Raw genomic sequence first — 72,089 nt, forward strand, 5'->3', positions numbered from 1 at the left:
TTGAAAAAATTCCAGAAGATTTGTCAAGCATGATTTCCCCTTCATAACACTTTTGTGAAATAACAGCAACTTGCATTTATATAGCGCCTTTAACATAGTGAAACGTCCCAAGGAGCTTCACATGAGCATTATCCAACAAAATTTGACACCAAGTCACATAATGAGATATTGGGCAGATGACCAAAATCTTCGTCGAAGAAGTAAGTTTTAAGGAGCACCTTAAAAGCGGAAAGAGAGGCAGCGAGGCAGAGGCAATTCCAGCGCTTGGCAGCTAAAGTCACGGCTGTCAATGGTGGAGCGATTATAATAGGGGATGCACAAGTGGCCAGTATTAGAGGAGGGCAGAGATCTTGAAGGCTTGTAAGGCTGGAGGAGGTTACAGAGATAAGGAAGAGTTGAGGCCACTGAGAGTTTTGAAAACAAAGATGAGAGATTTAAAATTGAGGCATTTCTGGACCGGAAACCAATGTAGGTCAATAAGCACAGGGCTGTTGGGTGAACAGGATTTTGTGCAATTTATGATATGGGTAACAGTGTTTTGGATGAGCTCAAGTTTATATAATGTGGAAGAGGGGAGCATTAGACATGACATGACATAACAGAATAGGCAAGTCTCGAGGTAACAAAGGCACGGATGAGGGTTTCAGCAGCAAATGAGTTGAGGCAAGGGTGGAGTCAGGCGATGTTATAGGTGATGGAGCAGTATGCAGTCAAATATGACACCAAGGTTGCGAACGGTCTGGTTCAGAATTAGGTAGTTACCAGGGAGAGGGATGAAGTCACGGACACAAATCTTTCCAATTACAGGCTATTGTTCTGGTGAAATACATATATTCCAGCAACTATATAATGCCATTGTGTTTCCTACTTATGCATTCTTATTCTTGGAAAACAGGTCTGGAAATCTATCATTCAAAGCTAAACTAATTGTTAAAATTACATAGAGTAAAGATCCTAAAACTTATAATTTATTTGCAGCAACATGCCAAAAACAAAAACACAGAAGAGCAAAGAGTAATTATCATCTTTACCTCTAGAACAACTCAATGATGAATGTCCGGCTATTTTGTTGAAAATGACTAATTTCTCATTTACCGTGGAACTGTTTAAATTTTGCTTGAATGTTCTGCCCACTATACAAAAGCTTTGCTGATTACATCAATTGTCAGAACAAATAAGAGTAAAATATGCTTTAGCTGGCACTAGCGGAAATGTTCACTCCTGCAGAAAAAGATGGTTGATTTTCATACCAGAAAACATACTTGATTCTCTTTGAGTCGAGCTTTAAAGAATGCCCTGAGATATCAACAGCATAGAAGGCGGGAATGTATGCAATATTAATTCACTTTATAAATATCTCCATAGCTTAGGGATGAAATGTTTGCAAATTCCAATTCTTTGTAACATTGTCCTCTCAGTGTGGACGATAAATAGATAATAAGAACCAGACTCTGTGCTAAAAATCTAGACACAGCAGGATGTTCCACACCACCAAAAAAAACACCTTCTGAAACATGACATCCAGAACCACTACTTCAAAGATTTTATCACTTGACTTTGCCAGACAGCATCTTCCTCCAAGTAGTAGTATGACTTTAAGGCAACCAGCAGCTATTTAATAGTTGCTGGGGGTGAATTTGGGCTTGGCAATGTCTGCTTTTTGGGCACTACAAGGCCCAAACTTAGTCTACTTAGGGTTTCAAAATGGCGTACTGACATGAATTGCATCAGGCCCCATATTGTTAAAGGGGTTAGCACACGTGAACTTAACGTCCACCGGAAGCATGCAGACCAGGCAGATCATGTCGTCAATCAGCGTGCAACACTAATTTGATGTCAGCGCTGCCATTTTGGAGCTTCATGTTCCATCTAATGCCCTTTCGGAACCTCACACTTCTGATCACATGTAAGCAGCATGAAGGACCCCCCACCAGTGCTATTTAAAGGCATCATCAAATACTTTCAGGTTATTTGCTGGCTTATTTCCTCTGGCTCTTGCTACAATAATATACGTTTTTGGTGCTTTCCAAATTTGTTTAAAGTTTGAAAAGTCTACATGGAGTGGTGTGGCAGGTGCTGAAGGACATTAGTTGCTCCCAGATATGGGTGCACCAGTAGGCCTTCCTCTTGAAATTGAGCATGACTGGGAGAATGAGCAGAGGCTACGCAGAGCAGGACAGGCTGCTAGAAGAGGGAGGAGGAGGAGGGAGAAAAGGGAGGCCTTATCAGCTCAGGGTGTTCAGGGAGCAATTCACCTACCTGAACCTCAGCAAAAAACAATGTTTCCAACATCTGTGCTTCACTAAGGAGGTAGTCACTGAAATCTGCCAATTACTTCAACCATAGCTTCAACCTCAGAGCAGGATAATGATCACATCGCCAGTGGCGGTGAAGGTGACCGTGGCTCTGAACTTCTATGCATCTGGATCCTTCCAGGCTGCTGCTGGAGATATTAGCAGCATCTCGCAGTTTTCAGTACACTGTTGCATAAGGGAGGTCACTGAGGCTCCTTATGCAAAGAGAGATAACCTCATTTCATTCCCTCTTGGCAGAAAGAAGCAAGTGGAGTGAGTGTGAGGGTTTACAAGGATTGCAGGATTCCCCATGGTGCAGGGTGCCATTCATTGCACACATGTTGCTTTGCACGCGCCTCATCTCAAATCTTCCAAGTACCTGAACAGAAAGGGATTCCACTCCCTCAACGTGCAGCTGTTGTGTGACTGCAGGCAGTGCAACAATGCTCGATACCCTGGGAGCAGTCATGATGCCTTCATTCTGCGGCAGCACTCTGTGCCAGCTATATTTCAGCCACCATGGCAAACCAAAGGGCAGCTGCAGGGCAACAAGGGCTATCCGCTGACGCCATGGCTCATGACTCCGATTTGCAACCCTTGCACACATGAGCAGCAGACATACAATGAGAGCCAAGCTGCCACAAAAAATCTAATAGAGCAGACCTTTGGCACGCTGAAGCAACACTTCTGTTGTGTGGACCACTCGTGAGGAGCCCTACAGTACTCACCTGAACGGATCTCAAGTTTTGTGGTGGTATGCTGCATAATCTTGCCATCATGAGGGAACTGCCATTGCCACTACTAATCAGACGAGAAGCTGAGGAGCAGAAGGAGGAGGAGGAGGAGGAAGGGAGGAAGAGGAAGGCAGACTGCAATCTACATAGCTCCCTTCTGCCTGGGCTGTATGTAAAGAACATATTCAAGTGCGATACCAGTAAGCTCAACCCCAATTCCCCATTCATCAACAGTCCCACACCTTACCTTCCCCCTATCACTGACCCTCACATCGTCCTCTTGGCTAAAAAGCAAAAACAAAAGCCAACACAAAATAAACATTCCAAAACCAAGTTGTTGTCGGACTCCTCCATGATCCTTGGCGTTGTACACATGCATGTGAGCAGGAGGATTAGGTATGAGGATACTATTATGTATAGAGAAAGAGTCAGACTGAATACTGTGAGCTCAAAGTAACATGTGACCTTAGTCTTTTATTGCAGGCCTCGAGAGTGCCTCTCCAACCTGTGAGGCCTCCTTAAATACCAGTGCTCCCAAGAGATTATGGGATCCCTTGGGACTCCAGGGGATGAGCTCTCTGGTGGTTGTACAGAGTAAATACAAGTTTACATATATAACAACACTCCCCCGCAAAGTCAATCGTGTAACTATTTACAATGTGTGTCGATCTGGGGCCCTTCTTGCCCTGGTTGATCGTCTTGGTGTGAAAGCTGGTATTGTTGAATCATTTGTTGGGTTCTCGTTGGGCTGCTGTGCAGCTGGCCTTGCTGGGCTGCCTGGTGTGTTGGGTCCTGCAGGGCTGCTGTGGATGATGGGTTCTGCTTCATGGTCAACCGTGGTGCCGGTTGCTGTGGTGTGTATGTTGGGGGATCAAAAAAGGTAGGATCCAAGGTGGGTTGCTCAGGATAGTCCACAAATCTGAGTTTGATTTGGTCCAAGTATTTCCGGTGAATGAGTCCATTTGAAAGTTTGACCCGAAACACCCTGCTCTCCTCTTTGGCCATGACAGTGCCGGGAAGCCACTTTGGACCTTGTCCATAATTCAATAAAAATACAGGATCATTGATTTTAATCTCACGTGACACATTTGCACTATCATGGTATGTATTTTGTTGAAACCGCCTGCTCTCTACCTGTTCATGTAGATCAGGGTGAACTAACGAGAGCCTTGGCTTAAGTGCAGTTTTCATGAGCAGTTCAGCAGGTGGAATCCCAGTGAGTAAGCGGGGTATCGTGCGGTAGCTAAGCAGGACTCAGGATAGGCGAGTCTGCAGTGAGTCTTCAAGCCTTGCTTGATGGTTTGAGCTGCTCTCTCTGCTGACCATTGGGGCAGACGTGACATATTTGATCCCATTACAGGTCATGAATTCTTTGAACTCAGCACTGGTAAGTCATGGCCCGTTGTCGCTCACCAGGACATCGGTTAGGCCATGTGTGGCAAAGATGGCCCGCAGGCTTTCAGTAGTGGCAGCGGACGTGCTAGCCGTCATTATATCACATTCAATCCACTTGGAGTACGCATCTACAACCACAAGGAACATTTTACCCAAGAACGGGCCTGCATAGTCGACGTGTACCTAGATCACAGTTTGAAGGGTCAAGACCATAAACTTAGCGGCGCCTCCCTGCGAGCATGTATTAAATCTGTGAACACAGGGCTCTAAGTCCACATTGATACCGGGCCTCCACACGTGGGATCTGGCTATCGCTTTCATCATTACAATGCCTGGGTGGATACTGTGGACGTCATTGATGAAGGTGTCTCTGCATTTCTTGGGAACCACTACTCGATTACCCTGCAGAAGGCAGTCTGCCTGTATAGACATTTCATCTTTGCGCCACTGGAATGGCTTTATCTCTTCCTACATTTCCACTGGGACACTGGACCAGCCCCCGTGAAGCACACAGTTTTTGACTAGGAACAATAAGGGGTCCTGGCTCATCCAGGTTTTGATCTGCTGGGCAGTGACGAGTGATTGCTCACTCTCAAATGCTTCCATAACCATGACTAAATCTGCAGGCTGCGCCATTTCCACCCTCGTGGTGGGCAATGGCAGCCTACTGAAAGCATCGGCGCAGTTTTCTGTGCCTGGCCTGTGGTGGATGGTGTAGTTGTATGCGGACAATGTGAGCGCCCATCTCTGGATGCGGGCTGATGCATTGGTACTTATCCCCTTTCTCTTGGAAAACAGGGATATGAGTGGCTTATGGTCAGTTTCCATTTTGAATTTTAGCCCAAACAAGTATTGATGCATTTTCTTTACCCTATAGACACACGCTAATGCTTCTTTCTCAATAATGCTGTAGGCTCTCTCAGCCTTAGACAGACTCCTGGATGCATAAGCAACTGGTTGCATTTTCCTGAAATCATTAGCTTGTTGCAATACACACCCAATGCCATATGATGACACATCACATGCTAGTACCAAATACTTACATGGATTATAAAACACAAGCAATTTGTTTGAGCATAACAATTTTCTCGCTTTTACAAAGGCATTTTCTTGGTTTTGACCCAAACCCATTCGTCCCCTTTTCATAGTAAGACATGCAGTGGTTCAAGCAGTGTGCTGAGACCCGGTAAGAAGTTACCACAGTAGTTCAGGAGTCCCAGAAACGACCGCAGCTCCGTCACTTTCTGTGGCCTCTATATGCATTCTCGATTGCCTCCTTTTTGAATCAGTGGGCTTGATGCCATCCACCACGATCCTCCTTCCCAAGAAGTCCACTTCAGGCACCAGGAAAACGCACTTCGAGCCTTTTAACCTGAGCCCCACATGGTTTAGTCGACTAAGAACCTCCTCCAGGTTCTGCAGATGCTCGAGTGTATCCTGGCCTGTGACCAAGATGTCGTCCTGGAAAACCACGGTGCACAGGACCAACTTCAGTAAGCTTTCCATGTTTCTCTGGAATATTGCCGTCGCTGATCGAATTCCAAATGGGCACCTGTTATAAATGAAAAGACCTTTGTACATGTTGATGCAAGTGAGGTCCTTCGATGATTCCTCCAATTCCTGCGTCATGTATGCTGAAGTCAAGTCCAGCTTCATGAACATCTTTTCTCCTGCCAGTGTTGCAAAGAGGTCGTCTGCTTTTGGTAGTGGGTATTGGTCCTGTAGGGAGAAATGATTGATAGTTACTTTGTAATCAACACAAATTCTGATGGTGCAGTCTCCATTGAGGACAGAAATGATCGAGCTGGCCCACTCATTGAACTCAATCAGTGAAATGATGTCCTCTCATTGCAGCCAGTCTAGCTCGATTTCTACCTTTTCTCTCATCATGTACGGTACTGCTCTCACCTTGTGATGGATGGTTCGCGCCCCCAGAATTAGGTGGATCTGCACGTTTGCTCCTTGGAATTTCCTGATGCCTGGTTCGAACAGCGAAGAGAACTTGTTTAAGACCTGGGCACACGAAGTGTTGTCAGCGGGCGATAGTGCTCGGATGTTGTCCCAGTTCCAGCGAATCTTTCGCAGCCAGCTCCTGCCGAGCAGCGTGGGACCATCGCCCGCTACCACCCAGAGTGGTAGCTTGTGCACCGTTCCATCGTAGGAGACCTTTATGGTAGCACTGCCGATTACGGAAATCAGTTCCTTTGTGTAAGTTCTTAGTTTTGTGCGAATTGGAGTTAAGACTGGCCTTGAGGCCTTGCTGCAGCACAATTTCTCGATTGTCTTTTTGCCCACGATGGACTGGCTCGCGCTCGGTTCCAGCTCTTGACACCAGGAGTCCATTTAGTTCAACATTTACCATTATCGGGGGAAAATTCATGGTGAATGTGTGCACCACATATACCCCTGCCTCCTCGATCTGAGGCTCTGGTTCATTGTGATCCTCCATGGATCTCTCCTCCTCTGCAACACGGTGGTTTGCAGAGTTAACTGGATTTGCAGCTCGACTACACATACATTGGAGGTGTCCCATTGTTCCACAGCCCTTGCAAACGTACCCCTTGAATGGGCATGAATGGAAATGATGATCACTCCCGCAGCGCCAACAAGGTGTTACTGGCCTTGCATTCATCATCCTTGATGGTGGACTCTGAGACATATGCGGACGTGCAGCTGCAGGCATGTGTGACCTGCCCTGTACGTTACGATTTGAAAACAACATCACTTTGTTCACAGTACTTGTAGCAGCACTTGTGTGCTGAGAGATTTGCTTAATATTGTCACTGGTGGCAATGAATGCCTGGGCTATCACTATGGCTTTATTCAAGGTTGGGATCTCTACAGTCAAAAGTTTACAAAGTATAGTTTCCTAGTCAATGCCAACTTCGAAAAATTCTCGCATGTACTCCAAATGTCCTTCAAATACGCAAGGCATCTTAGCTCGGTGACATAACTTGCCACTTCCTGGCCTTCAGACCTTTTGTATGTTAGAACTGGTACTTGCCATCAGAACGCTTTCCTTCGGGTTCAAATGCTCTCGAACCAGTGTGCACAAATCATCGTACGATTTCTCTGTGGGTTTTGCTGGAGTAAACAGATTTTTCATGAGGCCATACGTTGGTGCCCCACAGATGGTGAGGAGGATCGCCCTTCGTTTGGCAGCGTTCCCTTCCCCATCTAGCTCGTTGGCCATGAAGTATTGGTCGAGTCACTCCACAAATGTTTCCCAATCATCTCCCTCCGAGAATTTCTCCATGATGCCTACTGTTCTCTGCATCTTTTGGTTTGCTATCTGTATCTCGTCACCAGTTGTTATGTATGGAGAAAGAATCAGACTGAACAATGTGAGCTCAAAATAAAGTGTGACCTTAGTCATTTATTGCAGGTCTCCAGAGTGCCTCTCCAACCTGTGAGACCTCCTTAAATACCTGTACTCCCAAGGGATTATGGGATCTTTTGGGAATCCAGGGGATGAGCCCTCTGGTGGCTGTACAGAGTAAATACAAGTTTACATATATAACAGATACCTTCATCTTCAATGGTTTCAGCCCCGCTGATGGCCACAGCCGCAGCAATTGCCCTTCCCATAATGGCCAGCACCATCTCCTCCATGGTAGTTACAACATGTAGGCACACCTATCCCCCTCCGGTTAACTCCTGCTGCCTCCGGTTGTGTGTCATCTTCACCTGCACGAGCGAGAGGGAAGTGTTTCAGTGAGTCTCATGCAATCTGTTTGAGCAACGTGAATGTTATGGTTGAATAGCTGACAGTGTGTCCAAGGTGTGAGATGTGGGAGTGAGGCTTGCAACAGTGCTAAGTGTATGAGGGTGAAGTGAAGCATATAATGTTAGGTATAAGTCCTGATTGATAGATTGTTGGTAGGTGAGTGATGTGGGTGTGGTGAATTATGCAGTGACTGAGGCTAGTTGTGCAGTTGGTCGGATATGACATTTGAAGCGACATTCATTCACCTTGACTGCTCATGTGACGTCATTCACCTTTTGGCACTACATCCAGGTCCTTGCGGCTAAACTCCTACGATTGACCTCTATGACTATCTGTTTCCATTACCTTCTCATCATGTGTCTGGAGAACCTCTTGCCCCCCTGAGGATGCAGGACATCTCTGCTGCTTTCCATAACCTTCACAAAGATCTCCAATGCAGTGTCCAAAAACCTGGGTGCCCATGCTATCCCATGGTCAGTCATTCCTTACTCTTTCCCAGGTCAGAATCAGTTTCAGAACAGCTTCCATACCTGCTCTAGCCGACACTGCTCCTCCCCTTTAACAGGTGCAGGCTATCTTTTAGTGCAGGCAAGCTTTAATTATGCAAGTTACCAACAATATCAGGCTCACTGCAGATGTATGCAGCCAATGAACAGCACTGGCTGGCTGGATGCAGAAAATATTATAATGGGCAGGCAACACAAAGTTGGGGTACTGCCTGCATTATACTGAACATCGCAATCTCTGAGCCCATTTTCAGAAGCTATCAAATTTAATCCAGGTAACCCATGCTTTGACTGTCATTATATGTTACACTCCAGGATCACAGGATGAAATGGTAATGAACTGACTTTGCAAGATGGTGTAGTGTCAGCGTAGTGCATTGCAAACGCTGCAGCACCCAATCACAGAAATCCAGTGAGGTGCCTGAAGTGCTGCAAAAAAGGATGAAGACATTTCATTGCATAATATTAATGCGTTTGTTACAAAGGTCATTTTAACTCAAACATGTGCTAAGATCACATAAGTGAGCTAACTTCTGCCTTTGGTGTTCCACATTCTCAACACTCTCTGGGTAAAGAAGTTTCTTCCGAATTCCTTATTGGAACTATTAGTGGCAGTCTTATCTTTATGAGCCCTAGTTCTGGCATTTTAGGATGGAACTAGTTGGAGTGTGTGGCGTGCAATCCACGACCAGTTTCAATGGCGAGAGAGATGAAGAGGCCCCAAAAAGGTAAAGTTTAAATCATTTTTGTGTGACAGAAGAATCAGAAGGGTTCCTCCTGAAGGATGCAAAATTCACAAGAACCTCCCCAGTGTTTGGGCTCATTCGAAAGGAAATTTAATTTGGGGCTATCAACCAGAAAGTTTGAAATCTTAAAGTGCTTATGGAAGAAACTACGAACTTTAATCGAATTTTGAATTATAAAAGACAAATTTGAGCCTGTGGGCGGGCCTCAAGAACTAAGGAAGCCTACTTGATTATTGGAACTGTCTAGGTGTTGAGACTAAGTTAACTTGTCTGGAGAAATGGACATTCGAAAACCCTTCCCCACAGGAGACATTTACATTGCAACAATAATTCAGAGATGGCCAGCCATCAAACCAAACTGAGCAAAGCCATCTTCAACATGAATAAGAACAAAGGGCCCACTACAGCCTGTATGCGAAAAACTAAGCACAAAAGAACATTGCGATTCGCAAGCTAATATTTCCATCAGGAAATAGATTTAGAAATGCAACCCACTCAAGAGATATTAACTTTTAACGAGCCAGTCAAAATATTACAAAGAAAAGCCAAGCCTGCCAAATTTAAACAAAGAATCCTGAGCTGATTTGGCACAAAGATTAGCACAGCTCAAACCGTATAACTGGCCCCTGTTTTTAACAGAGGTTCGGGTTGCTAGGTAGCTGCAAGTTTGCTACTACCTCAGGAGACACTGGATGCCATATTGCTCGTGCTATACTATGACTATGCCATCAAGAAGGGAGAGAAACCAATGCGACAGTTGAAAACTAACTTCTCCAGCCTCGAAGTCCTGAATTTCTGAATGAAGGAACGACATCACCATCACGGAAGCAACCAACCACAGCCAATGTGGTCCCAACGAAAAACCACCGCGATCGACCAAACTCGAAACAAAACTCCAACATGAAGAAACCGAAGAATCGAAAAGTTTCCACTCTACAATCTAAGCCCTGACTACCAACAGGTGAAAACATTACCTAAAGAAACTTTTAACCTATTTCTAATGAAGAAACCCGGGTACTTACCCCATAGATCCAAAACGCGTCTTACCGCATAAGCGGACTCAACACAACTGAAGATTGCGCAGCAAGAAGTCTTCTCCGACATTCGGAATACAGCAAGCAGAACCTACAGAATTCAACGAACCCCAAAATCACGAACTACTGCTAACTGACCAGGATTGGTAAGCATAGTGCCTGCCCGCCCTGGAGTCCAACCTAGCTAGAATTAGGTATTGGGAGGTGGGAGGTGTAATTTTACTGTAACCCCCTTTGAATGTGTAATGCATTGTTCTTTATTAGAGTGATTATAAGTTTGACATTGTATTTTTTTGTTTTTAATAAAATCAAAGTTCTTTTGCAACAAACCAGTTGTCCTTTGCACTTTATCACATCCCCCAAATAAATCCAGAGTCTAGAACCCAAGAGTGTGGGAGTGATTCAAACCACTCAAGTTGATCAGAGGTGAACCTGACCCCTGGGACCACCCCCTTACAAAATAGCGGCCGTGGCAGAACTCTGGTACAAGTGGTGTGATGCGGAGAGTGCTGGTTTGGAGCAAAGAACCAAGATGAAAGAGAGGATTTCCTACTCTGTGTATAAGAAGGCCAATGTAACTAAGGAATGGGTGCTTGGTCTATTGCGCGCTGAGCGTCCAGCTGACATTGCAGCCCAGTGGACAGCAAGCAAGCATCACAAAGAACAGTAGAGAAGGCAATTTGATTGGTCTGTCTACAGCGACAGGTCCAACTCCTAGATAAAACCAATGAGACATTACAGGCAGAGTTATGCGAATGTGCAGAGAACTATCAGAAACGGATTATGTCAGAAGAAAGATTATGGGGAGAACTCCATAAGCTAAAATTGGAAACGACCCAGATAATGGAAAGAGTTAAAAACAGTCAAGACTAATTTCAATGTCAGGTTACCGAGGCCAAAAATAATGAGAGAGGAAAACACTCGCCTCAACCTACAAGTAAAAGAGCTCGAGGAAAGATCAAAAGATGTGCAGGCAGCGCATAAAGTAGCTAGCACCAATGGGTTTGAATCGGGAGACCACGGTCCCTGCCAGCAACAAATCAAGAGTTTTAACCTTGCTCTTTCCAAGGCAAAAGGCATGCTATGCCTAATAAGCCCGGGTATGCCCCAGGTAAACCTGGAACAGAAGGAGGAAACTGCCCGGTCACCACCTGTGGCACCGGTGACTACACCGGTTCAGCAGCAGGAGGGGTGAACGAGCTGTGAGGCAGACAGGGATAGTGAACCACCACCGCCTGTGGCACCGAGTTTCAGCTCGGTCTGGCAGCAGGGAGGAAAGGTAGGCGAGCCGAACAGGGAGAGCCAGAACCAGGGCCAATGTGCCCAGTCCAGCAACAGAAGTTTGGCCCGCCCTTGCCGGGGGTCCAGGGCCCCTGGAAAATCAGTTTGTGGTCCCCCACACTCCCCAACAGCCACCTGGGAAAGCTAACACCCTCAGTTCACTTTATGCAGGTGGAACAGGCAGGGGATATTAATGGGTGCGACGATGCAGAAATGGCAAAGATGCTCCTCCTATCCTTGGACAGCAAGCTGTACCAGTCCCTCTCTACTGAGAGAAAAAGGGGACGGAGAACACTTGTGCCATTTTAGAAGCCATGGGCTGCAATGACGGAAGTTCCTTTTCCAGAGTAGAGAAAACAGTGCAACTCGCCGGGGAAACCCCACAGGCTTTCACAGACCGACTGGCCTGTGTACCAAAGCGCCTGCAGTGGGGACATAGACAGAGATCACTTAAGCCCAGACGAGTTAGCCTACTGGCCCTGAAGCCTAGTAGCTAACAGTTTACCCCGAATAAGAACCAAGGCTGAGGCCTGGTTCGACCCAAGAGATCCCCAAGCCACCGAATGGGGAGTGCTTAGGCATCTGACCCTAGCTTACTGGAACGGCAGAGGGATGGAAGAGCTCCCACAAAAAGGAAGGGTCCATGAAATCCGACCTAGCCAAGACAAGAGGGAATGGCACCACGAGGGGGGCAACTCCTCCGATACAAAACATACCTGCTTCGGGTGCGGAAAAAGTGGGCACTGGAGAAAGGATTGTAGAAATCCTTGGAAGAGTAGTGCAGGAAAGAGTTCTCCAGCCCCGGCCAAAAAGGCCGAGACAGATAAGCCAGTCCCTCCCGACTCATTCAATAGCTTTCTAACTGCGCTCCAAACCATGTTAGATGGCCCAGGGAAGATAGCCACCATCACCGGTACTGAAATACCACCTGCCCCCTCCCAACCAAAACTGTGACTAGGACAGGCGCAGCCTGTCATAAGAACACAAGAACATAAGAATTAGGAACAACTCTGCCCTCATCCCACTGTAGTCCCCTTTGTTTAAGCATAGTACGTTCGTTTGAGACACTACTTCCTCACCCTCAATCTGTATTACAAATTCAACCATACTGTGATCACTCATTCCAAGAGGATCTTTTACTAGGAGATCGTTTATTATTCCTGTCTCATTACACAGGACCAGATCTAGGATAGCTTGCTCCCTTGTAGGTTCTGTAACATACTGTTCTAAGAAACAATCCCGTATGCATTCTATGAATTCCTCCTCCAGGCTACCCCGTGCGATTTGATTTGACCAATCGATATGTAGGTTAAAATCCCCCATGATTACTGCCGTTCCTTTTTCACATGCCTCTATTATTCCCTTGATTATTGTCCGCCCCACCGTGAAGTTATTATTTGGGGGCCTATAAACTACGCCCACCAGGGACTTTTTCCCCTTACTATCTCTAATCTCCACCCACAATGATTCAACATTTTGTTCATTAGAGCCAATATCGTCTCTCACAACTGCCCTGATATCATCCTTTATTAACAGAGCTACCCCACCTCCTTTCCCTTCTTGTCTACCTTTCTGAATTGTCAGATACCCCTGTATGTTTAATTCCCAGTCTTGGCCTCCCTGCAACCACGTTTCTGTAATGGCCAGCAAATCATACCCATTTGTAATGATTTGTGCCATCAACTCATTTACTTTATTTCGAATGCTGCGTGCATTTAGGTAGAATGTTTTAATACTAGTTTTTAAACCATGATTTTTAGTTTTGACCCCTCCTGCAGCTCCTTTATATTCATACATATTGTCCCTTCCTATCAGCTTGTGGTTTACACTTACCTCAGTGCTACTCTGCTCTGTTGCCTCCTGCCTTTTGCATTCTTTCTTGGGGTTCTATTCATCTGAGCTCTCACCCACTCTAATTAGCTCAGAGCCTTCTCCTGGGTTCCGAATACTCCTCGCATTAAGGCACCGAGCTTTCAGGCTTGCGTTTTTATTACCCTTTAGAATTTTGCTGTACAGTGGCCTTTTTTGTTTTTTGCCTTGGGTTTCTCTGCGCTCCACTTTTACTCATCTCCTTTCTGTCTTTTGCTTCTGTCTCCATTTTGTTTCCCTCTGTCTCCCTGCATTGGTTCCTATCCTTCTGCCACATTAGTTTAACTTCTCCCCAACAGCACTAGCAAACACTCCCCCTAGTACATTGGTTCCGGTCCTGCCCAGGTACAGACCGTCCGGTTTGTACTGGTCCCTCCTCCCCCAGAACCGGTTCCAGTGCCCCAGGAATTTGAATCCCTCCCAGCTGCACCACTGCTCAAGCCACGTATTCATCTGAGCTATCCTGCGATTCCTACTCTGACTAGCAAGTGGCACTGGTAGCAATCCCGAGATTACTACTTTTGAGGTCCTACGTTTTAATTCAGCTTCTAGCTCCTTAAATTCATCTTATAGGACCTCATCCTTTTTTTTTACCTATATCATTAGTACCAATGTGCACCACGACAACTGGTTGTTCACCCTCCCTTTTCAGAATGTCCTGCACCCACTCCGAGACATCCTTGACCCTTGAACCAGGGAGGCAACATACCATCCTTGAGTCTCGGTTGCGGCCGCAGAAACGCCTGTCTATTCCCCTTACAATTGAATCCCCTATCACTATCATTCTCCCACTCTTTTTCCTGCCCTCCTGTGCAGCAGAGCCAGCCACGGTGCCATGAACTTGGCTGCTGCTGCCCTCCCCTGGTGAGTCATCCCCCTCAACAGTACCCAAAGCGGTGTATCTGTTTTGCAGTGGGATGACCGCAGGGGACCCCTGCACTACCTTCCTTGCACTGCTCTTCCTGCTGGTCTTCCATTCCCTATCTGGCTGTGGACCCTTTACCTGCAGTAAGACCATCTCGCCACACGTGCTACTCACGTCATTCTCAGCATCGTGGATGCTCCAGATAAATCCACCCTGTAAGGGGTTTTCTCAGGGAGTGTTGTTGTGCCTTGGGTGTCTCTCTCTGGGCTTCTGCCCTCACAGCTTATGCCTGGCCTGTGAGGTACCCTGAGTGCTGCAAGAGCACCCCTGGAGAGACTGTGTCCACAGCTTATGAAGGGGGTTTTGAGACTCGTGTGTCCCCACAGCTGATGCCTAGCCTGTGAGGCACCTGTGAGTGTCAAACACTCCTAACCCCTTTCTTCCCTAGCCTGTGACACACAATGTTTTCGAGGCGCTCCTAGCTTCCCTTACACTGTTCTGACATAAGACTCATGATCAGGAGATGTAATACAATAGAACTGAGACAAGGTGATTCCAAGAGGAACTTTAGGCTTCCAATTTATTTGACAAGGTGTATCTCAACAAACAGCAATACACCAACAAAACAATCCCCCTAAATCCCACTAAACGGATACAACGAAAATCTTTACACAAGTTTAGCAGTACAATGCCCAACCTCCCACCTTTCCTGGCCTAACTGAGTTGGGAGTTCTGGGGACCAGAGGTTATACTCACTACTGTGCCTCTGCAGTCTAGTGGTTTGTTTCTTCTATCTTCGGTGTCTTCGGACACTGGTTTTCCTTCACTGGTCGAGGGTCTTGCTGGTTGTGGTTGTTGGATGACGAGGGCAGGGAACACCACACACACTACTTCAGAAACCCCTTTTTTATAGCCAGATTATCCAGTCCGCCTCTCCTGCTGAAGTCGATTCTTCTCATTGGTGGACTTTGTGATTTTGAAAAAAGCAGCAGTTTTAGATTGTTGGGGTTTTTTTTTCCACTGATGTTAACCGACTCAAGGTTTGATTGGGTGTTGATTGCATTGGCCTCCTGTAGCCATTGTGTAGGTCCTTGGTTTGTTTTGGGTTCCCTGGTTTCTAAAGGTCTGCATAATTTCCTTCCATAGTGTAAACATGGGGAAGACAATAGTCCGATCATGGCTGTGAGTGAGTCCCAGTTTTCGAGCAAGTGCTCTCCCATTGGCTTGAAAGCCCTATGCTTCGGGCTGACTCTGTCTCACCATTGGCCCTCCGGTGTCCTCCCCTGTCCAATCACTGCTCTGCCAAGGTCAAACTGTTATCGGTTTCAATTCACAGCACAGACTGATCCCACAGCTCTTTTCCTTCTGGGTAAAATGAGGGCGTTTTCATCCTCCACTACATAATCCCCCATCTGACACAGTCAGACACCACTCGAGTGTGTCAAAGTTCAGGGTGTGGAAAAAACCCTGGGTCTCCCAAATTTCCCCAGTTTAACTCTAAACTGATCCCGTTGATATATATCGTAATTCCTTTTAACGCCATACAAAACACAGAATCCAACAGGTTACAATATACGACAGCAATATACATATATGTACTTAAGATTACAGCAGTAATTGTACATTGAGTCTCGTTTCAGTCTTAACCGTAAAACAAAGAAACCTGCCCTGCAAACTCCCTAGGGGCCATGTATGAAAACGCAGTCATCCCTGGGAATAACAAAACTGCCTAAGTATCGCGGTCAAGCTTTGTTTACATGCCTTGAGTGTTTAGCAACGGCTCTCCTGTCTATGTAGTAGCCTGAGGAACTGCTTTCTTTTTCTTTTTCTCCTGAGCGTACAGCTTGTAACTAGCAGATATACCACAATCAGGAGTTGTCCGATTACTAAGGCATGCAATCCCACCCAGATCCATGCAGGTATGTCTGCCCGTATTCCCAAATCCCACCATGCTGGGGGTTTAATCTGGGCAATCTCCCCTGCTAGAATTTCAGTTTTCTGCTCCATGGTGTAAAAATGTTTTTGAGACAAATCCACTGCCTGGAGGAGGGCTGTATGTTTCTCAGGTAGTGGGGCAATGGGATAGCCAAAATGGGCGACATATTGTTGTAGGTGGCTGAGGTTGTTTTGTACCGTGAGGTGAATCGTGGAAGGTTCAGGGATGGGTGTGATTCTGGTGTGTGCCACTTGAACCTCTGCCCTGGGTTTAAAACACCACCTTCCCGGTCCATGTTCATACCGTTGGGCACTTGTGGTGACACAATATGTCCCACTGCCGACATATGCTACCTGTGGAGGCATGTGGTTAGGGGCCATTACCTCCATTGTGCAATTGATAGGCTCTGCCCCAGCAGTGCTGAACCCGCATTGTGGCCTTGCAAAAGCGTTCAAGTGCTGGGGGCACAGGATTACCTGTGCTCCCCTGCTCCGACAACCCGAGAGGTCTGTACCTGTCACAGTGTGCTCCCACATTGTGACATAAGGTGGGACCTCTTGGAATCGAATATGCACCCCTCCACGAATGACTCCCACATTCTCCACTCGGTACAGGGGTGCTGGTCGTGGGGACGCCCCCATCACGGGCATCCTGACCACCACACCCATGATGGTATGATTTGACTTTCCACAGTCCACCGGTACCGGGTAGGCTTCCGACGCTACACGAAGTTGGCAAGGACTCAAAACATTATCGTAAGGGTGCAGTGCTGCTAAGTGCTGGTTGCTGATCCAGGAGGGAACCTGTCCCTGTCTCAGATCCTCGAGGTTAATCCGTCCCTCTCCCAGCAACCAGGCCCAATAGAGCATGCACACCTCATTTTGGGCGGCTTGATCGGAGGCGTTTCTATCCTCCTGAATCAAGGCGTTTACAGCCCTGGCCTGTGCCTCCAATTGAGAGATAATCTCCTTTAAGTGAACTGTCAATTGCCACCACTTTGTGGAGCGCGGATCCCATTACGGTATTCTCGTCCCCCAGGATTTTGCGCAGCTGATTCTTTAACCCATTTATCTGGAGGGCCAGCTGCATGTTATCCAAACTGTTTATGGCGGACGCACCGGTGTTAAACCCCGTGAAAATGTCATTTAAAGTGCCACGCCTCTGCCTGCCCGGTTCGGCCCTATCCCACTGTTTATACAAGTCTGTCACTTTGACATCCCCGAAGTCCAGTTCATAGAACTTCCGGAACATCTCCCGCAGCAGAGCCTGGTATCACAGCTCGGTTTCCCGGGGACACCACGTAGGTAGGCGGACTTCTGTCAGAATTAGCACCACTGATGCCACTGTGTAGTGTACCCCCTGATAAAGTAGTTTCTCGGTAGGGACCAATGCTAAACCATTCCCCAGCCCCCTGGTTGTTGTCGGGCTTGGCCGTGGGTGGGGGTTTTCTTTCCAGAACTACAAGTTCGGTGGCATTTACTGGTACCCGGGGATTGGGGGTCACACACGCCTCCCCGCTGCGATCCCATACCACCCAATCCCCGACATCCTGCCACCACCTATAGAAAGCAATGGAGACCCCCTCTGAACACACGCGAGTGGATCCCCACATACACAAATAAATTCCTTGGTCGTACGCAGCACACCGTGACCCCGCCAGATGACCCCATGATGGTTCGGTAGGTATCATTATCCAGACGTTCCCAGTTCGAGTGTCGGTCTCCCACGTCCCTCTTGAGCTTTCTGAGCCACCACCACCGTCCCAGAGGTATGTCCCCTTGGCAAGTTAGGTATACCTTCCTGCCTTCTGTCACTCTCACTCTGGAAGTGGCCACAGTGATCTCCGGGCAGGGGAGGGAGCCTCTCCGTAGGTAAAGTCCTTATGGTTGGAGTACTTGGTGGAGTTCGATCCCAACCACCCAGGCCATTTCCCCTCATGGGAGTAGGTGACCCGGCCATCCGCTGCCGGAGTCCCTTCTCCTGTGGTCACTGTCGGCGCTCTGCCCCCGGAGCACCCGAAAACCAGGGAGTCCTCGGTGTCCCCTCGGTGCCCGGTGCAGATCCTTAGCGATACCAGCATCACTAACGTCCAGTAGGGAGGTATTGACATCTGAAAGGCAAGAAGAACATGGCCTTGCCTTGAGAGACCTCTCCAGGCTCGGCCCACTTAACGTGTTCCAAACACAAAAATGCTGTACCCAACCGTCACTGCCTTACCTAAACACATATACACACAACACAAAGTAACAAAACAGAAAGGGAAAATATATACACCGCCACCCGTCCTCGGGTGACCAGGCTATATCCTGTCACTGTACAGGCGTCGTCGACCACTCGGCTGACCGTACCCTGGGAACCAGGATGCCCTCCGCTGAGGAGCTCGTATAGTCCCCCTTAATGAGTCTTGTGCTGCCCTCCAAGGCCCTCCCGAGCCCCGGATAATCGGTGGGAGACCCTTGCTAGCGCAACAGAGCACCCTCCCTGTTGTCTTTCGCCTTCTCGGTCTGGGGTGGGGAGCTAAGTAAACAGGGGACCACGGCGCCCTGGTCTGTGGCACTCTGTCACTCCTCCTTACTGTCAGTGCAGAGTCCCACGTTATGGGCTGCAGTGCTATCTCCTCCACCTCTTGGGCTAGCCCCAGCTGATCCACCATGGGAGGTTCAGCTTCCCCTTGGACCTTGCTAATGGTAGAGCCTTTCTCCCTACTTCTGTTAGTGGGCTGGGAACCTCTACCCAGTGGTGGGATAGCCTTACTGGAGCAATGAACCAGCCCCGGCTTTAGAGCTTCGGGGCCCACTGCCTCCTCCGGAGCCTCAAAATCCACAGGGGCCTGTTCTTCCCCCAGTGCCTGATTCCCTTCCCTTGCTCGTCCCCTCTGTTTTTTACCTCTTTTGGGGTCAAACAATTTACACTGATTAATGTGATACCACTTCACCCGGCAAGGCAATTGAACCGCATAGACCATAGGGCTAGCCTTGTCGACTATGCTGTATGGTCCCATATACAGTGGTTCAAATACCACCTCCCAATCATGGTGACTACGGGGTTCTAGCAGCAGCCAATTGGCACGGTGCTGTTTACCCATGTTGTTGGCCGCCTGCCAGTGAATCTGTTGAAGCTGTTCAAACAGATTCCTGACGAAGCGGTCCCGGTTCACCTCTCGAAGCTGCCCTTCGGTGAGAACCGGCGCCAACACATGCACTGGGGTTCTCATGATCCGGCCCGTCATCAGCTCATGGGGTGAGTACCCTGTGCTCTTTGACTGACTGGCCCGGATTCCCATGAGGACCAATGGTAAGACCTCCACCCACTTGTTCGGTCTCCTTGCGCAGCCTTTCCTTTAGGGTCCGGTTCAGGCGTTCTACGGGGCCTGAAGACTGAGGTTTATAGGCGACATGCCATTTGGCTCTTATCCCCAGCACCTTTAGGGTGGCCTGTATCACCTGGCCGGTGAAGTGGCTTCCCCGGTTGGACTCCACAATTTGAGGTAGACCCCACCGAGAGAACACCTCCCTCACCAGGATTTTTGCAGTCCCCATCACGGTAGCTGTTCGGCAAGGGAAGGCTTCCACCCACTTAGAAAACACATCCACCAGGACGAGGCAGTATTTATAATCTCCCTGGGCAGCCGGTAGGGGTCCGATGTAGTCGATCTGGATCGACTGCCATGGTCCCTCTACCCGCCTGACGTGTCCCATAGACACCTTCCTTTTCTGAGGGTCTGGGTTGTTTGCAGCGCAAACCAGACAGCCTGCACAGAAGTCGCGGACGTCTTCCCAGAGGCCTGGCCACCACCCTGCCTTTTCTATCCGTTGCCAGGTAGATTCCGGCCCAGGGTGTCCCGCACCTGGACCCTCATGGGCCAGCTGAAGGAATTCCCTCCGGTGTTGTGGTGGCACTACCCATTTGTCCCCTTTAAACAACATGCCTTCCCGCACAGCAATATCTGCAGCACTGTATGGGCCCTCTGCCTTTTCCCCCTTTTTGATAGCAGCCAAGGCAGCCTTCAGGATCGGATTCTGCATCTGGACTACTTTAAGGTCCGGGGCCGCAGCCGCCCCTACGCTCCCTTGTGTCCCTGGCTTGCTTCTTGCTGCTGCTATCCTGCCTGCCTCGTATGGGTCCCATGGGCGACCTGTACGAGCACCTTCCCTTGCCAGCAGGTCTGCCTGCTGGTTACCTTCCCCGCCGTGGCGCAGTTTTGGAGTGGGCCTTTACCTTATGGATATATACATCCTCGGTTTCTCCCACTGCAGCCACAACCTTTTCTAGCAGGGGTTTGGTCACAAGGGGCTTCCCATCCGCAGAGGTGTACCCCCGGCGTGACCAAATCGCCAGATACTCTGTACACGAATTGCAAGTGAACATGCTGTCCGAGCAAATCGTGTATGGGGTAGGGAATTCCTCGGGGTGTGTGACCACATACATCACCGCCGAGAGTTCTGCCTGCTGGGCATTCAATGTGCATGGGAGTTTAAGAGCCAAGGCAATTCCTGCCTTGGGATCCCAAACTCCGCAGCCCGTGAGTCTTGTACCCGCGGACACTGAACTGGAGCCATCAACGTAGATCTCGCGGCCTGTGGGGTGTATCCCTGCCCGAAATCCAAAGTTAATGTCCCATACCCCCTCCACAGAACATCGATGCGGCTGCCCTGGATAGATTAAATTTGCTGCGAGCCTGGGCTCGCAGAGGCCCTTGACCTTTAAAGTCATTTGGGAGAGGAGGAGGGTCCAGCGAGTGATTCTAGCACTGCTCACTGTCCCGTCCTTAATCCTCCCGTCCAACAGCATCTGCGTCGGGGTTTGATGGGTGAGGAGTGTAACGGGGGATATTCCGATAAAGATCTGAGCTCTCTTTACTGCCCAGTGGGTGGCAAGCAAGTGCCTCTCACAATTGGAGTATCCCTTTTCTACCTCCTTGAGGAACCTGGAGGAGTACACCACTGGTCTCAGCTGACCGTTTCGCTCCTGGAGCAACACTGCACTTAAGCTGTCACCATTGGCTGCCACCTCCAGGAAGAATTCCTCCCCCCCCATCAATTGCCCCTAGGGCTGGTGCTACCTGCAGGTCTCTCTTAAGACGGACAAATGCTGCCTCACAGCCCTCGTCCCATTCCCACTCGACCCCCTTATGTAGGAATCTGAGCAGAGGGGCGGCAGTGGCTGCATAGTCCTCGATGAAGTCCCTACAGTAGCCAGTGATTCCCAGGAAAGACCTTACCCCCGACACATCCCTAGGGACAGGGAGTTCCTGCACTGCCTTTCTTCTAGCCTCATCAATGGCCCTTTCTCCTGCCCCTATCGTCAGGCCCAGGAATTTTACCTCTCCTAGACCTATATGGGCTTTCTTGGGGTTAACTTTAAAACCCCCTTCCTTCAGTAAAACCAGCAGTTCGGCCAGCAGTGGACCGTGTTCCTCACTGCTGTCTGTGAACAACAACAGGTCGTCCACATACTGGACCAGCTGGTGTGGCTGGCTGAAGCCTTTTAAGCAGTTCGCCATGCATTGGTGAAAGATGCTGGGACTATTATGAAAGCCCTGTGAGATGCAGCTCCATGTATACTGCTGTTCCCGGAAGGTGAAGGCAAACTTGTACTGGTCTTCCCTCCGTACAGGGATAGACCAGAACCCATTGGATATGTCCAACACTGTGAACGTGGTTGCGGATGCAGGGATTTCCCCGATCAGATCCGCAACCGCCGCTACTGTGGGAGCACAAGATGGGATGTTTTTATTGAGCACCCTATAATCCACCGTAGCCCTCCAAGAATTGTCCGGTTTCCTAACCGGCCAAAGCGGGGAGTTGACATGGGTGGCTATGGATCTCAAAACACCCTGCTCGACAAGCGAGCTTAAAGCTGTCTCCAAGTCTGCTTCTGCCTCTCGGGGAAAGCCAAACTGCTTTTGCGGGCGGGACATGGGATCCCCATCTATTCTAACCTCCACTCCTGTGACTCTCCCACAATCGTGTTTATGGGTGGCAAATGCTGCAAGGTTTGCTTGCACATAGGCCCGGTACTCGGCCGGGGTGTTACTGACCAGAACTTCCAGGTCGTGACCCACTTTTGGCTTCATTGTACACAGAGTCCCTTTTCCCTGTTTCTTATCAATAACCATGACTTCTCCCTCTGCTCCCGTGCCCACTGTGCCCCATAGACAGTGATTCCTCAAGTCTACTAGGATCTGGCGAGCGATGATGAAATCAGCCCCCAAGATCCCTTTTCCCACCTGCTCCCAGTTCATCAGGACGCACTTCTATTGTGTTTGGAGTGCTCCTAAACGAACTGTGAGCGGGACTGAGAAAAACCCAGCCTTCTCATTTCCTGTGAACCCAACTAGTTGATACGGCACCCCGTTTGATAGAGGTGAGGTTGCGGGGTCCTCCGAATAGACTATCGTGCTGGAAGCACCAGTGTCCAAAAGGTAAGTACCCAATACACCCTCAACCTCCATCTTGACCCAGGGTCATCCCCAGGGGTCGTATTCTAGTGGGCACAGGTATGCAGGCTGGGTCTGGGCTAGTTACGGCCTCTGTACTGGCAGGGTTGCTGGTGCTTCCCTGCCTGTTGCCGTGGCTACCTTCCCAGTCCCCTCCAGCGCTGTCCTCACTGCAGCTACTATCTCATCAAGGGATGGTGAGGAGCTCCCTCCACTTCCCCCACTCTGGGCGGATCCTGAAGGACTTCTCCCCCCATATCTCTTTACTGGGCTCCTGCAATCCCTTTTAAAATGCCCAGCTTTCCCGCACCCGTAGCACACTCCCTCCTTATCAATCGAGCGGCCACCCTCCTGGTGCCATTCCCTTTTGGGAATCGAGTTGGGTTTTACTTCATTTACCCGACCTTTGGAGATTTTCTCCTCCTCCCCTCCTCCATTCCGTTGGACCAGTGCCAGTTGCCTGACCACTGCTTCCTCGGTGAGGTTGGGGTCCCGGGAATCGAACCACAGTTCTGCCCTGGCCTTGAGCCGGGGCAAGCAGTTTGCCACCAGCATCCTCAGCCAGCGGCCAGTCTGTACCGCGGAAAGATTCGCACGGTCGAGGAGTTCCCCACAGGCTGCGTGGTATACCACCCACAGCCTGTCCGCAAACGCCTGCGGGGTTTCCCCTGCGAGCTGCCTTGTCTTTTCGATCCGTTCGAAAGGACTGCCATCATCGAAGCCCATAGCCTCAAGGATGGCCCTCTGGACCTCAGTAAATGTACAGTGTCCCCTCCGGCATTGTGCCGGTAGGGCCTGGTACAATTTGCTGTCCAGAGAGAAGAGCAGCAGCTTGGCTGTCTCTTCCTCGTTGCACCCATTAATTTCCCCTGCCTGCATCACCTCCATGAAGTGGACAGATGAGTCCCCACTGCGAGTGAGTTTGGCCAAATGGGCCACCATGGCCCTGAGTGATTGAACTCCATGGGGAATAATAAAGTCGCTCTCCAGCGCTCACCGACCTTGGCCACCTCCCTGTGGAGGACCGTACTTGCGCTGCCTGACTGGGCACGTCCGCCCTGGTTCAGGATCTTTCTGCGCTGGTCCCTCTACCTCCGGCTGTCCCACCATACCCAGTGCAGCAGACAGTGCCTGGTCGTCTGATCCAGCCCTTAACTGACCCTCGGCGGGAGCCTCACATTGGTCCTGCCCCCAGCCCTGGGTATGCTACTACCTGCGCGCCCCGCTCCTCCTGGTACCCCAGCAGACAAACCATCGGTGCCTCAGGAGGTGGTCGGGCGTCTCTTGCCTTTAGATTCTCCTCTACCCACCAATACTCTCCTTTGTCCCCTGTGGATCCTCCGGGTCCTATCAGGACGACCATCCCCTTTGCCTGGGATAGAGCGTGGGTGAGAGTTTTAATCCTCTCCTGGCAGGGACCGTGATCTGCAAACTCACTGCTACTGGCCACTTTATAGGCTGCCTGTACGTCTTTTAATTTATTCTCTCGTTCCCAAATTTTCTGGGTGTACCGAGAGTTCTGTTCCCGGAGGGACCCCTCACTACCCTTGGCCTCAGTGACCTAACACTGAAGATAGTCCCGGCTATTTCGGAAGGTCTCCTCCAACTGTCGGTTCCTTTGCTGCTCCTCAGCTAATTCGGCCAGCAGGTTGTCCCCAACCGCAGCCCGGATAGCAGAGAGCTCCTCTGCTTTCTGAAGACTCTGTTCCAAGTCCTTCACCCGCTGGTCGAGCTTTCGGACTTGGCGGGTGAGGCAGATAAGCCAGATGGCCTTTTCCACCCTGTGGTTGTGGTCCTTCCCTGCTGTCCACTGAGCAGCAGCATCCACTGGGCGCTCTGCCCGAGTGAGGGCTTGTACCCAAGGTTTGGTGAGGTTCACCTTGCCAAAAATGTATGAGGAAATTCTCTCCTCCATTTTAGTTTCCTCTCTTATCACCTCATCTGTTATATTAACATCTCCTGTTAGCTTATGTCCTGCCGCCATCACCATGTTCTGTAAGGGGTTTTCTCAGGGAGTGTTGTTGTGCCTTGGGTGTCTCTCTCTGGGCTTCTGCCCTCACAGCTTATGCCTGGCCTGTGAGGTACCCTGAGTGCTGCAAGAGCACCCCTGGAGAGACTGTGTCCACAGCTTATGAAGGGGGTTTTGAGACTCGTGCGTCCCCACAGCTTATGCCTAGCCTATGAGGCACCTGTGAGTATCAAACACTCCTAACCCCTTTCTTCCCTAGCCTGTGACACACAGTTGAGCATTTTCGAGGCGCTCCTAGCTTCCCTTACACTGTTCTGACATAAGACTCACGATCAGGAGATGTAATACAATAGAACTGAGACAAGGTGATTCCAAGAGGAACTTTAGGCTTCCAATTTATTTGACAAGGTGTATCTCAACAAACAGCAATACACCAACAAAACAATCCCCCTAAATCCCACTAAACGGACAAAACGAAAATCTTTACACAAGTTTAGCAGTACAATGCCCAACCTCCCACCTTTCCTGGCCTAACTGAGTTGGGAGTTCTGGGGACCAGAGGTTATACTCACTACTGTGCCTCTGCAGTCTAGTGGTTTGTTTCTTCTATCTTCGGTGTCTTCGGACACTGGTTTTCCTTCACTGGTCGAGGGTCTTGCTGGTTGTGGTTGTTGGATGATGAGGGCAGGGAACACCACACACACTACGTCAGAAACCCCTTTTTTATAGCCAGATTATCCAGTCCGCCTCTCCTGCTGAAGTCGATTCTTCTCATTGGTGGACTTTGTGATTTTGAAAAATGCAGCAGTTTTAGATTATTGCGGGGTTTTTTTCCACTGATGTTAACCTACTCAAGGTTTGATTGGGTGTTGATTGCATTGGCCTCCTGTAGCCATTGTGTAGGCCCTTGGGTTGTTTTGGGTTCCCTGGTTTCGAAAGGTCTGCATAATTTCCTTCCATAGTTTAAACATGGGGAAGACAATAGTCCGATAATGGCTGTGAGTCAGTCCCAGTTTTCGAGAAAGTGCTCTCCCATTGGCTTGAAAGCCCCATGCTTCGATCTCACTCTGTCTCACCATTGGCCCTCCGGTGTCCTCCCCCGTCCAATCACTGCTCTGCCAAGGTCAAACTGTTATCGGTTTCAATTCACAGCACAGACTGATCCCACAGCCCTTTTCCTTCTAGGTAAAATGAGGGGGTTTTCGTCCTCCTCTACAACCCTCAGATCCAATTCCGCAACGCGGACCGTCAGGAGCTGGAGGCGAATACACTTCCCGCACATGTAGTCGTCAGGGACACCGGAAGTGTCCCTGAGTTCCCACATGGTACAGGAGGAGCATATCACGTGACCGAGCTCTCCTGCCATGACTTAACCCTTAGATACACTTAAATTGGCAACAACAATGCAAATTTTACTCACTGTTATAGAAGAGAAAAAAGAAAAACTACTCACCAATCACCAGCCAATCACTTACCCCCGTGGCTGTGACGTCATCTTTCTGTTTCTTTCTACTTTTTTGCCTTCTCCCTGTAGCTGCACAAGCACACCTCCTCCTCGACGCTGCCCGAACTCCTGAACTCGCGGCCTTTTTATATGCCTCCGACCCCGGACTGTCGCCTCCTCCTCGACGCTACCTGAACTCCTGAACTCGCGGCCTTTTTATAGGCCTCCGACCCCGGACTGTCGCCTCCTCCTCGATGCTGCCCGAACTCCTGAACTCGCGGCCTTTTTTCACCTGTGTTCCCTTGAGTATGATGCGTGGAGGAGACTGATAATAAATGGAGGTGGAAAAGGTGAAAGGGACTTACCTGCTGGACACTGGTCCCTCAAGCACCCTCGTCTATGCAGCTAACCCCGCCGCCTCACCTCTGTATAATGGGGTCCCTTACAGCTTGGTGGATTTCACAGGCACTGAACAGATTGGCTCATTCTCCGTTCCGTTCTCCATTCATTTATGTACACTCCACACTAAGTGGACTTGTGTCCTGATGAAGTGGGAACAGGAACGGAGAGGGATCCTGCGGGGTTAATTCATCCTAGGCCATGGGATCCCAGTGGATTTAAGAAACCACTGTCTTTGGCGGTCAGTCTGTATGGGACAGGAGAGTGAGGTGATGGTTATCCCGGAAACAGGGTGTGCACCATGAAGCCAAAGGAGGGTTACGACTTTAAATCACTGGTCAGTAACACTTCGATAGAGTAGCAACAATATGTGAGGAAAAACCTTCAGCTTTTGCCACTCACAAATACTTCTGTGGGAGAATAAATGGGGTCGAGGTTAGCAAAGATGGGGACCCCATGACCCGACCACAGAAACAGTACAACTTCCCCAGGGAGGCAGACATGGAAAAAGCCGTGGATTCTTTAGATAAACAGGTGGCAGTGAGACCAATAGCTACCCATGTCATGATGTATGCAGCACTCAAATCACTGACTCCACACAGTCTTGTACCACAGAGATTTAATTGAGGATTATGCAGCCACCGTAGTCCCTCTGCTCCGATTCCGACACAAGGGAGTGGAGTGGGAACGGGACAAAGGTTGCGAAGCAGCATTTATCCAACTTACGAAAGACCTGCAGACCGCGCCAGCTCCAGGGGCCATCGATGGGGGTGAAGAGTTTTTCCTGGAGGTAGCAGCCAGTGGGGACAGCCTGAGTGCAGTACTGCACCAAGAGCGGCACGGCCGGCTGAGACCAGTGGTCTACTCCTCCAGGATACTCACGGACATGGAGAAGGGATACTCCAACTGTGAGTGGCACCTCCTAGCCATTCACTGGGCTGTGAAAAGATCACTGATCATTACAGAGGGGTCCCCTATCACACTCCTTACCCAGATACACCCACCCAAATGCTCCTGGACGGGAGAATCAAGGTCAGGACAGTGAGCGCTACCCGCATCGCTCGCTGGACCCTCTCTCAAATGGACCTAAGAGTAAAGGGTCTCTGCGAGCCTAGACTCGCAGCCAACATGATTTATCCAGGGACAGCCCAACGGTGTTCCATAGAAGGGGTATGGGAAATTAACATAGGCTTTCGGGCTGGGTTACATCCCACAGGTCGAGAGATCTATGTGGACGGTTCAAGCACGGTATCTGCAGGTGAACGACTCACAAGCTGCGGAGTTTATGACCCCGAGTCAGGCATTGCCCTGGTGATTAAACTCCCCAGTACTATGAGCGCCCAGCACGCTGAACTGTCTGTGGTGGTGTACGTAGTCACACACCCCGAAGAATTCCCTACCCCATACACGATTTGCTCGGACAGAATGTTCACATGCAATTCGTGTCTGGAGTACCTGGCTATCTGGTCCTGCCGTGGATACACAGCCGCAGACGGGAGACCCCTGGCAATTAAGTCCCTACTGGAAAAGATCACAAAAGCCGTAGGGGAGGAAGGGAATATCTACATACATAAAGTGAAGGCACATTCCACCACTGAACCCCGTAGCGAGGGAAACCAGCAGGCTGACATGTTGGCCAAGCAGGGGGCCCACACAGGCAAGCTCTGGGATCCATGCAACCCAGGACCCATCGCAGCGGTCAGGGGCAGAATGGGGACGGCAGGGAAGACAGGGATAGCTTTTCCCCTGGACCTAAAAACGGTCCAGACCCAAGAACCCGTCCTCAAAACTGTCCTGAACACGCTAGCTAAAGGGGAAAAGATAGACAGCCCGTACGGCACCATAGCAATTGCCATTAAAGAAGGTATGCTGTTCAGGGGGGGAGCAATGGGTAGTACCACAACAACACCGGAGAGAATTCCTCCAGCTGGCCCACGAGGGTCCAGGAGCAGGACACCACGGACCTGAGACCACTTGGCAACGAGTGGAACAGGCAGGGTGGTGGCCGGGATTCAGGGAAGATGTCCGCGAGTTCTGTGCTAGCTGTCTGGTGTGCGCGGCCAACAACCCCGACCCCCAGAAAAGGAAGGTGTCGATGGGACATATCAGGAGGGTAGAGGGACCCTGGCAGTCGATCCAAATCGATTACATCGGGCCCCTGCCCACTGCCCAGGGAGGCTACAATACTGCCTAGTCTTGGTGGGCGTATTCACCAAATGGGTGGAAGCCTTAGCATGTCGAACAACCACTGCCCTGGGAACAGGTAGGATCCTGTCAGGGAAGTGTTCTCTCGATGGGGACTACCGCAATGCGGAGCCATTTCACCAGGTCGGTGATGCAGGAGACCCTTAAGGTGCTCGGCATCAAAGGTAAATGGCATGTCGCCCACAACCCGCAGTCATCCGGGCCTGTGGAACGTTTGAACTGCACCATCAAAGAAAGGCTGCGCAAAGAGACAAGGGACTCACCCAAAGGGTGGGTCGAGGTCCTACCACTGGTCCTCATGGGGATCCGGGCCAGCCAGTCAAAGAGCACGGTGTATTCTCCGTACGAGCTCATGACCGACAGAACCAGGCGAAACCCCACCCATGTGTTAGCCCCAGTACTCATGGAAGGTCAGCTTAGGGAAGCGAGCCGGGATAGCTTTGTCAGGAATCTGTTTGAACATCTTAAACAGATTCACTGGCAGGCTGCTAACAACAACAAGGGAAACCAGCATCGGAGCAACCGCCTGCTACTAGAGCCCTGCAAACACCACGAATGGGAGATAGGGGACCAGGTTATGGTGAGGAACTACGCTAGAGTAGGGGTCTTTAAGGCACAGTACATGGGACCGTACCACATTGTCGACAAGGCAAGCCCCATGGTCTATGCCATAAAATTGCCCCACCATACAAAGTGGTTCCACATAAATCAGTACAAACTGAACAACCCAGGAACTGCAGCAAAACGCAAGGGTCAGCAAAAAACTGTACACCGCACTAAAGACAGGGACCTCCAGCCAGCAGCCCCTGACTGTGGAAATCTCACAGGGGACATGGCAGACCCACAGACAGACTACCCTAGAGGAGCAGTGGGCTGTGTTACTGGAGGAGCTGTCCCCCCAATCTTTTGGGACTTGGATGCACCCCCCAGCCTTAAGAAGGACTCCCCGCACACCACGGCCAAAGACACCGTGGTCACCAGTGCTCCAATTTGAATGGTTCAGCCCTGGGAAAGGGACCAGCCACAAAAGGGCACCTCAGGTCAGAGACCAGCCCGCGAGCAGGGACACCCAGCCGGTAGCCTCGGGCAATGAGGGACTCTCAGAAGAGATAGCGGTGGACCAGCCACCAAGTGAGAGTCCCCAGCCCGTAGCCCTCGACCAGGCAGAACAACCCCCAGGGGAAGAAACAAACCAGGCAGCCACCCCAAAGAAGCAGTGTGCTGTTGCACTGGAGGGGACGTTCCCTCAATAATGTGGGACTCGAACCCACCTCCGGTCAGGACACTCCGGGTTCAGCGGTGCAGGCCAACCTATTACCGACCTCGCTGGACACCCAGCAGAAGAAGAAGAAAGAAAGAAGGCAGGAATTAGCCTGACCACCCGGAGACGGGTGGCAGATGTACATATAAAACAATATGAATTTAAGAATGTTTAGTGAATAATTTAGAGTAGTGTAAGATTATGTGTAATGATAAGTATATATGTGTTAGTTACTGGGGTAAGGAAAAGAATCTACCTGTGCAGCTGCTAAAAGAGGCACAGGCCGGGTACTACCCGGGAGTAAGAGGAATCTACCGGTATTAAGGGAAGCATCTGTAAGATAAGAGCAAAACAGCTGTGAGATAAAAGTTAAAAGCAGACATCAGTCCACAAGGAACTGAATAAGACAGCTTGTCGATTAAAGACCATACTATGTCTGAAAGGAAGAGAGCCCAATTTGGAACTCGGTCATCTTTGTCAAGCCAGAGAGCTTTCTCAGGGCTAGACAATCTGTTTTATGTGCCCCTACAAGAATGAGAACAGTATGGAAAGGATCCGGTTCCTGCTCACCCTGATAAGGATGAGCATCGTCGATTGAGGAGAAGTGGAAGAATCCCTCATTTACGAGTGTTCAGGATGAAGACCACCGATTGTAACCGTCGGGGATGGCACCACAGGCGTGGAAGAACTCGGCGTTTACACCCACGAGGGAAGGTGGCCAGGGTGGCTGGGATCTAATTCTACCTGCTACTCCAACCAGGAAGGTTTTACCTACGGGGAGGCCTCAGTTCCATGCCCCCGGGTACGGATCATCGCTGCCCGAGTCAGTGTTACAGAGGGAAAGCATGTATGTTTAACTTGCAATGGAAAGATTCCCCTGGGAGGATGGTGGTGGCTCAGAAAACTCAACAAGGATGCATGGGACCAGGAATCGGACTGGGAAAGACTCGGTAATGATACGTACCGTAATATCACGGGGACACGGGGAGGAGTAAAAGTGTATTGGGACAAATGGTGGGAATCCGAACAAGGAATTTATGTTTGCATGTGGGGATCAGAGAATATTTGTCCCGCAGGCATATCGATCGCTTTCGCCAGGCAATGGCAAGAAGAAGGGGAAGCAATGGGTGGGATTCCAGCCTATAGAGGTTCGCGGTCCCTCACTCCCCACTGGCAATTAATGCCACTGAACTAAGAGCACACATTAAGAAACCCCTGCCCAGAACCCCGCCAATACGCACAATAATCGAAAGGTGTCCTACCACCACCAAGGGACCAGGGAACGGATTAGTATTGGTCCCGAACAAAAGGTTTATACCAGGGGATACATTATGCAGCAGCTTCAGTAATTTTAAACCTTACCGAGGTACACCTACCTGCATGGTGCCCGAACGAAACAGAGCTGCTATATCAAGCCCTACTAAGAGACATGTTCAAGAAATTTTATGAGTTAGACTTGGGAAATGTAGACAAAGCAGACCTATACACCCTAAACACTAGGGACACCATGGGCTTGGGGAGACTGAGAAGGGGAATCATAAACGACGTTTTTACCGCCGACAATACAGGATTCTCTGTAATAAATAACCTAGATGACATAGCACTGCAAACACAGATAAAAGGTTTAAAGAACCAATTGAGAAAAATCCTGAAACAAGAGAACACAGTAGTAGGTTCGGAACTACACAAGGACCAGGCTATGACTGTCCATTTAAAAGAAATAGTGGCTGAGCTGGAAAAACATGCACGGACAGTGAATGCACTCATACGGGAGAATAGAAAAGCTTAGTGAATTGCTGTACGGGCGAGGGCCGCAACAACCTGGAGGATTTAAAACAAGGTTTAGTCCCCTCTTCGATCAGGAACAAGCACCTCACAGCACTCTGTATAACAATTCATTAAGCCCACGCCCGTTCCGCCTAGCCTCTGAAGCCTACCGTGTCCCAGTAGACTGTGGGAAATCTAATCACACAATTCTGGGAATTGTACTAAAAATGCCGGTCATGGGATCGACAGCCCGACCCGCACCGGTATACAGGGTGGAGAACATTGCAGTTATTCAGGGAGGTGCACACATTCATTTCGCAGTGGTCCCACCCTATGTCATAAAGTGGGAACACGCTGTAACGGGTACTGACCTCTCCGGGTGCCGGAGCCGGGGTGCACACATAATACTGTGTCCACAATAGTTGAGTGCCCATTCAAAGTCACAGTGTGGGTTTAAAGCTGCTGGTGCACAGCCTATTAACTGCACCATGGAGGTAATGGCACAACACCACATCCCTCCACAGGTAGCATACATAGGGAGTGGGACATACTGTGTCACCACCAGTGCACCCCACTATCAACATGGCCACTTCTGGTGTCTGGTAAGTGACAGCAGTTTTTGCTTCAAACATGAGGCATCAGTTCAAATGGCCCAGGAACAGATTGTCCCCATTCCTGAACCCTCCCCTGTCCACCTCACTGTGAAGGAAAACATTACAAACCTGCAGGATTATGGTGTACATTTTGGCTATGCAATTCTTCCTCTACCCGAACATCTTACAGCTCTGCTAAAAGCTGTAATTATCTCACAAAAATACTTCGACACTCTAGAACAGAAAACAATCGAGATAGGGAAAAAGATGCTCGCTATCACAATTCCGCCTTGGTGGGACCTTTTCAGAAATATGGAAGTCCCAGTCTGGATCCGAATCGCTTCCCACACTCTAGTTATCTATCAACTTGCGTTTATTCTTTACTTATGGTGTCTCACTTGCCGAGTGAAACGCAGAGGCCGTCAGGTCAGGCTCCAAAGGGTGCTGTACGCTCCTTGGCCGAACTTGAGAATCGCGCAGGGAGGGGTGACACCATACTACAATGTTTAATTTGTATTTGACTTTACCTGCTGTAAACCGTAAAATATCGAGTGTTGTAAGAGTGTTACTTAAAATGTGTTTAATTGTGTACCTTCGCTTTTACTGAACTTGAGAATGTGTTTGACCATGTGCTTTTACTTTATTAAGGTTGTTTTTGACTGTATACCTTTATTTTACTGTGAAAACCCGAGTAAAAGAGGTGCATCGTTTCCCATCTATGCTATAACCGAATTGTAGTGATTGTATTCGCCTGTAAATTGCATTGCATTTCAACGGGAGATGCACATTAATGTTTATCTAGTGTAAATGCAGGGAAGGTTGACTCTCGGGAGCAGGAATTTTGCTTATCTTGATTGACACTCAAGTGTGTGGAATGTCAACAGGGGGGACTGAAGGATGCAAAATTCACAAGAACCGCGCCCCCCCCCCCCCCCCCCCCCCCAGTGTTTGGGCTCATTCAAAAGGAAATTTAATTTGGAACTATCTACCAGAAAGTTTGAAATCCTAAAGTGCTTATGGAAAAAACTACGAGCTTTAATGGAATTTTGGATTTTAAAAGACAAATTCGAGCCTGTGGGCGGGCCTAAAGACCTAAGGAAGCCCACTTGATTATTGGAACTGTCTAGATGTTGAGACCAAGTTAACTTGTCTGGAGGAATGGACATTCGAAAACCCTTCCCCACAGGAGATATTTACATTACAACAATAATTCAGAGATGGCCAGCCATCAAACCAAACAGAAAAGCCATCTTGAACATGAATAAGAAAAAAGGGCCCACTACAGCCTGTATGCAAAAACTAAGCACAAAAGAATATTGCGATTAGCAAGCTAACATTTCCATCAGGAAATAGATTTAGAAATGCAACTCACCCAAGACATATTAACTTTTAACGAGTCCGCCAAAATATTACAAAGAATCCTGAGCTGATTTGGCACGAAGATTGGAACAGCTCAAACCGTATAACTGGCCCCTGTTTTTAACAGAGGTTGGGGTTACTAGGTAGCTACAAGGTTACTACTACCTCAGGAGACACTGGATGCCATATTGCTCGTGCTATACTACGACTATTCCATCAAGAAGGGAGAGAAACCAACGCGACAGTTGAAAACTAACTTCTCCAGCCTCGAAATCCTGAAGGAAGGAAGAACATCACCATCGCGGCAGCAAATGACCACAGCCAATGTGGTCCCAATGAAAAACCACCGCGATCGACCAAACTCGAAACAAAACTCCAACATGAAGAAACCGAAGAATCGAAAAGTTTCCACTCTACAATCTAAGGCCTGACTACCAACAGGTGAAAACATTACCTCAAGAGACTATGAACCTATTTCTAATGAAAAAAAACAGGTACTTACCCCATAGACCCAAAGTGCGCTTTACCGCATCAGCGGACTCAACCCAACTGAAGATTGCACAGTAAGAAGTCTTCTCCGACGTTCGGGGTACGGCAAGTAGAACCTACAGAATTCAATGAACCCTGAAATCACAAACTACTGCTAACTGACCAGAAAGGATTGGTAAGCATAGGCTCTGCCTGCCCTGGAGTCTAACCTAGCTAGGATTAGGTATTGGGAGGTGGGAGGTGTAATTTTTACTGTAACCCCCTTTGAATGTGTAATGTATTATTCTTTATTAGAGTGATTATAAGTTTGACATTGTATTTTCTTGTCTGTAATAAAATCAAAGTTCTTTTGCACCAAACCAGTTGTCCTTTGCACTTTATCACACCCCCCAAATAAACTCAGAGTCTAGAACCCAAGGGAGTGGGAGCGATTCGAACCGCTCAAGTAGGTCAGAGGTGAACCTGACCCCTGGGACCACCCCTTACACGCCGAACCCTGCTAAAATAATCTGGGCTGCTGCCGCCCCGGACTCCTCCCTCCACTATCGCAACCCCCCTACTCCACCCTCCTGCGGACTGACCTTTTTGCCAACCGGGCTGCCCAATATTGCTCCAGCCTGATTCTGGCGAGCTACATTGGGATGTTTGTTTGGTGCAGGCAGCTACCAGTTCTCGTAAAATGAGACAGTTGCCTCAAATTGGCTCCAATCTCTTTGCTGTCCAAATAGGTTAAAATTGACTCCTTTTAAACCATCATCATCATCATAGGCAGTCCCTCGGAATCAAGGAAGACTTGCTTCCACTCTTAACATGTGTTCTTAGGTGGCTGAACAGTCCGATATGAGAGCCAAGTCTCTGTCACAGGTGGGACAGATAGTTGTTGAGGGTAAGGGGTGAGTGGGACTTGATTGCCGCACGCTCTTTCCGCTGCCTGCACTTGATTTTGCATGCTCTCGGCGATGAGACTCGAGGTGCTCAGCGTCCTCCCAGATGCACTTCCTCCACTTAGGGTGGTCTTTGGCCAGGGACTCCCAGGTGTCAGTGGGGATGTCGCACTTTATCAGGGAGGCTTTGAGACATCCTGGTAACGTTTCCGCTGCTCACCTGGGGCTTGTTTGCTGTGAAGGAGTTCCGAGTAGAGCACTTGCTTTGGGAGTCTCATGTCTGGCATGCAGACAATGTGGCCTGCCCAACGTTGCTGATCAAGTGTGGTCAGTGCTTCGATGATGGGGATGTTGGCCTAGTCCAGGACGCTAATGTTGGTTCGTCTTTTAAAACTCTACAGCATGTAAGGTAACCTTCCTCATCTAACCCCATTAAAATATCTTTCTTTTCCTTTCCCCCTCGTGTTTATCTAACTTCCTCTTCAATACATCTATGCTATTTGCCTCAACTTGTTGTAGTGAGTTCCACATTCTCACCACTCTCTGGGTAAAGAAGTTTCTTCTGAATTCCCTACTGGATTTATTAGTGATAATCTTATATTTATGGCCCCTAGTTCAGGTCTTCCTCGTAAGTGGAAATATCTTCTCTATGTCTACCCTGTCAAACCCTTTCATAATCTTAAAGACCTCTATCAGGGCAACCAAGAAAACACCGTCACAGCAGGTCGAGGATAAACGGAGGAGCCAGCTACTGCAGGGAGTAGCGTGAGCTGGTCCAGGAGTGGACGGATTCTGGGAGGGCGACTGGATTGACGTCATCAGAGTCCAGGCAGCCCATTGGAGAGGAATGAGACCAGTGGCGGGGTCGCAACCCAGGTGGAGGAGAAGCAACGAGGCCCGGAGATCGAGACCAGCGGAGGGCAGCATTTAAGTCCAGCGAGAAACGACATTCGAGACCAGCGGGGAGCCATGATTGAGACCAGTGGGGAGCAGCGATCGGAGGCAGGGAGCGGTGACCAAGACCAGTGGGGAGCAGAGATCGAGACCAGTGGGGAGCAGAGATCGATACCAGTGGGGAGCGGAGATCGAGACCAGTGGGGAGCGGGGATCGGAGGCAGGGAGCGGTGACCAAGACCAGTGGGGAGCAGAGATCGAGACCAGTGGGGAGCGGGGATCGAGATCAGTGGGGAGCGGAGATCGAGACCAGTGGGAAGCGGAGATCGAGACCAGTGGGGAGCGGGGATCGGAGGCAGGGAGCGGTGACCAAGACCAGTGGGGAGCAGAGATCGAGACCAGTGGGGAGCAGAGATCGCGACCAGTGGGGAGCGGGGATCGAGACCAGTGGGGAGCGGGGATCGAGACCAGTGGGGAGTGGAGATCGAGACCAGTGGGGAGTGGAGATCGAGACCAGTGGGGAGCGGAGATCGAGACCAGTGGGGAGAGGGGATCGAGACCAGTGGGGAGCGGAGATCGAGACCAGTGGGGAGCGGAGATCGAGACCAGTGGGGAGCGGGGATCGAGACCAGTGGGGAGCGGAGATCGAGACCAGTGGGGAGAGGGGATCGAGACCAGTGGGGAGTGGGGATCGAGACCAGTGGGAAGCGGAGATCGAGACCAGTAGGGAGCGGAGATCGAGACCAGTGGGGAGTGGGGATCGAGACCAGTGGGGAGAGGGGATCGAGACCAGTGGGGAGAGGGGATCGAGACCAGTGGGGAGAGGAGATCGAGTCCAATGGGGAGAGGGGATCGAGACCAGTGGGGAGCGGTGATCGAGACCAGTGGGGAGTGGAGATCGAGACCAGTGGGGATCGAGACCAGTGGGGAGAGGGGATCGAGACCAGTGGGGAGTGGTGATCGAGACCAGTGGGGAGCGGAGATCGAGACCAGTGGGGAGCAGAGATCGAGACCAGTGGGGAACGGTGATCGAGACCAATGGGGATCGAGACAAGTGGGGAGCAGAAATCGAGACCAGTGGGGAGCGGAGATCGAGACCAGTGGGGAGCAGAGATCGAGACCAGTGGGGAGCAGTGATCGAGACCAGTGGGGAGTGGTGATCGAGACCAGTGGGGAGCGGGGATCGAGACCAGTGGGGAGCAGGGAATGGAGATCGAGACCAGTGGGAAGCGGAGATCGAGACCAGTGGGGAGCAGTGATCGAGACCAGTGTGGAGTGGTGATCGAGACCAGTGGGGAGCGGTGATCGAGACCAGTGTGGAGTGGTGATCGAGACCAGTGGGGAGAGGGGATCGAGACCAGTGGGGAGCGGTGATCGAGACCAGTGGGGAGAAGGGATCGAGACCAGTGGGGAGCGGTGATCGAGACCAGTGGGGAGACAGGATCGAGACCAGTGGGGAGCGGAGATCGAGACAAGTGGGGAGCGGAGATCGAGACCAGTGGAGAGCGGTGATCGAGACCAGTGGGGAGTGGTGATCGAGACCAGTGGGGAGAGGGGATCGAGACCAGTGGGGAGACAGGATCGAGACCAGTGGGGAGAGGGGATCGAGACCAGTGGGGAGACAGGATCGAGACCAGTGGGGAGAGGGGATCGAGACCAGTGGGGAGACAGGATCGAGACCAGTGGGGAGAGGGGATCGAGACCACTGGGGAGACAGGATCGAGACCAGTGGGGAGAGGGGATCGAGACCAGTGGGGAGACAGGATCGAGACCAGTGGGGAGAGGGGATCGAGACCAGTGGGGAGACAGGATCGAGACCAGTGGGGAGAGGGGATCGAGACCAGTGGGGAGACAGGATCGAGACCAGTGGGGAGAGGGGATCGAGACCAGTGGGGAAACAGGATCGAGACCAGTGGGGAGCGGAGATCGAGACCAGTGGGGAGACAGGATCGAGACCAGTGGGGAGCGGAGATCGAGACCAGTGGGGAGACAGGATCGAGACCAGTGGGGAGAGGTGATCGAGACCAGTGGGGAGAGGGGATCGAGACCAGTGGGGAGCGGTGATCGAGACCAGTGGGGAGAAGGGATCGAGACCAGTGGGGAGCGGTGATCGAGACCAGTGTGGAGCGGGGATCGAGACCAGTGGGGAGCGGAGATCGCAGGCGGTGAGCAGTGGAGGATCGATGGTGTCTGGGCCCAGGAGCGGTGGGGTCGTGGCCCAGGATCGGCGGGGTCGTGGCTTGGGAGCGATGGTGTCAGAGTAGAGAAGTGAAGGGGTCGTGGCTCAGCAGGGGCGCAGCATATAATAACAGTGCAGTCAGGGCCCAGGGATGACGCAGCAGATCTTGGTCTCCAGTCGTCTTGTTTAACCCTTGCCACTGGACCAAGCTCTTGCTCTGTCAAGCCCATGTGTTGGCTGATGTGCAACGGCCACCCGACATTAAAAGAATTCACACACAGGCTTCTTCCTCCCCTGAAGGGACCTAGAATGTCAGGTCCTTCATTGAAATACCTGTGAACTCATCTTTTTTTGGTGTAGAAGTGGGTCATCCTCGATATGAGGGACTGCCTGATACTATACTATACTTTGCTAGAAAAATGACCCCCAGCCTGTTCAATCTTTCCTGATAGGTGTAACCTCTTAGTTCTGGTATCATTCCAGTAAATCGTTTTTGCAACTTTACTGGTGACTCTATATCCTTTTTATAATATGGGGACCAGAACATATTCACAGTTCTCCTAGTGTGCTCTAACCAAGGTTCTATACAAGTTTAACACAGTTTCTCTGCTTTTTAATGTTTCCCTCTTGAAAAGAACCACATATGGCGGGCTTCATGGACTGAGATAATTTTGGTGATAGCAGGGAATGAGGTGGAGGAGAAACTTTGGATAAGGGAAGGGGGCACTCAGATGGGAAGAGGGCAAAGGAAGGGTTCGAGCAAGGGGGCCAGTGAGTAGGAGGTTCATAGGAGGCCAAGGCAACAGGGAAAATGCCTTGATTTTGAACGGGAAGAAGTCCATGAGCACCTCACATTTCGTGTTTTATAAAGGGTGTAGTGGGAGGTAGTTGAAGCTGACTGTTTATAGTGAAGAAGTGGAGTTTGGAATTTTAATGTTTTTTCAGGTCAAACTTTGATAATTGTAAGGATTTAACCATGGAAAAGAAGCAGTGGTTGAGCTGAAAGTGGCCAAACCATATTTGGTAATGGATTGTTGGATTAGTTAGTCGGCAATTTTGCTGAAGTTTATGACCTGAGGATTTGAGGACATGGAGATTGTTGTTGTGCTAGGGAAATAGTGAGGATAGGAGACTATCCGGGATCCAACTGGGTCAGTGATCTTCAAAGAAGAGATGAGACCGTCGGGAACAGTGTGACAGAGGTGCTAGGCTAGACTTGAGGGAGGCTTGGGGTGTTAGAAGGCACTTGTGAATGGGTTTGGAGGTAGTATAACATGATAATAGAGGAGGTCGTGGCAGGCAAGGGGATACATAGGGGAAAGGGATGAGGGAGTGATCAGTGAGAAATCTATCGGTGATAGTCTGGCAGCAATATATAATAATAAGATGGAGGAGGTGGCCTTGTGTGTTTAGTGAGGAGTCAACTGGGAATTTGGTTAGTAGATATGATAGTTTGCCACTGAGTAGATATTCTTTAAGATTAACAGTTAAGACTACGTCTGCAAAAAATATTTTATGAGTAGTAACATCAGAGAAAAGAGCCAAGTTGCAATACTGCAAAGGGAAAAACCTATGCTTCCAACCAACAATAGATTTGCTCTTTCGAACAAGATAAGTACTGTTTGAAAGTCTGCCACCTTAATGCACTGTCAGAAAGCATTTTGAAATAGTCCAAATTCCTAATGGCATTCTGCATATTACTTTAGAACAGATTACTGTCATTTCGATACTAAATGACTAACAAGTAATTTGTGCATCTGTTGAAATCAAATGCCACTTTTCATAGTCAATCACAACCAGGTCAAGCTTACTTTTGTCCTGCCATTTGTGATATATTCACAGAGCACAAACACACAGCCTCTAACATGGCAGGCAGCTCTCTCGGAAGCCTCCAGAAATCTGCAATGGTTCTGTTCATTATTAACCCTGCACTTCCAGTACACAATACATCCACATCCACAGTGTGGAGCTACAAACATTAGAAGCTTATGGACATTGCAGTTCTCCCTCTTTAATGAAGAAGTTACTATAACAAACATCATACATAACGTTCATGTTTATACATAACACAGGATATAAACTTATTTTTTTCCATATTCACAAATTTAACTTTAACAATTGTTTTCTGTTTCGAAGAGGATACCTTCGCTCTCGAACAGAACCTTCCAAACATGGTGTCGAATCTAAACTCATTCGAGGCTCATCCTGAGGAATGTTTTCCTTCACAGAATTTCCTTGATTTTCATTTGAACTCACTCTAACTTCAGGCTCTTTGTTTTCCTGACTCAGACTCAGACTTTCATTCTGATTCTCTCCTGGATTTGTTTCCAGTACATTGAATTTAGGGTTTGCTACTGGGATATCAAAACTATCTGATGAGTCAGAAATAATTGAATCATTCCCACCTTCAATTCCTTCCATGTCTGTAGGTAAAATATGATCAATATGAACAAACCTAACCTGTCCATTATCAAACATCTTTACCAAATATGTGCGAAGACCACATATCTTCACCACTCTTCCTGGTAACCACTTTAACCATTTATGGTGATGTTTCTTCACTCTAACCTTCTGGTTTAATTTCACACTTCTCTCTTTTACTCTACCTCTATCATGATTCTCTTTCTGTCTTAATTGTGTCTCTTCTATGGACTGTGTCAAATTTGGCTTTAACAACGAGAATCTGGTTCGTGGCTGTCGTTTGAGAAGCAACTCTGCTGGTGTTCTACCAGTAGTTGTATGAGGAATATTTTGATATATAATCAAAAAATTAGCCAATTAGTGATCCAATGACAACTGTTATTTCCTTGGATTTGGATGTAACATTTGTTTTATGAAGGCACGTTTTACAATTTGTACAGTGCACTCTGCTGCACCATTCGAAGCAGGATGGTATGGTGGAACCTTGGTATGTTTCACACCATTTTTGCTCATGAATTGTGCAAATTCTTCTGAATGCAATTGTGGTCCATTATCCGAAACAATCTCTTCAGGGAGGTCAAATGAAGGAAATATTTTTCATAAAATGTCCAACATTTTACTTGTTGTTATTTTCCACATTGGAAACACCTCAACCCGCTTCGAATGGCTATCAATCACAATGAACAATTGTTCTCCTTCTAACTCAGCAAAGTCAATATGTAGCCTTTGCCACACCATGGGAGGCCATTTCCATGGTAGTTGCTTGCTTACCGATTGACATGTCGTACACTGACTCACGATGTACTCTATATCTTTCTCAAGACCTGGCCACCATAAATAACTGCGTGCAAAACTGTTGATCAAGCACATTCCCAGATGCTGGTCATGAAGATCTCCTAATAATTTGTAGCTGAATTTATTTGGTATAACCACTCTTGCACCCCACATGATACAATCTTTATCGACTGATAATTCATTCCTACGAATGAAGAATGGATGTGTATCTTTAGCTGTTTCCTGGTTTGGCCATCCATTTGCAATATACTCATAGACCTTTGACATCACTGGGTCACGTTTAGTTGCTCTACCAATCTCTTCAGCTGTGACTGGCAGTTCATCAATGTATGAAAAATAAAACACTTCTTCCCTATCGGTTGTAACTTGTGATGGGGAAGACAATCTAGACATTGCATCAGCATTACTGTGATCAGCTGATCGTCTGTATTCAATATCATATGTATATGCTGACAAAATCAAAGCCCATCTCTGCATTCGGGCTGCAGCTAATGTTGGAACTGGGGACCTTGGATGGAGGATTGCTGTTAGGGGCTTATGGTCCGTAACAATGGTAAACTTACGACCATACAAGTATTTGTGAAACTTCTTGACCCCAAAAATTAATGCCAAAGCTTCCCTTTCAATTTGCGCATAATTACTCTCACTGGCACCGAGAGTGCATGAAGCAAAAGCAATTGGTCTCTCCTCGCCACTACTTAATACATGAGAGATTACTGCCCCAACTCCATATGGAGAGGCATCACATGCTAGCTTAATCGCCTTAGATATGCCATAGTGAACTAACATGGTGCTCTCTACCAATTTGCTTTTACACTCCTTGAATACTGTTTCGCATTCTTTTGACCACTTCCAATGGACCTGTTTTTTCAAAAGTTCATTCAGTGGATGTAATACTGTAGACAAATCTGGATGGAACTTCCCATAATAGTTCAAAAAACCCAAGAATGAACGAAGTTCAGTGACATTCGTGGGAGTGGGTGCATTTCTGATTGCATCCCATTTTTCCATGGTTGGATGTCAACCATCTTTGTCCACTCTGTACCCTCAGTCCTCCACTGAGTTTTTAAATAACTCACACTTACGAGCAGACACTCGTACTCTGTGCTTCATTAGCCGTTTGAGAACTTCATTCAATATGTTATTATGAATTTGCCTATTGGTGCTGAAATTAGTATGTCATCCAAATAACATACTACGCCTTCAATACCTCGCAAAATCTGGTTCATCATCCCTTGGAATATGGAAGGGGCAGAAGACATTCCAAACGGTAGCCTATTAAAATTGATATAGGCCTAGATGAGTATTTATAGTCAAACATGACTTGGACTCCTCATCTAGTTCAAGCTGTAAGTAGGCATTCATAAGATCCAGTTTTGAGAAGATCTGACCACCGGTCAATGTTGTGAACAAATCTTCTATATTCGGCAATGTATTGGTGACATTACCCTATAGAACCTGGTTTACGGTTACTTTAAAATCACCACACAATCTTACCTTACCATCAGACTTAGCTACAACAACAATGGATGTAGCCTAATTACATCGATCTATCTTACAAATAATGTTCTCAGTCTCTAGTCTTTTGAGTTCTTGCTCAACTTTCTCCTTGAGTGCATATGGTACGGAACGTGGCTTGTAGTAAACTGATCTAGCGTCATTCTGTACCCTGACACTCGCCTTGAAGCCTTGGATCGGACTGCCCGTTTCATAGAACACCTTCGGATACTTCTTGATAACCTCATCCATTGATGAAAATCTTACTTCCACACAGAAAATCTTACTCCAATCCAGCTTCAGTGAGATCAATCAATTTCTTCCGAGTAAGGCAGACTTGTCTCCTTTTACTACTATTAGAGGCAAGTTCTGAAATTGATCTTTATATTTCACCAGTACGGTGGTACGACCTACCACAGGAATTTTCTCTCCTGAGTAGCCTCGCAGCTCTATCTTGGACTTCTCCAGTTGGAAATCATGCAATGTGTCGAGGTACAGCAACTCCGGTACTACACTCATGGATGCACCCGTGTCAATTTTCATTGGTATCTTGAATCCCGCAACATCTATGTGGATTTTGATGCTTTCTGAATCGCTGTCCGTTAACCTCGTGCTCCTGATGACGTGTAACTCTAACATCTCCTCGTCCTGTTGTTGTTCTTCCATGCTATGTAGCCTCTTTGGATTTCTACTCATAGCTTTGAACGTTGGACTCATAGCTTTGAAAGCTGGTTTACCCTTTAGTCGGCATGCCTTTGCAAGATGCCCAGTCTTTCTGCAGAAGAAACACTCTGCCTTCACGTATGGACAACTTTGAGCAATATGTTGTCCCAGGCATCTATAGCACGACTTCGACGCTTTGTTAGAATTTCAAGTTTCTGAGACTTTGGGCCCCCACCATCTTTTACCTTGAACCTGCAGGTGATTTACCTTGGTTCACTGATGACCGCAATTATTATTTAATTCTTGGGAATATTGTTCGGCCATGCCCATCAAATTCATTGTCTGACAAGCAATCTCCAAAGTCAAGTCATCCGTCGTCAATAACTTCCTTCTGATCGCATCATTTTTCACCCCACAAAGAAGACGATCCCATAATACGTGGTTTTGAAAGTTTCCAAAATTAAAGTGCATCGATAGCTTTTTTAATGCTGTGATGAAATCACTGATACTTTCACCAGCCTTTTGATTCTGAATCCCAAAACAATAGCTTTCAGCAACTTCTAACGGTTTGGGGTTATAGTGCTACTCCAGCTTCATTAAAATCTCTTTAAGCGTTGTGTCCTTTGGCTCGTCAGGCACAAGCAGATTTACAAGAGTGTCATATAATGCCGGACCTGCCTCCGACAAGAAGATCGCCCTCTTACGTTCCAACACAGCCCGGTTCTGGACTGCATTGTCTGGATCTTCGATTCTGTTATTTGCAAGGAAATACATTTCTAGCCGATCCACATATGCTTTAAAACGTTCCCGGTCATGTCCATATTCCCCCAAATGTCTGATTACACCTGCCATTTTAATCTCTAGCTGTTCACACCGTGTGCTGTATTTTACCTCAGATTTTGTAGCATTTTTCCAAAGACAGAAACTTCCAAAGTCTCTCTGTCGGCTGGCTGAATCCTTCACCAACAAAATTTAAGCTTTAAATCATCTGAAAAATCCCATCTTGCCGCCAAATGTGATATATTCACAGAGCAAAAGCACACACAGCTACTAACATGGCGGGCAGCTCTCTTGGAAGCCTCCGGAAATCTGCCTGGTTCTGTTTATTATTAACCCTGCACTTGCAGTACACAATATGTCCACATCCATAATGTGGAGCTACAAACATTACAAGCTTACAGACATTAAACCACTCAAACAGATGCTTACATTGGAGCTACGTGATGTCGATCAGCTATACTTACAGGTAAGTGTCTGTTTCGATTCTTGCAGATTCGAGTTGAAATAAGCAGGGCTTCACCGCACTTAACAGCGACTCAGGTAAAAGTAAAATATGAACAAAAACTGCTGGGAATAGTCAGCAGGTCAGGCAGCATTTGTGGAGAGAGGAACAGAGTTTCAGGGTTCTGACGGAAAGTCACCGACCTGAAACGTGAACTCTGTTTCTCTCTTCACAGATACTGCGGATTATTTCCAGCATTTTCGGGTTTTATTTCAGATTTCCAGCGTTCGCAGTATTATGCTTTTTTTTCTGTTAAAAGTAAGTTCTGCTTATCAGCAAGTAACTGAGGCTTTGATTTTACTACATGGTGTAAGATTAGTGGCTGGGTTTTCTGATGGAGGCTTTTTCGGGCGATATCAGCGGCGCGATGGTAAAGTTTGCACCGGAAAATGGTTTGCGTCAGCAGCCATAGAATTCAGCAGCTGGGTCCTGAGTATAGAGTGGAGTGCTCAAGGAGCCATTCCACACCTCTCGTATGGTGCTAGGCCAGCTGAGCAACTGAAAATCTGTTGCTAAAGAGCTGGTTTCAGAGCGACCGAAGACAGGCCTCCATGGAGAAAAAAAAAATCACCACAAAAAACATTCCTAATATTTTGCTCACCCCACATAAACATAAATCGCAAAAATAAAACAAAAAAAACAATCACACTTACCTCATGACGTCATTCCTACCCTCACCGCCGCTGGGACAGCTTGGACTGCCTGCCTTCTCAGGCGGGTTGGCTATGGGGCGCTACAGGGTCAACGCGAAACAAATTTTGAGATCGGGATGATAACGGGGGCGTTGCACACTGAAACAACGCTCCCGGGCGGTACTGCTCAGTACCGCCGCGAATCAGGCGCCAAATGTCCCGGTGGGGCATTGGAAGCTGATCACCCGGGTGGAATTCAGTTGCAGATCCATTTCCGCCCCTTCGGGGTGCTAATAGAGGCGCAAGCCCAACAAAAATCTAGCCCCAGGTGTTTAACGTACAATTATAGCAGATTAGGTATTCTACATTTTACCAGCTCACACATATAAATAGCTAAATCCGGAGAATGATCAAGTTAGAACCTAACCATAACACAGAAGAGCCTGGATAATAAATAATGCACCAAGCTGCTTACTCTGGAATATGTTTGAAACCTTGAGTAGTCAAGATAGAGAGGCACTGAGAAAGTCCAGACTTCAACATGAGAGCCCCAAATCATTCCAGAGTCTGGAGAAAGTGAGACAAGAAATAAGTAGCTGTGGGAAGAAACAGAACCTCTGTGAAAAGCCGACTGTTGTGATATATTCTTTATGACAACACACACAAACACAAGGGGTCCGAAATTCACTGTCTCCTAAGGGACGGCTACCGTGGGGTTTGGGCGGCCGATTGAAAAAAACGAGCCATATTCAGCTGGGGAGGATTTGAGCAGTGTTCACTTCCGCCGGAGAAGTGACTTTCCAGTGGAGTGGGAAGCAGCGTGCGGGCCACTGGAAAGGGACTACCACAGCTAAATTCACCGAGGAAAAGGTAGGACTTTTCCCGACAGTGCCCCGCAAGGTTTGCGATGCCGTGCTCGAACGCAACATCGCTGGGGCCCTTTGGTAGGTAAAGAGTTTTATTACTTATTCGTGTTTTTAATGTCATTTTCCATGGTCCGCAGTATTTAGCTTTTCATATAGTTCTATTAATTGTTTTAGCTCCATTAAACCTGCTGAGTGCTGCTCAGAGGCTTGCACATAATTTTGTACAACTTTCAGGTCTGACTCTTTAGTGGAGGCCTGCGGGCTGCAGAGACCTACTTGGCAGGGTCACCCTAAGGATGGAAGGAGTGTTGGGAGGATGACACCTGGCACATCTGCTCACCGCCAGCACCGTGCAGAGAGGCAGTGGGCAAGGGAGGCAGCAGCCATGAATCGTTCATATTGCGCCAGACCAGTGTGCCCAACATCTTGACTGACCCAAATCAGGATTGCGGTTGGCTGCTTGGGGACAAGGGATATCCCCTGTCTACTTGAATGCTCACTCCACTGTGGAACCGCAGGACAGTGTCAGAGCATGCATACAATGATGCTCATTGTACCAACAGGTGCATCATCGAGTAGTTCACAGGCATCCTTAAGCAGAGGTTCCGGTACCTGGACCGCTCTGGTGACATCATGCAGTACTCTCCTCAATGGGTCTCCATAATCATTGTGGTCTGTTGCATGCTGCACAACCTGACCATCATGAGGGGACAGCCACTAGAGGTTGAGCCAGCAGTACCACCTGATGAGGAGGAAGAGGAGAAGGAGGAGGAGGTGCAGGAGGAGGAGGAGGAGACGCAAGAGGAGGAGGAGGATCCCTGTCGCCCCAGACCTAGGTGCCGTCGACCCATCTCCACCCTGGAAGGGCCGGGTGCAGACTGGCCAGCACTCTCCTGGGAGGGTACATCCTCACATATATGGAGGTGCCTGACACCTCCCCTGCAATCTCCCTTCATGCATTATGTACTGCCTGTCGACCAGGTCTCCCCATGTGAGGAAACAGTATTCTTCTTCTGTCCTCCACACCGTCCATCAGTGTCTCCAACTCCATATCAGTGAACCTGTTGGCTCTCCTTGCACCTCTTACACGAGCCACCCTTCCAAACTCCTTCCAACCCCCTTCTCCCCTCAGGGCCTTGCTGCAAACTCATTAAAAAACTCATCAGATGGCTCATTAGAAACTCCTACCTGCATGCTGAATTTCTCAGTGGTGATAACGCTTTGGAAGGGTTCATCAGTGCTGGCACCTATTTGTTCACTTTTAGAGCTGAATATTGGGTGGCCCAGCCACAAATAATTTTGTCGCTAATGGTCACAAAAAGTTGGCGGAAGCACCAGCTTCCCAGTGGTACTGAATTTTAGGCCCAAGATGTCTCTGCAGGAACTTGTCATCATGTACATGACCCTTTTCTTGTACTTACCTCAGCAGTTCCATTACCACAGTAATCCACTAGGTGGAGCAGTAGTGCACTAGGGGAATCTCTATTACAGCTATAAGGCAGGAGGGAGTCGAGACAGCTTGAAGGCCGCAAAACATTCTGTGGTTTACGCCCTCTCTCTCCATAGGGGAAACAGAAAATGCTGGAAATACTCAACACATCTGGTGTCATCAGATAACATTTTAAGTGGATGACCTTTCATGAGAACGTTCATTCAGGTCGTCGATCTGAAACCTTAACTCTGTTTCTCTCTCCACAGATGCTGCCCGACCTGCTGAGTATTTCCGGCACTTTCTGTTTTTATTTCAGATCTCCAGCATCTGCAGTATTTTGCTTTTTTATTCATTAATATAGGCCCTGAAATGGAGATCGGAGGCTTCTTTTGAACGTACGCCTCCGACCAGAGAATTGTTACGAATTTACCTGGTGGTCCCAGAGACGCCTGGGATTATGGTGGGGAGGCCTTCTCTTCCCAATCTTCGGAGCGTGCTCTCGTCCACGAGGTTCCAATGCAGATGGTGCAGTCACATGTGACTGCACAACCAATCAGGTACAGTATTCCACAGCATTCTCATTAATAGCAATCAGAACGACGTATCTACGAGTTTTCATTGCTATTAATGAGAAAAAAAGACCAAACACACTAAACACCATAATCAAAAATAAAAAACACACCTCACATAATTTAAATTAATTGAAATTAAAGTTAATAAATGTCTTTGAAAAAAAAATATTTTTCCGATTTTTAAAAAGGTTTTCTAATTAGTGTTAAAAATAAACTTACCTTAATGGGCAGGGTTTTTAACATTAAAATGTGTTTTTTAAATTTTATTTTTATATGTTCTTGTATGTTTTAAAACTCATACACTGGTAAAAGTAGGCTATGCGCCTGCTTTTACGAAGCGCAAGAGTTTTCAGGACATTCACTGAGCAAGAGATGGGTAAATACCGCAATCTTGCCCAGGCGACTGTCCTGGCTGTGGGGATATGGAGGATCTGTTACTCCAGAATTTGACAGATCGGAAAAGCCTGGCTTTAGCGATGCCTTCCTGGGTCCGTACACACTCTATTGCTTAAACTTTGTGTGAGATAAGACTTGATTGAATTCAATTTAGGATTATTCACAGTCAATTGGTGTCATAGAAACATAGAATCATAGAAAATAGGTGCAGGAGTAGGCCAATCCGCCCTTCGAGTCTGCACCACCATTCAATATGATCATGGCTGATCATGCAACTTCAGTACCCCATTCCTGCTTTCTCTCCATACCCCTTGATCCCTTTAGCCGCAAGGGTCATATCTAACTCCCTTTTGAATATATCTAACGAATGGGCCTCAACATCTTTCTGTGGTAGAGAATTCCATTGGTCAACAACTCTCTGAGTGAAGAAGTTTCTCCTCATCTTGGTCCTAAATGGCTTACCCCTTATCCTTAGACTGTGACCCCTGATTCTGGACTTCCCCAACATCGGGAACATTTTTCCTGCACCTAACCTGTCCAGTCCCGACAGAATTTTATATGTTTCAATGAGAACCCCTCTCATTCTTCTAAATTCCAGTGAATATAAACCAAGTCGATCCAGTGTTTCTTCATATGTCAGTCCTGCCATCCCGGGAATCAGTCTGGTGAACCTTCGCTGCACTCCCTCAATAGCAAGAATATCCTTCCTCAGATTCGGAGACCAAAACTGTACACAATATTCAAGTTGTGGCCTCACCAAGGCCCTGTATAATTGTAGTAAGATGTCCCTGCTCTTATACTCAAATCCTCTCACTATGAAGGCCAATATACCATTTGCCATCTTCACTGCCTGCTGTACCTGCATGCCTACTTTCAATGACTGATTTACCATGACACACAGGTCTCATTGCACCTCCCCTTTTCCTAATCTGTCACCATTCACATTTGTCAAGTCTGAATCAGTCTTACAGTGGGATGTTAAAATCTTGGTTTTATATTTGACCCAATGTTGAGCTTCCGACCACATATCTGCGCCATCACTGAGACCGCCTATTTCCACCTCCGGAACATCACTCGACTCCGCTCCGCATCAGTTCATCTGCTACTGAAACCCTCATCCGTGCCTTTGTTACCTCTAGACTTGACTATTCCAATGCACTCTTGGCCGGCCCCCTACGTTCTACCCTTTGTAAATGTGAGATCATCCAAATCTCTGCTGCCTGTGTCCTAACTCGCCCCAAGCCCGGTTCACCCATCAGCCTGTGCTTGCTGACCTACATTGGCTCCCGGTTAACCAAAGCCTCAATTTTAAAATTCTCATCCTTGTTTTCAAATCCATCCATGGCCTCGCCCCTCCCTATCTATCCTCAGATATGGTAATGGTGACATTAACCTGTCGCAATAAGTGGCTTTTAATGGCTCCAGAACAGCAGACAAAGGAATCTGCTACACTGCTTTAATAGTTCAGACACTAGCATCCCAGTATTCAAGGTCTATGACTATATTAACCCCTTGTCCTCTTAGAGGTGACTGGATGGTCAGGCACTCTGAGCACAGAGCAGCAAACATGGTGTGCGTTGGTCAGAAAATTACAAGCACTGATTGAAATGAATGGACAGAAATCAGGCTCAGAACCCATGATATTCCTGCCAGTGCTCCCTCTGAGCGACGCTCTGTGTTGGGAGTGCCCAGCCACAGAATCACCCCCCATAGCCTCCAATATCTATCACTCCTCTGAATTTTTTATTGTGTCAACTATATATATATATATGTAGATTGCGCAAATTTTAATCATGCATATCTTAACCATGCATAAATTAATAATGTATATATTAACTATCTATATATTAACAATGGCAAATACACAAAATTAACAAATTACACCATTTTGTTTGTAACATTCCGATTGATTTTCTAGATGGTACATAAATCTTAAATTATTTGCACCTATTACAGTGAAATTTGTTCTATCATTATTAACATTATCCTCTGTCTGAAATCATTACTTTTCAAACCCAGGCATCAGTTTTTGTGTAAAGAGTCCTTTCTCTATTAATTCATACACCTTTCATGGAAGACCCACTCTCGCTCTTCTCTTTTGATGCCTTTAAGTATTGCTATTCAGTAAAGTACCATATCTGGTTGAACAGATCCATTAGGCTGATGTTCTAAGACCATCACTCCATGCTAATATTGTCCTACAATGCATTGTCCTGCCACAGAATAGAAAGTGAAGTTTAAGGTGTGATTGATAGCCTTTTAGCCATCAAGGCAGCAGACTATTTGGAGTGGATTTTAACGGGTGGGTTGGGGACAGATAGATGTTAAAATGTATTAAATCTCAAACCCAACCCTAACCCGTCTCCAACCCGCCCACTTCTGGGCTTAACAGAGGCGGGACTGGGGGGTTAGCAGCCAACCCATTCCCAGGAGGCAGATTAGCCATTTAAATGTTATAATGATGCTGGGAGCCTCACATTTAACTTTCCTTACAGGTTTAACCCTGGCCAGCTGGGTTTTCTGGGCCTTGGGAAAACTGGCAGCTCAAGGGAGGAGAGGACTACTTCGGGGCAAAGGTAAACACCCTTACAGCACTGCTTTAGGCCAGGAGGAGATGGTGTGCTCCTACCTGGACTTGCAAGCTTAACTGATTCTCTGGCAGCGGACCCGTCCAATCAGCCCCAGCCACCATCCAAACCTCCCCCACCACCCAATCAGAGATCAGACCCCCAGGATTGTACCCCCGGGTAGACGACTGGACCACCCCCATGCTCCCACTAGCAGCTACAGACTCCTTAGCTGGGATTGCTGCCTGTTCCAGAGTGCTCCCTTCCCAACTGGAAACCAAGCCCGTCAATCAAATTGACTTCCGGGGTGGGATCCTGTTAAAAAGAAGTTGTACGCTTTAGAGGTAAAACTCGATAGCATATGGGGAAACCCAACTTCCTGACTTCCTTTCCCCACTTGGTAAGCATGCCCCTTTCAATATCAGGGCCTTTGCGGCAACACTGGGAAGGCGTGCCAAGCCAAGTGATCACCAATGGCAGGCAGTGACTAGTGGGGTACCGCAAGGTTCAGTGCTGGGACCCCAGCTATTTACAATATACACTAATGATTTAGACGAAGGAATTGAATGTAATATCTCCAAGTTTGCGGATGACACTAAGCTGGGTGGCATTGTGAGCTGTGAGGAGGACGTTAAGAGGTATAGGGGATGGTGTGTGGGGTCAGGTTCTCCTCTGGCCTTCTGAGCGGTTCAAATCACTCCCACTCCCTGGGTTCTAGACTTTGGATTTATTTGAGGGATGTGACAAAGTGCAAGAGACAACTGGTTTGGTGCAAAGACCTTCAATTTTATTAAGGACAAGAAAATACAATGTCGATCTTGTAATTATTCAAATAAAGCACACTATATCACACATTCAAAGGGGTTACAGAAATAGTACACATCCCACCTCCGAATGCCTAACTCTGACTAGATTATACTCCAAGGCAAACAGGGACTATGCTCACCGATCCTTTACTGGTAGTTGGCGGTGGTTTCGCGATTTCGGGGTTCACTGGATTCTGTAGGTTCTGTTTGCCATACCCCTAACATGGTAGAAGACTTCTCACTGCATAGTCTTCAGTTCAGTGGCGTCCGCTGATGCGGTAGAGTGCATTTTGGACTTATGCGGTAAGTACTCACTTTCTTTCATTTGAAATAGGTTTCAAAGTCTCTTTAGGTAACATTTTCACCTGTTGGTAGTCAGGCCTAGATTGTAGAATGGAAACTTTTGAATCTTCCGTTTCTTCTTTGAGGAGTTTTGTTTTGGATTTGTTCGATCGCGGTGTTTTCGATGGTACTACGTTGGCTGTGGTCGGTTGCTGCCGCGATGGTGATGTTCTTCCTTCCCTTTTGTTAGCAGGGCAATGTGGCCCTGGTAGTGTCCTTGAGGCTGGAGAGGCTGGTTATAACTGCTTTGGTGGTCTCTCTCTCCTCCCTTCTTGATGCTCTCTGATGCTATGCACCCGATGCCCAATGTTCTCATTTAAAACAAGGCCCCAGTTATACTTTTGGAGCTGTTTTAATCTTCGCGCCAAATCAGCCCTGAGGTTTCCCACAAACTTTGCAACTCTACAGAGGCTGCAGGGTGACTTGGATAGGTTAGGTGAGTGGGAAAATGCATGGCAGAAGCAGTATAATGTAGATAACTGCGAGGTTATCCACTTTGGTGGCAAAAACAGGAAGGCAGAATATTATCTGAATGGTGACAGATTAGGAAAAGGGGAGATGCAACGAAACCTGGCTGTCATGATACATCAGTCACTGAAAGTTGGTATGCAGGTATAGCAGGCAGTGAAGAAGGCAAATGGCATGTTGGCCTTCATAACCTGAGGATTTGAGTATAGGAGCAGGGAAATCTTATTGCAGTTGCACGGGGCCTTGGTGAAGCCACACCTTGAATATTGTGCACAGTTTTGGTCTCCTAATCTGAGGAAGGACATTCTTGCTATTGAGGGAGTGCAGCCAAGGTTCACCAGGCTGAATCCCAGGATGGCAGGACTGACATATGAAGAAAGACTGGATCGACTAGGCTTATATTCATTGCAATTTAGAAGAATGAGGGGGATCTCATAGAAACATATAAAATTCTGATGGGATTGGACAGGTTAGATGCAGGAAGAATGTTCCCGATATTGGAGAAATCCATAAAAAGGGGTCACAGTCTAAGGATAAGGCGTAAGCCATTTAGGACTGAGATGAAGAGAAACTTCTTCACTCAGAGAATTGTGAACCTGTGGAATTCTCTACCACAGAAAGTTGTTGAGGCCAGTTCGTTAGATATATTCAAAAGGGAGTTAGATGTGACCCTGACAGTGAAAGGGATCAAGTGGTATGGAAAGAAATCAGAAATGGGATACTGAAGTTGCATGACCAGTCATGATCAAAGGGCCAAATGGCCTACTCCTGCACCTATTTTCTAAGTTTTTAATCCATGTCTGCCAAATACTGCAGAGATCCTGGTTTGAAATTCAGTCAAGGTGGGGATTTTAAAAATTTAATTCTCAGGATATGAGCTGTAGGAATGCAAAATGTGTCGGAAACCGCCCCCCCCCCCAGTGTTTGGACTCATTAGAAAGGAAATTCAATTTGGAACTGTCAACCAGAAAGTTTGGGATCCTAAAGTGCACATGGAAGAAACTATGAGTTTTTATCAAATTTGGGATATTACAAGGCAGATTGAGCCCATGCGGAAAGAGCTGAGAACTATCTTTCAAGGAAACCAGTTTTGGGCATTGAAGCTGTCTGGCGTATTGAAGCTAAATAAATTGTCTGGGAAATTGTGTAAACTCGAAAACCCTTCTCCCCGTGAGACATGAACATAGCAACAATCAACCCAGAGATAGCTAGCCATCACTCTGAGCAGGAAACCCATCCAGTGCACACATAATGACAATGGCCCATCCAGCCTACATGGCAAACCCAGGCCTAGTCAGACATTGCCAATACCAAAAAGCTAATTTTCCCAATCAAGAAACAAATTCGAAAGATCGACACATCTGAGACAGTTTACCATTAATGGGCCTGCCAAAATATAACAAAGAGATATCAAGCCCACCAAAATGAAAACAAAGAATCTGGGCTGATTTGGCACGCAGATTAGAACGGCTCCCAAAGTATAACTGGGGCCCTGTGTTTTTAACGAAAGGAGAAGGGGAAGGACGGAAAAAGGAGAGAGACCGCCGCAGCAGTTTTTAACAAGCCCTCCAGAGAACTTGCTACACAGCCTCCTATGCAGCTCTTCTGAGCACCAACATCTCCAGCCTCGACGACACTCCTGGGCCACACTGCCCTGCGATTGAAGAAGAAGGAAGAACATCATCACGGCAGAGAAAGCAGTTCCCAGTAACTTCAGACATCATCATCGCGGCAGCAACTGACCACAGCCAACGTGGTAACATCGAAAACACCGCGATCGACAAATTCTAAGAACAAAACTCCTCAAGAAGAAACCGAAGATTTGAAAGTTTCCACTCTGCAATCTGTTCCTAGCTGCCAACAGGTGAAACATTACCAAAAGAGACTTTGAAACCTACTGCTGACGGAAGAAAGTGGGTACTCATCCCATAAGTCCAATACGCGGCCTACCGCATCAGCGGACACAACCCAACTGAAGACTACGCAGTAAGAAGTCTTCCACGACATTCAGGGTACGGGAAGCAGAACCTACAGAGTTCAGCAAACCCTGAAATCGTGAACGATCGGCAACTGACAATAAAAGGATTGGTGAGCATAATCCCTGTTTGCCCTGTAGTTCAACCGAGTCAGAGTTAGGCATTGGGAGGTGGGAGGTGTATTATTGTTCTGTAACCCCTTTGTATGTGTGGTAAAGTGTTTTTTTATTCTAGTAATTACAAGCTTGACATTGTACATTCTTGTCCTTAATAAAATCGAAGTTCTTTGCACCAAAACCAGTTGTCTCTTGCACTTTATCACATCCCCAAATAAATCCAAAGTCTAGAACCCAGGGAATGGGAGCGATTCGAACCACTCAGAAGGTCAGAGGTGAAACTGACCCCCGAGACCACCTCCTAGCATTGTTAACATGGTTGGCATTTATTGCCCAGTCATTACTGTCCTTGAGAAGATGATTGTGGGCCTTCTTGAACCGCTGCGGTCCAGGTGGTTAAGATAATCGCACAGTACTGTTATGTATGGTATTCCAGGGATTTGACACAACAATGGTAAATGAACAGCACTATATGTCCAGGTCAGGATGCAGCGCTGGATTAAGCGCCTGATGGGCCTGGGGCAAACTGATCCAAATGGGTCGAAAGTTATGTTTGTTCATGTTCATTACATTACCTATATGATTCTGATTCTGAATATGAAAACATAGACTGGTATATTCAGCAATGAAAGCATATATTCTGTGTCAAGTAGCTATATATTCTGGTTCTGGTAACATTGCAATACTATATTCCTATGCATATATACAAATAATAAAGATCTTGTCTCTGCAAAAATAGATATGTACACCGTAGGCCAATAAACAATATTTTCCTCGGTCTTATTTTTCCTCTCTTATTGTCTATTCTATTCAGCCTATTTGGGAGGCCTTATATTTTTTTCCTACATTTATTTGCTGGTCCTATATTCTTTTGTGGGCCTAGGGCTGCAGCCCCATTCACCCCATGGTTAATCCGTCCCTGTCAGGATGGTGTGTGACTTACAGGGGAACGTGGAGTGGTGGTGTTCCCATGCATATGTCTTGTCGTTCTAGGTGGTGGAGATCGTGGGTTTGGGAGGGGCTGTTGAAGAAGCCTTGACAAGTTGCTGCAGTGCATTAAGAGTGGATGTTTAAGGTGAGCTGCCGATCAAGTCCTTTGTCCTGGATGAGGTTGAGCTTCTTAAGTGTTGTTACAGCTGCTCGTAGAGAGTATTCCATCACAATCCTAGCTTGGGCCTTGTAGATGATGGCGAGGCTTTGGGGAGTCAGTAGGTGATCCACTCACCAAAGAACACCCAGCTTGTGACCTGCTCTAGTAGCCACGGTATTTATGTGGCTGGTCTAGTTGAGTTTCTGCTCAATGGGGACTCCCAAGATGTTGATGGTGGGGGATTCAGTGAGAGTAATGCCATTGAATGTCAAAGGGAAGTGGTTAGACTATCTATTGTTGGAGATGGTCATTGCCAGGTACTTGTGTGGCACAACTCTCAGCCTAAGCCTACGGCTGGATGTTGTCCAGTTGCTGCTGCATGCAGGCACAGACTGCTTCATTCCTGAGGAATTGTCCACAACACAACACCTTCCTCTTTAAACAAACAAGTGTCTAGAAATTCCTCTACATGTTACACTTATCCCATGGCCAATATTTTATGGGTGCATGTATTTGCCCATGGGGTAAGTGTAATGCCCAGGATTTCTAAATGGCCATTAGAATATTGTCAGTCCACATGTCCTTCTTATCCTCTAACTTGTTCAAAATATAGTACTCCTTTCTCAAACATCCTCTATGTCATTTCTCAGCCCATATACACACTGCTAGAATCTTTGCAACTATGCCTCGAATGATTTCAGAAATCAAAAGCCTCTTGCTAACATTTGTGAAAACGAAGAACAAGGATAATGTAAAATTCAAAGTATGTTGCAACGTACACACTAGGCTTCACAACAACAACTTGCATTTATATAAACTTCCACAGATGCTGCCTGACCCACTGAGATTTCCAGCATTTTCTGTTTTTATTTCAGATTCCAGCATTCTCAGTATTTTCCTTTTGCATTTAGAAAGCTCCTTTAACATAGTACAACAACCCGCGGCGCACCATAGGGGTGTTAACAGAAAAAAATTGACACCGAGCCACATAAAGAGATATTAAGACAGGTGTTCATAGAGGTAGGTTTTAAGCAATGTCTTAAAGGACGAAAGAGAGTCAGAGGCAGAGAGGTGTCGCGAGGGCATTTTAGAGCTTAGGACCTAAACAACTGAAGGCACAACTGCCAATGGTGGAGCGAAGCAAATCGGGGATGTTCAAGATGCCAGAACACAGTGAATCACAACACAGAGGTTTGTAGGACTGGAGGAGGGAGCTAACCTCTCCCCCGTACCCCGTAGGTTCTTTACTCCACTATTAATTATCTCCTTAAAGCTCTCTCTGCTTCCCCCTCCACTCTTATGTTGAGCAACAAATGCGAGGAGCACCTGGACTTCTTTGTAGCCAACATAGAAACCATCCATTGGGCTGCCACTGCAACTTATCCTCTTCCACCTTGCCTGCCAAGCCAAACCTACTCCCGTCATCCAATCCTAGCCCTGAACCCCCGTCTCTCTCTAGCTAAACATTAGGAAGACCAAAGCCCCATCACAAACTCTGTACCCTCACCACTTACTCCATCGCTCTCCCCAACTATTGTCTCAAGCTGAACCAGACTGGTTGAAATCTCAGCATTTTATTCAGCCCTGAGCTGAGCTGAGCATTTAATCTCATTTCCTCTCCAATACATAAGCTGCCTACCTCCACTTTCGAAGAATCACTCATTAATGACCCTACTTCAGCCCACAGCCACTGAAACCCTCATCCAAATCTTTGGCACCACCAGACTCAACTAGTCCAATGATCTAATATAAAAACAGAAAATGCTGGAAATCTCAGCTAGTTAGGCAGCATCTGTGGAGAAAAACAGAGTTAATGTTTCAAGTCGATGACCTTTCATCAGAACTGTGTAAGGTTTGAAAATCCACGGCCGCATTTGAAACACCGTAAGGACAAGAAAACTAACAAGGGATCGTTCCATACACTAAATGAACATTTTTGGCCAAGTAAAAGCAGGCTGGGAAAACGTGTGGGCGGACACAGACATTGTGGAGTCTGGCTCACAAGCGAGACCGAGGCATTGGCCAATGGGGGAAAAGTGCATTCTGGCAGGCCAATCAGGGGCCGAGTCGGGCCTGAAGTGGGGAAATCTTCAACCAATAAGGACTCCCCAGCCCAGTTTGAAAATGACTTCACCCCCCCCAAATCAAACTACGAATGTGGGCCATTATCTACCAAATTAATATGGACAATAGCTCTGAATCAAAACTATGAATCACTGCAGGAATGGCCCACTGACTCCCAGGACTATAACAAAGGACCCACAGACGTCCAGGCACCTATGTGCACTGAAACAATACCCTGGTCCTCACACCTGCGTGTACCTGTGACATCTTCTGATTAAATATTCAAAGCGATCTCCCCACCCAAACTTACACAATGGATCACCCACTGGGTTTGAGCGCGAAAAGAGCAGAACTGAATTGAATACAAATATAGGACACAGAACCACCAAAAAACACAGTTGTGGAGAAAAGCAGTTGTGGAAAAAGAGAGTTGTGGACCAAATAGGAGCTGAGAGAGTTTGGCAAACTTTGTTTTGGTCAAGACTAAAAACCCACGAGCTAACCTCCTGGTTGGTAAGTGGCAGCAGGTGCTGCTGTTAGCCCTGAACACACTGGACAGGGTGAGAATAGCCGAAGCTTGGGCACGCAGAGCTGTGCAGAGCTGGACACCTGGTTCAATAAACTGGATTCACAGCTGTAGTCTGACGATAACCGAGAGGCAAATAGAAGAAACCGACGCAACATTGAGGAGGAAACCCGAACAACAACGTAAAACCCACCCCAGAGGGATCCCGAGCTGAAATAAGTGCCCCCAGAACCCCGCAGTTGATAGGATTGTGAGTGTAGCCCAAACCCCCCTCACAGACTCAATTTAGGACAGGAATTGGTAGGAAGGGTGTGAGTGGGAGGTGGGGTTGTGTGTGAGTGGGATGTTTTAACCTCTTGTTTTCCCCTTCCCTGTTGCGAGATTTTTCGGGTTGTTGAATGAGATTTTGCCATTACTGCTATTTTATGACCTCTTCCTATGCCCTCTATCTTTGTGTTTGCTATTCTAATTAAACAACATTAGCCATTTTGTACTCTTACCCACTGTGTCTGGTGCCTCATTACTCACCCATCCTCATAAATCACACGTACAGAACCCAAGGGGAGTGTGGATTCGAACCCAAACCCCAAACTCCCCTTACAACTGACAAAAGTTCAAAATATAACAGATTCTTAAGGAAGCACTGGGGCCCTGAAAGGAAGAGGGGAGTAAAGAACAAAGGGGAAGGTGTGTGATAGGGTGGAAGGCAGGAGAGATTAGAGAGACAAAAGGATTGAGGTGGAAATTGCACGTTCGGAAACAAACAATGAGTCTAGATAGGGTGTGAATGGTGGAATAATTATCAGCTGCCATGGGAAACATGAGGTGCTGTTCCTCAAGCTTGCGTTGAGCTTCATTGGAACCATGTAGGAGGCCGACGATGGAGAGTTCAGGATGGGAGTGGAGCAGAGAATTAAAGTGACAGGCAACCAGAAGCTCAGGGTCATGTTTACGCACTTTACAGCCTTCCGTACGCAACATCGAGTTCAACAATTTCAGACCATAACCTCTGCCCATATTTTGTTCCCTTTCCTCCATTTTTTTTACAAATCCTGCCTTATTTATTTTTATTTTGACCCACTAAGATTTCCAGCCTTACTGTTTTAATTTCAGATTCCAGGATCCGCAGTATTTTTCTTTTGTAGTAGTCCAATGCTCTCCCGGCCAGCTGCCTATCGTTCAACTGTCGATATCCTATCCTTCACTGTCCCATCACAGGTCACCCATCATCCCTGTCCTCACTGATCTATATTGACTCCCAGTTCCCCAATGCTGCAGATTTAACATTTTCTTCCTCGTGCTTAAATCTCTCCTTGTCCTCACCCCTCCTTAACTGTGTAATTTTCACTAATGTTACAAGCACCCTCTCCTCTCAATACTCCACTCTTTTTCATTTTGCAGTCCCTTCATTAGCAGCAGTGCCTTCAGCCATCTAGCCTAAACCCTCTGGAACTCCTGCTTTAAATTCATCCACCTCTTCATATCCCTGTCTTCCTTTAAGATTCTATTTCAAATCTACCTCTGACCAAGTTTTTGGACACCCCTCCTAATATATTGTTCTTTGGCTGAGTGTCCATTCGTTTTCATTTCACCTCTGTGAAATGCCTTGAGACACTTTTCTATTTTTACTGAACTATATAAATTTTATTATTTATCACTGAACAGTTCTTTTCTTCAACATGGCCTTTCCACTGTCCAGACAGCTTAAGAACTGTCATGTTCCACACAGCAAAATCTCTATTTATACTTATTCATAAAGCCTGCAATCCTGCATCTAACTACATATCCATCCAAATCTTTTTAAGTGTTTTAATTTGACACAAAATGAATTGCTGTGTAAAAAAGTGGATGACATTGGCTGGTGATTGGTGAGTAGTTTTTCTTCTTTTTTTTTTCCTTTATCATTGTTGCCAAATTTAGTTAATTTCAGGGTTAAGTCATGGCAGGAGAGCCAGACCCATGTCATGCTCCTCCTGTGCTATGTGGGAACGCAGGGACACTTCTAGTGTCCCTGACGATGACATGTCCAGGAAGTGCATCCTTCTGCAGCTCCTGACAGACCGCATTGCGGCACTGGAGCTGCGCATGCATTCATTCTGAAGCATCCGCGATGCTGAAGTTATTGTGAATAGCACGTTTAGTGAGTTGGTCACACCACAGGCAAAGGTTACAAAGGCAGAGAGGGAATGGGTGACCAACAGGAAGAGCAGTGGAAGGAAGATAGTGCAGGAGTCCCCTGTGGTCATCCCCCTGCAAAACAGATACACCATTTTGGGAACTGTTGGGGGTGATGACTCATCAGGGGAGGGCAACAGCAGCCAATTTTATGGCACCATGGGTGGATCTGCTGCACAGGAGGGCAGGAAAAAGAGTGGGAGAGCTATAGTGGTAGGGGATTCTATTGTAAGGGAAATAGATAGGCATTTCTTTGGTCGCATCCGAAACTCCAAGGTGGTATGTTGCCTCCCTGGGGCAAGGGTCATGGATGTCTCAGAGTGGCTGCAGGACATTTTGGAGGGGGGAGGGTGAACAGCCAGTTGTCGTGGTGCATATAGGTACGGGATGAGGTTCTACAAGTTAAATTTAGGGAGCTAGGAGGTAATTAAAAAGCAAGATCTCAAAGATAGTAATCTCAGGATTGCTACCAGTGTCACATGCTAGTCAGAGTAGAAATTGCAGGATAGCTAAGATGAATGCATGGCTTGAGGAGTGATGCAGAAGGGAGGGATTCAAATTGCTGGGACATTGGAACCGGTTCTGGGGGAGGTGGGACCAGTACAAACCAGACGGTCTGCACCTGTGCCGGACTGGAACCAATGTCCTAGGGGGAGTGTTTGTTTGTGCTGTTGAGGAGGGGTTAAACTAATATGGTAGGGGGATGGGAACCTATGCAGGGAGACAAAGAGATGTAAAATAGGGGCAGAAGCAAAAGATAGAAAGAAGAAAAGTAAAAGTGAAGGGCAGAGAAACCCAAGGCAAAAACCAAAAAGGGCCACATTACAGCAAAATTCTAAAGGGACAAAGTGTGTTAAAAAGACAAGCTTGATGGCTCTGTGTTCAATGTGAGGAGTATTCATAATAAGGTGGATGAATTAACTTGCGCAGGCAGCTATTAACGAATATGATATAATTGGGATTATGGAGACATGGCTCCAGGGTGACCAAGGCTGGGAACTCAACATCTAGGAGTATTCAACATTCAGGAAGGATAGACAGAAAGAAAAAGGAGGTGGAGTGTGGTTGCTGATTAAAGAGGAAATTAACTCAATAGTAAGGAAGGACATTAGCTTGGATGATGTGGAATCTGTATGGGTAGAGCTGCGGAATACCGAAGGGCAGAAAACGACAGTGGCAGTTGTGTACAGACCATCAAACAGTAGTAGTGAGTTTGAAGATAGCACTAAACAAGAAATCAGTGATACGCGCAATAAAGGTACACCAGTTATCATGGGCGACTTTAATCTACATATAGTTTGGGCGAACCAAACTGGTAGCAATACGGTGGAGGAGGATTTCCTGGAGTGTATTAGGGATGCTTTTCTAGACCAATATGTCGAGGAACCAACTAGAGGGGTGGACATCCTAGACTGGGTGATGTGTAATGAGAAAGGACTAATTAGCAATCTTGTTGTGCAAGGCCCCTTGGGGAAGAGTGACTATAATATGGTAGAATTCTTTATTAAGATGGAGAGTGACACAGTTAATTCAGAGACTAGGATCCTGAACTTAAGGAAAGGTAACTTCGATGGTATGCGACATGAATTGGCAAGATGATACTGGCAAATGATACTTAAAGGATTGACGGTGGATAGACAATGGCAGACATTTAAATATCACATGGATGAACTTCAACAATTGTACATCCCTGTCTGGAGTAAAAATAAAACGGGGAAGATGGCTCAACCGTGGCTAACAAGGGAAATTAGGGATAGTGTTAAATTCAAGGTCGGGGTATATAAATTGACTAGAAAAAGCAGCAAACCTGAGGACTGGGAGAAATTTAGAATCCAGCAGAGGAGGACAAAGGGTTTAATTAGGAGGGGGAAAATAGTGTATGAGAGGAAGCTTGTTGGGAACATAAAAACTGACTGCAAAAGCTTCTATAGATATGTGAAGAGAAAGAGATTAGTGAAGACAAATGTAGGTACTTTGCAGTCACAATCAGATGAATTTATAATGGAGAACAGAGAAATGGCAGACCAATTGAACAAATACTTTGGCTCTCTCTTCACGAAGGAAGATATGAATAACCTTCCAGAAATATTAGGGGACAGAGGATCCAGCGAGAAGGAAGAACTGAAGGAAATCCTTATTAGTCAGGAAATTGTGTCAGCGAAATTGATGGGATTGAAGGCCGATAAATCCACAGGGCCTGATACTCTGCATCTCAGAGTACTTAAGGAAGTGGCCCTAGAAATAGTGGATGCATTGGTAATCATTTTCCAACAGACTCTGGATCAGTTCCTATGGACTGGAGGGTAGCTAATGTAACACCACTTTTTAAAAAAGGAGGGAGAGAGAAAACGTGGAATTATAGACCGGTTAGCCTGACATCAATAGTGGGAAAAATGTTGGAATCAATTATTAAAGATGAAATAGCAGCACATTTGGAAAGCAGTGACAGGGTTGGTCCAAGTCAGCATAGATTTATGAAAAGGAAATCATGCTTGACAAATCTTCTAGAATATTTTGAGGATGTAACGAGTAGAGTGGACAAGGGAGAATCAGTGGATGTGGTGTATTTGGACTTTCAAAAAACTTTTGAAAAGGTCTCACACAAGAGATTGCTGTGCAAAATTAAAGCACATGTTATTGGGCGTAATGTACTGACGTGGATAGAGAACTGGTTGGCAGACAGGAAGCAGAGAGTCGGGATAAGTGCGTCCTTTTCAGAATGGCAGATATTGACTAGTGGGGTGCCGCAGGGCTCAGTGCTAGGACCCCAGCTATTTACAATATACATCAATGATTTAGATGATGGAATTGAGTGTAATATCTCCAAGTTTGCAGATGACACTAAGCTGGGTAGCGATGTGAGCTGTGAGGAGGATGCTAAGAGGCTGCAAGGTGACTTGGACAGGTTAGGGGAGTGGGCAAATGCATGGCAGATGCAGTATAATGTGGATAAATGTGAGGTTATCCACATTGGTGACAAAAACATGAAGGCAGAATGTTATCTGAATCGCGGCAGATTAGGAAAAGGGAAGGTACAACGAGACCTGGGTGTCATGGTACATCAGTCATTGAAAGTTGGCATGCAGGTACAGCAGGCGGTGAAGAAGGCAATATACATCAATGTATGTTGCCTTCATAGCTAGGGGATTTGAGTGTAGGAGCAGGGAGGTCTTACTGCAGTTGTACGGGGCCTTGGTGAGGCCTCACCTGGAATATTGTGTTCAGTTTTGATCTCCTAATCTGAAGAAGGACATTCTTGCTATTGAGGGAGTGTAGCGAAGGTTCACCAGACTGATTCACGGGATGGCAGGGCTTACATATGAGGAGAGACTGGACCAACTGGGCCTGTATTCACTGGAGTTTCAAAGAATGAGGGGATCTCATAGAAACATATAAAATTCTGACGGGACTGGACAAGTTAGATGCAGGAAGAATGTTTCCAATGTTGGGGAAGTCCAGAACCAGGGGTCACAGTCTAAGGATAAGGGGTAAGCCATATAGGACTGAGATGAGGAGAAAATTGTTCACTCAGAGAGTTGTGAACCTGTGGAATTCTATACCACAGAGAGTTGTTGATGCCAGTTCATTAGATATATTCAAGAGGGAGTTAGATATGGCCCTTATGGCTAAAGGGATCAAGGGGAATGGAGAGAAAGCAGGAAAGTGGTACTGAGGTGAATGATCAGCCATGATCTTATTGAATGGTGGTGCAGGTTCAAAGGACCGAATGGCCTACTGCTGCACCTATTTTCTATATTTCTATGTTTCTATGAGTCTATTCAATATATCCACTACTCTGGAGAGAGAAAAAATATTTCTAATCTCAAATCTTGCTTCACACTTGCTCATTTAATTCTTGTGCCCTCTAGTTCTGTCTTCATGAAATTAATTGACTTGCTCCATAATTGATTTATCTCAGCAGCAAAAACATTCTTCAATTGACTTCTTACCCCTGACAACAAATTGAGCTTTGTGAATCTTTCTTTGAAATGATGAGCTCTAAGACCTAGAACTATTCCAGTTGATCTCAAAACCCTCCCAACAAATCAACGACCTTCTGAAAGTACTGTGCTGAAAACTTCACAATTTATTCCAGATATGGCCTCACGTGCAATCACCACTAGCTCGCTTTAATTTATGGTCAGAAACCCTTGCGATGTATTTCAATACTAGATTGAACTTGTTATATTTTGTTTTATGCTCATTGCGGCATGTTAGTGCAGAGCAATGCAAATATCTCCATTTCAACTTGTCCCAGCTCAGGTTAATATAGCAGAAGCAGATGCAAAGGTCCTTCTGTTCTGCCTCAGCAACATGCCTTTGCCTTCAACCTCAGAAGCAAACCTCCCTACTGTGACATCTGATATTGTTGTCCATCTCCCATACCTCTTGAGTGAGATTGCCAATTATTGTTGAATGGAGGTCATTTTTGTTTTGTGTTTTTGGCCTCGGCCTGCGAGGAACTCGATTGAGCCTGCCAAAACTCATTTCACATAGGACCGATACAGCCAACAAAGAAAACCTTCATCACATCAGTCTGGGCTGCATTTGAACCTCAGTCTCAGAGGTGAAATATCCACACCTAACCCACTGCAGCACCACTTCTTCCTTGATCAAACCTGTTTATGACAGCCTCACATTGACCAAATATTTTCAGTGAATGATCAATAATCTCATTCAAATTCCTTTCCTTTTCTCCTTTGCGAACAGATGGATTTTTATTTGGATATTAAGGGAATCAAGGGACATGTGGATAGTGGAGGAAAGTGCAGTTTAGGTAGAAGATCAGCCATGATCTTATTGAATGATGGAGCAGGTTCGAGGGGCCGAATGTCCTACTCCTGATCCTAATTTTTACGTTGTTATGTTATGTTATATTGCTTGCACAGATCTCCACTTGGAATGAGACTCAATCATTTTGGCTTAAATAATCTACACCTATTTCTATTTTATATATATGAAGAACATAAGAACATAAGAAATAGGAACAGGAGTAGGTCTTACGGCCCCTCGAGCCTGCTTCACCATTCAATAAGATCATGGCTGATCTGATCATGGACTCAGCTCCACTTCCCCACCCGCTCCCCATATCCCCTTATCCCCTTATTGATTAAGGAACTGTCTCTTTCTCTCTTAAATTTATTCAATGTCCCAGCTTCCACAGCTCTTTGAGGCAGCAAATTCCACAGATTTACAACCCTCTGAGAGAAGAAATTTCTCATCATCTCTGTTTTAAATGGGCGGCCCCTTATTCTAAGATCATGCCCTCTAGTTCTAGTCTCCCCCATCCGTGGAAACATCCTCTCTGCATCCACCTTGTTAAGCCCCCTAATAATCTTATACATTGCTATAAGATCACCTCTCATTCTTCTGCATTCCAATGAGTAGAGGCCCAACCTACTCAACCTTTCCTCATAAGTCAACCCACTCATCCCCAGAATCATACCAGTGAACCTTCTTTGAACTGCCTCCAAAGCAAATATATCCTTTTGTAAATATGGAAACCAAAACTGCATGCAGTATTCCAGGTGTGGCCTCACCAATACATTATATAGCTAGAGCAAGGCTTCCCAGCTTTTATACTCCATCCCTTTTGCAATAAAGACCAAGATACCATTGGCCTTCCTGATTGCTTGCGATACCTGCATACTATCCTTTTGCGTTTCATGCACAAATACCCCCTGGTCCCGCTGTACTGCTGTACTTTGCTATCATTCTCCATTTAAATAACAACTTGCTCTTTGATTTTTTTTCTGACCAAGTGCATGACCTTACACTTTCCAACATTATGCTCCTGCCAAATTTTTGCCCACTCATTTAGCCTGTCTATGTCCTTTTGCAGATTTTTTGTGTCCTTCTCACACATTGCTTTTCCTCCCATCTTTGTATCATCAGCAAACTTGGCTATGTTACACTCAATCCCTTCTCCCAAGTTGTGAATGTAGATTGTAAATAGTTGGGGTCCCAGCACTGATCCCTGCGGCACCCCACTAGTTACTGGTTGCCAAACAGAGAATGAACCATTTATCCCAACTCTCTGTTCTCTGTTAGTAAGCCAGGCCTCTATCCATGCTAATATATTACACCCAGCCCCGTGAACTTTTATCTTGTGCAGTAACCTTTTATGTGGCACCTTGTCAAATGCCTTCTGGAAGTCCAAATACACCACATCCACTGGTTCACCTTTATCCACCCTGTTTGTTACATTCTCAAAGAAGTCCAGCAAATTTCTCAAACATGACTTCCCCTTCACAAATCCATGCTGACTCTGCCTGACCGAATTTTGCTTTGCCAAATGCCCTGCTACTGCTTCTTTAATAATGGACTCCAACATTTTCCCAACCACAGATGTTAGGCTAACTGGTTTATAGTTTCCTGTTTTTTGTCTGCCTCCTTTTTTAAATAGGGGCGTTACATTTGGAAGTCGCCAATCTGCTGAGACCTCCCCAGAATCCAGGGAATTTTGGTAAATTACAACCAATGCATCCATAATCCCTGCCGCTACTTCTCTTAAGACCCTCGGATGCAAGCCATCAGGTCCAGAGGATTTATCTGCCTTTAGCCCCATTATCTTACTGAGTACCACCTTCTTAGTGATTGTGTTTGTGTTAAGTTCCTCCTCCACTGGAGCCTCTTGACAATCCATTGCCGGAATATTGTTAGTGTCCTCTACCGTAAAGACTGATACAAAATATTTGTTTGGAGTTTCTGCCATCTCCATGTTCCTCATTACTAATTCCTCGGTCTCGTCCTCGAAGGAACCAACATTTACTTTAGCCACTCTTTTCCTTTTTATATTCCTATCGAAACTCTTGCAATCTGTTTATATATTTTGTGCTAGTTAACTTTCATCGTCTATCTTCCGTTTCTCAATCATTTTTTTAGTCGTTCTTTGCAGGCCTTTCAAAGCTTCCCAGTCTTCTGTCCTCCCATTAGTTATGGCCACTTTGTATGCCCTTGTATGTAATTGGATACCATCCTTTATTTCTTTAGTTAGCCATGGATGGCTATCTTTTCTCTTACACCCTTTCCACCTCACTGGAATATATTTTTCTTGAGAGTTGTGAAATATCTCCTTAAATGTACACCACTGTTCATCAACCGTCCTACACTTTAATCTATTTTCCCAGTCCACTTTACCCAACTCTGCCTTCATACCTTCATAGTCTCCTTTATTTAAGCTTAGTATGCTGGTTAGAGATCCAACTTTTTCACCCTCCATCTGAATTTGAAATTCAATCATGTTATGATCACTCATTCTGAGGGGATCCATTACTAGGAGATTGTTTATTAATCCTGTCTCATTACACAGGACTAGATCTAAAATAGCCTGCCCCCTGGTTGGTTCCGTTACATACTGCTCAAGGAACCCGTCCCTTACGCACTCTATGAAATCCTCCTCAAAGCTACCCTGACCAATTTGATTTGTCCAATCAATATTGAGGTTAAAATTACCCAAGATTATTGCTGTTCCCTTTTTACAAGCCCCCACTATTTCCTGGTTTTTGCTCCGACAACAGAGTTGCTACTGTTAGGGGGGTCTATATACTATGCCCACCAGTGACGTTTTCCCCTTATTGTTCCATATCTCCACCCAAACTGTTTCAACATCCTTATTATTTGAGTCAATATTGTTTCTTACTATTGCAATGATTCCATCCTTTATCAATAGAGTTACCCCACCTCCTTTTCTTTTCTGTCTGTCCTTCCGGATTGTCAAGTACCCCTGAATATTTCATTCCCAATCCTGGTCACCTTGCAACCACGTCTCTGTAATAGCTATCAGAACATACCCATTTGTCTCAATTTGTGCCGTCAACTCTTCTATTTTATTACAAATGCTACGTGCATTTAGACAAAGTACCTTTAAGTTTATTTTTTTACCCTTTTTTCCTGCTTGTTTCCTCTCTCCTTCAAAATCACTTTCTTTATTTTTGCATTCTAATTCCAGCTTTACTCCCCTCCCTACTGAATCTATTTTCAGGTTCCCACCCCCCTTCCAAGCTAGTTTAAACCCTCCCCAACAGCACTAGCAACCCCCCTGCGAGGATATTGGTCCCAGCTCTGTTGAGGTGCAACCCGTTCGGCTTATACAGTCCCACCTCCCTCAGAAGCGGTCCCAATGCCTCAGGAAACTAAAGCCCTCCCACCTGCACCATCTCTCCAGCCACATATTCATCTGCTCTATCCTCCTATTTCTATAGTCACTAGCCCGTAGTACTGGGAGTAATCCAGAGATTACTACCTTTGAGGTCCTGCTTTTTAATCCCTCTCCTCGCTCCCTAAACTCTGCCTGCAGGAACTCATCGCTCTTCCTATCTATGTCATTGATACCGATGTGGACCACAACCTCTCGCTGTTTACCCGCTCCCCCGAGAATGCCCTGCGTCGCTCAGTGACATCCTTGACCCTGGCACCAGGGAGGCAACATACCATCCTGTAGTCACGTTTGCGGCCGCAGAAATGCCTGTCTGCTCCCCTGACTATTGAATCCCCTACCACAAAAAGAACATAAGAAATAGGAGCAGAAGTAGGACTTACGGCCCCTTGAGCCTGCTCTGCCATTTAATAAGATCATGGCTTTTCTGATCACGGACTCAGCTCCACTTCCCCACCCACTCCCCATAACCAATTATCCCCTTATCGTTTAAGAAACTGTCTATTTCTGTCTTAAATTTATTCGATGTCCCAGCTTCCACAGCACTCTGAGGCAGTGAATTCCACAGATTAACAACCCTCTGAGAGAAGAAATTTCCCCTCATCTCAGTTTTAAATGGGTGGCCCTGTATTCGAAGATCATGCCCTCTAGTTCTAGTCTCCCCCACCATCAGTGGAAACATCCTCTCTGCATCCACCTAGTCAAACCTTCATAATCTTATACATTGCTATAAGATCACCTCTCATTCTTCTGAATTCCAATGAGTAGAGGCCCAACCTACTCAACATTTCCTCATAAGTCAACCCCCTCATCTCCAGAATCACCCTAGTGAACCTTCTCTGAAGTGCCTCCAAAGCAAGTATATCCTTTTGTAAATATGGAAACCAAAACTGCACGCAGTTTTCCAGGTGTGGCCTCACCAATACCTTGTATAGTATTAGCAAGACTTCCCAGGTTTTATACTCCATCCCCTTTGCAATAAAGGCCAAGATACCATTGGCCTTCCTAATCAGTTGCTGTACCTGCATACTATCCTTTTGTGTTTTATGCACAAATACCCCCAGGGTCCCACTGTACTGTGGCATTTTGCAATCTTTCTTCTTTTCAATAATAACTTGTTCTTTGATTTTTTTCTGACCAAGTGCATAACCTCACACTTTCCAACATTATATTCCACTTGCCACAATTTTTGCCTGTCTATGTCTTTTTGCAGATTTTTTGTGTCCTCCTCACACATTGCTTTTCTCCCACCTTTGTATCATCAGCAAACTTGGCTGCGTTACACTCAGTCCCTTCTTCCAAGTCATTTATATACATTGTAAATGGTTGGGGTCCCAGTACTGATCCCTGCTTCACCCCACTAGTTATTGGTTGCCAACCATAGAATGAACCATTAATCCCGACTCTCTGTTTTCTGTTAGTTAGCTAATCCTCTATCCATGCTAATATATTAACCCCAACTCCATGAACTTTTATCTTGTGCAGTAACCTTTTATGTGGCACCTTGTCAAATGCCTTCTGGAAGTCCAAATACACCATAGCTCTTCCATTCTTCCTCCCCCCCCTGTGCAGCTGAGCCACCCGTGGTGCCGTGGACATGGCTCTGGCTGCACTCCCCAGAGCTGCCAACGCCCCTGTTAATCAGAACAGAGTACCGGTTGGAAAGCGAGGTTGAATCTGGGGACTGCTGCACTACCTGCCTCGTCCTCCTCTTCTGTTTGGCGGTCACCCACTCCTTCTCTGCCTGCACACTCTTAAGCTGCTGGGTGACCGCTTCTAGAAACGTGCTATCCACGTTGCTCTCAGTCTCACGGATGCACCGCAATGACCCCAGCTGTCGCTCAAGCTCCAAAACACGGAGCTCGAGTTGGTGCAGCTGGAGACACCTCCTGCGCACATGGTCGCCCCGGCTGCGCGAAGCATCCGGGACTTCTCACATGCCACAGGATGTGCAATCCATGGGACTGAGCTGTACTGCCATCCCTCTAGTTACACTCGCAACTATCGAGTAGAACTAAACTCTAAACCTTAGCACAACACACCCAGCCGCTACTCAGCAAACAGCCGATTTAATTATCTAGCTCTCCTGAGATAATAAAGCTCACATATATTTACTTGCAGTTCCTACTTACAGCAACGCAAAAAGTTTCCTACTGAAAAGAAAAAGAAAAAAAAATACTCACCAATCCACCAGCCAATCACTTACCCACTTGGCTGTGATGTCACACTTCGATTTCGATTTTTTAAAAACTTTTTGTCCCTGCACCAGCTGGCTCCTCCTGACTCTCGGGCCCCTTTATCTGGGCCTGGAACTCCCGCTCCCGCTTCTGTGGTTCCTCCCGACTCTCGGTCCACTTTATCTGGGCATGGAACTCCCGCTCTCGCTCCTGTGGCTGCTCCAACTCTCGGGCCCCTTTATTTGGGCCTGGAACTCCCGCTCCCGCTGTTGTGGTTCCTCACGACTCTCAGGCCCCTTTATCTAGGCCTGGAACTCCCACTCCCACTACTGTGTTGTTCATGGGACATTATTCTTCAGAGAGATGGATGGCTGCTACATGTCAGTATACACTGCTATGGATGTAGATAATCTAGTAACTCCTTGTCCTGGATCAATAGAACTAGATCTACCATGATAACAACAGCTATCACAGGTATTGGCCCAGAAATTCCTCTGGGGGTCTTCCCGCAGGCAATTTCCTCCTCGCTGGATATTTTTTACAAATTTACTTGGTGGTGTAGGAGGCGCCCTGATTTTCGATGGGGAGGCCTTCTTCTCCCGTGATGCGAAGCGCGCTCCCATGCAGAGGGTCCCGATGCAGAAGATGCAGTCATGTGTGACTGCTCAGCCAATCAGGCAAGTATTTCACAGGTTCTCATTAATAGCACTGAGAAGCACGTATCTATGAGTTCTCAGTGCTATTAATGGGAAAAAAAGCAATCATACAAAATCATAAAAAATCAAAAACAGATCACACA

Source organism: Pristiophorus japonicus, chromosome 1, assembly GCF_044704955.1.
Source record: "Pristiophorus japonicus isolate sPriJap1 chromosome 1, sPriJap1.hap1, whole genome shotgun sequence".
NCBI classification, from domain to species: domain Eukaryota; kingdom Metazoa; phylum Chordata; class Chondrichthyes; family Pristiophoridae; genus Pristiophorus; species Pristiophorus japonicus.